Source organism: Neoarius graeffei, chromosome 1, assembly GCF_027579695.1.
Source record: "Neoarius graeffei isolate fNeoGra1 chromosome 1, fNeoGra1.pri, whole genome shotgun sequence".
Classification (NCBI taxonomy): domain Eukaryota; kingdom Metazoa; phylum Chordata; class Actinopteri; order Siluriformes; family Ariidae; genus Neoarius; species Neoarius graeffei.
The window spans coordinates 120451349-120523437 of NC_083569.1; the positions used below are offsets into that span (position 1 = coordinate 120451349).

Genomic DNA, 72089 nt, shown 5'->3' on the forward strand with positions numbered 1-72089 from the left:
TCGGCTTACACCAGTTTGTCACACTTCCTTTTTGGCTGTCTGGGGCGCCCGCTACATTTCAGCGGCTGATGGATAGGGTCCTCCGCCCCCATGCCATCGATGCGGCCTCCTACCTCGACGACATTATTATCTATAGTAATGACTGGCTGAGGCACCTCGAACATCTGAGGGCTGTCCTTAGGTCGCTGAGGCGAGCGGGGCTCACAGCCAACCCGAAGAAGTGTGCAATTGGGCAGGTGGAAGTACGGTATCTGGGCTTCCACTTGGGCAATGGGCAGGTACGTCCCCAAATTAACAAGACAGCAGCAATTGCGGCCTGCCCAAGGCCCAAGACCAAAAAGGGGGTGAGACAGTTCCTGGGGCTGGCTGGCTATTATCGTAGGTTTATACCTAATTATTCGGATGTCACCAGCCCACTGACTGATCTGACTAAAAAGGGGGCACCAGGTCCGGTCCAGTGGACGGAGCAATGCCAGCGGGCTTTTTCTGAGGTAAAGGCTGCACTGTGTGGGGGGCCACTTTTACACTCCCCTGACTTTTCTCTCCCCTTTATGTTACAGACGGATGCGTCGGACAGAGGGCTGGGGGCTGTTTTGTCCCAGGAGGTGGAGGGGGAGGATCACCCAGTACTGTATATCAGTCGGAAGCTGTTGGTGCATGAGGGGCACTACAGCACCATTGAGAAAGAGTGCCTGGCGATCAAGTGGGCGGTCCTCGCCCTCCGTTACTAGCTGCTGGGATGCCCTTTCACCCTCTGTTCGGACCACGCGCCCCTCCAGTGGCTCCACCGCATGAAGGATGCCAATGTGTGGATCACCCGTTGGTATCTGGCACTCCAACCCTTTAACTTCAAGGTGATCCACAGGCCGGGGGCACAGATGGTCGTGGTGGACTTCCTCTCCCATCGGGGGGGGGGGGGGGGGGGGGGGGAGTCGGCTGCAGGCTGGACAGCCGCCCGGCCTGAGTCAGGCGGTGGGGGTATGTGGCAGCGGGGGCGTGGTCAAGCATCGGTCTGTGACTGGAAGGCGGAGTCAGGGAAGGTAAGTGGCAGAATCACTGCACCTGATGTCAATTAATGTGTTTGTGTGTCTTCCCCAGTGACCGTGCCCTATTTAAGGAGAGAGAGCGAGAGCAGAGGGAGCTCTCTCCCCAACCAGACGACTGATGTGTGTGCGCGTGTGTCTGAGTGTCTGGGAGAGTGTGACGCTGAAAAGTGTGACAATAAAAAGAGTTTTGTGAACTCAGTTCTGGCCTGTCATCCTTCTGTGCTCCACCCACCCATACGAACTGTCACACTTAGAAATTCTCTTCCAGACACGTTTGATAGTTATTTAAATCTTAATTCCCAATTTCATGCTTACCAAACTTGACAAAGCGACCAACTACATATCCCCCTAGTGCGAACATCCCTAGGTCAAAAGAGTGTTCAATACAAATGTGTAATTGAATGGAATAACTTCCCCCTCCACCTTAAAAGTTTTACATCCATGATTAGTTTTAAACGTAATCTCAAAAACCACCTATTTTCATTCCCCAGCCACACTTGACCTTTATCTTTAAATATAGTTCAGTCTTGGATCAATTGTAAAATATTACACTACACCATGCACCAGGCTTCTGTTATTAGTACAATATTTATTCACCATTCAAAATCAATCAATTATACTTTTTTTTTTACTTTATGTATAGATCCTAGGTTACATTTTATTCATTAACTTATATTTTGTTATCTGCAATTGGCATTGTTTTTATTTATTTCACTTATGATACCAGTTACAGTTTAATGTATAATTTTGTTACCAATTATTATATTATTATTATCTTTGTTATTATTTGTTATTATTTACTATTGTTAATATAGTTATTCTCTAATTTGTTAGACTTGTATTCATTACTTGGTAATTTAAATGGGGGAAGACTTAGAACAAGCCATTGTGCTTTTTTTCTTCCCCCAGCACGTTTTTCTGTTTTTGTTCCATTTATGTTTTCTTGTAAATCTCTTTAATCATGTGCAAATAAATAAAAAAAAAAAAATAAAAATAAAATGTCTGGGTGTCTCCATGAGCACTGTTTGCATAGTAGTTTCTTTTTGCAGGTCTGGCTCATATGACCTTGTCGTAAACACCCGAAACACAGTCCCTTTGACTTCAACACATCAAGGCGTTCCTTGTTTGGAACCTCTTTGATCTTGTTGCAAGATTCCAATGTATGATTCCCTTGGCAAAAGAGGCATGGTGCTTCAAAAGCAGTACCTGTTTTGGGTGAGTTCGCTTGCTTTGGTATGGCAGCTGCATTCTTCTTTTCCACTGATACATTAGTTGCAAAGCTGCTTCCTTTTGCTCCACCCTTACCCACTTTTCCATTTTCCTTACTTTTTCCTGCTGGCGGTGGGTTTTTGCCTTGGAGGTCTCCAAAAAGTGGATCCGTGGCTACCTTAGACTGTCGATCAATAAAGATGGCGAGGTCAGAAAATCTTGCTCTGTGTCCTCTCTTTTCTTTGATGTTATAAGCTTCATTGTGCCAACTTTCTCTCATCTCATAAGGTAGTTTGGACATCACTATCCTCATATTTGTAGGATTATCCAATTCCTCCATCAATTCCACATCTTGCATCGTGTTACGACAGCCAGTGAGAAATAAAGCATAGGCTTTGAGTGCCTTTCCATCTTCAGCCTTAATTTGCGGCCACTTTAAAGCTTTATCAATATAAGCGCTTGCAATCACCAACTCATCTCCATAATTTTGCTGTAACAACCGTTTCGCTTCTTTAAACCCTTGGTGAGCTGGCATATGCTCGCAACTTCTTACAAGCTCTTGTGGTTCTCCTGCAGTGTACTGTTGCAAGTAGTACAACTTGTCTTGTTCACTGTCTGTTTTCTGTTCGATGGCTTGTTCGAAAGCTCTTACAAATGATCTATAGGTAAGTGGATCACCTTTGAACACTGCAACCTCTTTATCAGGAAGCTGAGCATACTATTGTTGCTTAACAAGCATCTCGGTGATCGCATTCTGGTTCTCCATTACTTGCAGAAGGCCACCCATGCCGTCATCCTGTTGCCTGGCAGTGCTTCCTATAGCAACCTGACGTCCTACATTTTGCAATGGCTTATATGAGATCTTGCTTCTGACAGCAGGCTTACTCTCAGAGATATGGCTTGTTACCTCTTCCTTCACTCTTGCGCCACCTGCTGGCTGAGAACGGACATAGCTGTTCATGCCATCACCTGTTTTCTCATACTGTTTCAGTATTCTGACTTGTGCTCTTTTTTGTGCAATAGCTGCATCTATTTCTAGTTTTTCTTTTGCAGCTCTGATACGTGCTTCCTCCATATCCAACTCTTGTTTCTTTTGCAAAACTGCAGCACGTTCCATTAAGCCAGAGAGCTTGGCTTCCTCTAGAGCACATACTGAAGAATGAGTAGACATGACAGCTGAAAGTCCAGTACATGAACCTTTCTTGCTTACAGGCTGATTGGTATTAATGCCCACTTGTGATACACTATCATCAGGACCTATGTCTTCCTCTGCTAAATTTTCTTGGTTTGCTTGGTGTAAGCTTACAGTCTCATGCTCCATCCATTTTTCAGTTTCTTCAATAAACTGTTTGATTACAATCATTTTAGGCGCAAACCAATTGTTATTGTCTGCCTCCCTCTCATCTTGAGGCAAAAGATCTCCTATTTGCCTACTGATGTCTATAAAATCCTGGACAATGTGGTTAAACTCTTCCTGCATTATTTCTTGCACTGTTGGTAAATTACCAGCCAATGTGATAAGACTGCCAACTTCCCTCCTTAGAGTTGTGAGTCGAGCTAACAGTCCTCTCCTAGTGCCAAGTAGCCTGTGCGTTTTTTTCTCAATTGCCTTCTCAGTTAACTTGACTGTTCGTTTTGAACCCATTTCCTCAGTGCTAGCTGTTGTAACATTGCCGTCGTCATCCATTTTTTTACTGTTAATAAAGCTGTGTGCAAATTGTGTGCACTTGAACAAAAAGTATTCCACTAACACTTTCCTTCATCCAACAGATGCCTCACAGTTTCCAAAAGACACGGAGCTTTCAATAATTTTCTGGCTTAGGCTTCAGTTAATCAGTTAGCAAAAATGTGCAAGTCACTGAGTAGCTAACTAGCGTTAACTTCTTGGCTCAAATTAACACGGCATGTGGCTTCTTTTCGTCTAGACACAGTAATCTTTCACAGGCTTTCTATTCATTTTCTTTCATCTTCTGAGTGACTGTCTATCTTCATATCTTAATTCAGAAGGCTTACCACCTCGTTCGTGTTGAGAAAACCCACTTTAGAATGTTGTTCCAGTCGAACACACCGTTCCGAAGTGCTCAGCTGATGGCTTGCCTCGAATTCACGTTAGCATCCAAACGTCGGAGTTTTCAGTCACTCGGTCCATGCGTGAGCAGTTTTCTTACTAAATTTAATGGCACTCTGTTTCATTACCAAATGTACCACTTGTGAGCTGCAGACACAGTAATTCTTCACACGCATGACATGAGAGGTAGTTTCAGTTTTAGGAGTCTTTAGTTGAAATTCCAAAATGTTACAATTGTCACATGGCACACGAGTCACACGGTAAGAAAACTTTATGCTCCTGAGCCTTGCGCAGCTTCCTCTAAACTGACTGAATCTGTGCATGCTCTGTTACAGCATCGATCTAAGGGAGCATCACTAATACGTTCTATATCCACATTATCATTTTCTAAATAGCCTATTATAAATTACACTATGCATCAAACAAAATATAAATTACAACTATAAATTATACATATTTTCTGCATATATTACCATTACTGGTTTATGGCTCTTACATTTATTTTAAAAATTATATTTTGAAAAGTTTTATGGATTGTTGAGGTGTAGGGGTGAGCCAAATGAGCATATCCCCACTGCCCAAAATTACATTTTCTTTGACTATAAAACAAATAAAAATAGCCAGTAACCGCAATTTTTTTTCTGCTAATGTAATCATTTGTCTGTCTACTTTTACCTAAATAAACGAAATATGAGAAAAATATATGAATTATTCATAAATCAGCACAATTTAATCACGTCCCCCAGCTTTGTTCAACCCCGTAACAGCATACCAATCCCTCCCTTTATAAAAATAATGGTTCAGTCCAACGTTCTCAGCACCCAGGAAGTGACATCCCTCAAGTCTTTTCCCACTCACACTGTAAAGAGAGGTAAGAGTTAATATACTTTCTGGTCTATATTTCATTGTTTTCATCATCAAGTTGACATCGTCATCCTCACCCTTTCAACACTGTTACATACATAAACGATATTTATTATTGTTTGGGAAAAATCATACAATTGTCTTGGAAAAATATATTAATTTCTTGTTTTCCTCATGCCATATAGTGCTCCATACCCTAGCTAATGTGTATTTATGGCTACTTTTAGCTAAAATCTTCAACCCCGTAACATTCAACCCCGTAACAAAAAACACTGTTATGGGGTTGAATCATTGTTATGGGGTTGAAAGTTGGACTGTTCTTAAGCAAGCCAGCCCCTTTTCTCTAAATGTTATTTCATGTCATCTATGTTGGTGGAACCCAAGAGCCAATCTGCTTTACGTCCATCTCACCATCCAACCACAAGAGTCCAGCTGCCATATGGGAACATTTGAAACCTGCACTGGACTATGTGCAGACCACACACCCAGAGGTGTCTGTTGTGCATTTTTTTAGTGATGGGCCCTGTACACAGTACAGGCAGAAAGGAAACTTTTTTTTTCTCTTCAGTACAGAGCTTGACAAGAGAGGACGAAAAGGGACCTGGAATTTTTTTGAGTCCAGTCATGGCAAAGCAGCACCAGATGGTGTTGGTGTTGCCTTAAAGAGATCAGGAGACAACCTCATCAGCCATGGCCAGGACATCAACAATGCTTATGAGCTCTTCAAGGCCCTCTCTGAGACAGACACTTCAATCAAATTGTATTTTATCGAAGATGAAGCGATTGAGCAGGCACTGCATAGGATGCCGTCCACCATTCCACCAGTCGCAGGAACCATGCGCATTCATCAGGTCATCACTCTTGCTCGAGGGGAGATAACATAGCGAGATGTCAGCTGCATGTGCTCCACCTATGGAAAGCTTGAATGTGAATGTTGGAATACAAAGCATTTCAGCTTTGTCAGGAAGGTCCCAGCTACTGTGTCACAAATGCACAAACAAATCAATTGGGATGACCCAGAGGTAATAGGGGAGTGGTGTGTGATCAAGCATTGTATCCAGGAATAATCCTTGCCACAGACGAAACCGATGTTCAAGTCAAATGCATGCACCATGCCGGAATAACTAAAAACAGGTTATTTTGGCCTCTACAAGAGGATGTACTGTGGTATCCATTTGATGATGTGCTTGAGCTCATCCCACCTCCTCAGCCCGTGACAGGACGTGATGCACGTCACATACAAATTCAGAAAGAGATCTGGGACAGACTGTTTAAAGGATGAAGAACCATAAATAGCATAAACAAACAGCAGTATTTGCTGATACTGCAGATGACAGATTCATTCTATTAACATCTGTGAAGAACATATGAAATGATTTCAAGTTTAAAGTTCACAGTTAAGAGTGTCCCTGTGTTGTGACATCAGTTGTCACTGGTATACAGCTTTCAGTCATTCAAGGTCTTCATTTTTTTTTTTTCTCGTAGGACAGATCCGTTCAATATAAATGTGATGATATTTTAAGAGTTAAATATTACATGCCTAATGATATGTTTCTTCCCCCTTGTTTGTTTTAATGAATTAAAGTCAATTTCAATTTGATTAAATGTTGTGTCATTCATTCAACCCTGTTGCAGTGTGTTCAACCCTGTAACTTGATATATTATCACACATTTTTTGCTAATAATAACAAATATAAGATAAATGTTGAACTGTATGCAAAGTTTAGAGGACAAAAACAAAATATATGAAAACCTAATCTAAAGTTTATCTTAAAGCATATTTTCATGATTTATTAAGACCATTTGTACATTAAGTTGCCATATCCTACTCGACAGTCATCTCATCTCATTATCTCTAGCCGCTTTATCCTGTTCTACAGGGTCGCAGGCAAGCTGGATCCTATCCCAGCTGAGTACGGGTGAAAGGCGGGGTACACCCTGGACAAGTCGCCAGGTCATCACAGGGCTGACACATAGACACAGACAACCATTCACACTCACATTCACACCTACGGTCAATTTAGAGTCACCAGTTAACCTAACCTGCATGTATTTGGACTGTGGAGGAAACCGGAGCACCCGGAGGAAACCCACGCGGACAACATGGAAACTCCACACAGAAAGGCCCTCGCCGGCCACGGGGCTCGAACCCAGACCTTCTTGCTGTGAGGCGACAGCGCTAACCACTACACCACCGTGCAGCCCACTTGACAGTCAAATTATTATTATTTAAAATCAAAATATACTTATAATAAGTTATTTTTAACAAGGGACACGTGATTACCAAGGCTTTGGAAGAAATGGTTTTAATATGTTTTAAAATTACACTCATAGAGCAATCAAATTGTCTTGTTATGGGGTTGAATTTAAAACAACCTAAGTGACAAAGAAATTCCTAATAATGTTTGGGATTTCATGCCTAAGGTGGGAAAACATATTTTCTCAGAGGTTCAAATACTCCATCATCAGATGCAATGTTCAGAAACACAGATTTTTGTGGTATATTTTTCTGTAACTGGAGAACCCAATGTGCACCGAATTCAGAAAATCACCCATATAGTGATTAACATACATGTCAACCTATACGGAATGTCCGTATTTTATACGGATTTGATTCAATAAACATAGTATACAGGCGTACAAATAAAGTTATAAAAAACTTCAATATTTATTTAGAGCTATAATCAATTCCCACGATGATAAAAGAGCGCATAACATTTACAAACGTACTGTACACCACACAAAGCACAGACAGCCAGTAAAGAGTCTTATGAAATCGCGCGTTATCTTGTGGTAGCGAGACTTCGTTACACTTCTGATCATGCGCACACCGCATTGCGAGAATCCCGCCAACCGGGAAATAACATTTTGTTTGAAACGCGTATTTCCACCTGAGCGACTTTCACTAGCGACTGAAAAGATTCTGAATGGGCACTCCGGCAAGATCAACACAGACACTTGCTGTGACATGCAGCCTCGTGAGGTATTGGTGCAGACTGCTAAAAAAGCTGTCATGGAGTACAATTCAGAACATTAGAGTGACACTTTGTGCTTTTGTCAAACCTTGGAGCTTTGTATTCATTCTGAAGGTTTATTGTTATTAATATTGAATAAAAAGTAACTGGGATATATCATTGTTAATTATCATTCAAATTTTAGGTAAATTATTTTAATTTGCATCTTATAAGGATTTTATAAGGGAAATACGGATTTTGGAGGTTGGTTATACAGGTTTGATTGACCAAAGGTTGACATGTATGGATTAATGTCCCAGGTGTAAATGTTCTCGTGTCGCACCACAGACCCTCCAGCTCAGGGACGGTAGGCTGAACTCTTACAGCAGTTTTCCTCAATGCCAGTCCGAGAGCTGCAGCACTGCACAGTTTAGTGTTTTACTGTTTCAATACCTAATAAAGCTCACGAAGGGCTTCACAATGACACCAGTGAGTTTGATCCGGTGGAACAGTGCTGTAAAACACCTCACCATACTGACCTCAGATCAGCCCAACTGTCTCTGAAGTGAATTGGATGGTGCATTGACTGGTCACTCTTCAGGGACACACAGCTGGGTTGAGGTGAGTCTGATCTCTTTCTCTTCATCATTCTAGAATTACAACCGAAACATCAGCAATAATTAACACTCTGCTCTCTCAACTCTGTTAAACAATGTGTTCATCATTAAACACCAACAATTCCATCTTTTTCACTCAGCTGCAGTCTGCACATGTATTCAAACAGGAGACTCACAATTTTATTGTAGTTGGCTTAGCAAACTACATAGTTAATAAATAAATAACTGGCCCCATTCACTGCTAAAGTAATTACTTGAAACAAATTATTATTATTGTATTAATTTAAATCACACTTGGATGACCCATGTGTAATCTCATCTCATCTCATTATCTCTAGCCGCTTTATCCTTCTACAGGGTCGCAGGCGAGCTGGAGCCTATCCCAGCTGACTACGGGCGAAAGGCGGGGTACACCCTGGACAAGTCGCCAGGTCATCACAGGGCTGACACATAGACACAGACAACCATTCACACTCACATTCACACCTACGCTCAATTTAGAGTCACCAGTTAACCTAACCTGCATGTCTTTGGACTGTGGGGGAAACCGGAGCACCCGGAGGAAACCCACGCGGACACGGGGAGAACATGCAAACTCCGCACAGAAAGGCCCTCGCCGGCCACGGGGCTCGAACCCGGACCTTCTTGCTGTGAGGCGACAGCGCTAACCACTACACCACCGTGCCGCCCATGTGTAATAGTATAAAAAGTATTTTTGTTCATAAAGTAGGAAAGAAAAAATTAAATTAATGATTTGTGGTAATGGGCTGCACGGTGGTGTAGTGGTTAGCGCTGTCGCCTCACAGCAAGAAGGTCCGGGTTCGAGCCCCGTGGCCGGCGAGGGCCTTTCTGTGCGGAGTTTGGATGTTCTCCCTGTGTCTGCGTGGGTTTCCTCCGGGTGCTCCGGTTTCCCCCACAGTCCAAAGACATGCAGGTTAGGTTAACTGGTGACTCTAAATTGAGCGTAGGTGTGAATGTGAGTGTGAATGGTTGTCTGTGTCTATGTGTCAGCCCTGTGATGACCTGGCGACTTGTCCAGGGTGTACCCCGCCTTTCGCCCGTAGTCAGCTGGGATAGGCTCCAGCTTGCCTGCGACCCTGTAGAACAGGATAAAGCGGCTAGAGATAATGAGATGAGATAAAGAATACTTGGAATACTCAATCATAAAATAAATTGATTTCAAAAGATAGAGCAAAGAAAAACTCGGTCAGCATGAAATAACCTGGAAAATGAATGCGGGTCATTTTCGACCCATGTTGTGCATTAGAAGGCGTGTGCATATGTTTTGCATCAAAGGGTTAATCTTGTTTTTATTTGTGTTTCCTATGGAAAGTACTTTTTGGCCTTCGCCTGTTCTGTCCCTCTTGGCTTTCCGTAGCTCCTCCCCTTTTCCCCTCACAGTGTTGTGACGTCACTGAGGGTAAGTTGTGTGGGAAAATACTGCTGCATTATTTCACTGTTTTTCTTTGAAACTGAGTCATTTATGTTGTAACTTTTATCGCATGTTATTTAATGTTGACCCTGACATGGTTCCCCAGATGTTTTGTGGTGTTTTAACTGATAATATAAGTTTTGGTGGAAGTTTTCACTTCACTTTCTGGGCCCTGCGTCATGTGACCAGTATAGCACTGCAGAGACTTTAGCCTTTTAGCCTCCATTTTCCGAGTGTAAACTCTATGTTGTATATTTAGGAGCAGAAGAGCAGAGAAAAGACCAGAAGGCAGTTAATTGTGTTGTCTTCTGCAGGTCCGTGTTTTCCTTTGTTAAATGTTCTAATGTTCACTGTTTTCTGTTTAGTCACCTCACCACACATGCACTGCTTTTCTTTGCCCACTAGGTGTCACTGTTTCGCTTGGAAAAGGTTTCTCAGGTTTCTGATGAGATCAGTTGTTCAGGCCCCGTCACACTTATTCAGAATTAGCAGGAATTGATTACTAATCATAATCCCGCTGAAAATGTAATTTTTGTGAAACGTGTAAATCCGTTGAGAAAATTTCGGGGGGTAGGGGTCGGCGCGAGGCGAGGCTTGTGGTCGGGGCGCAGATAGGATTTTTGAACTGGGGGGGACTGAGCTGTCAGCAAATGATTCCATTTTGTGTGTGTGTGTATATATCTCATCTCATTATCTCTAGCCGCTTTATCCTTCTACAGGGTCGCAGGCAAGCTGGAGCCTATCCCAGCTGACTACGGGCGAAAGGCGGGGTACACCCTGGACAAGTCGCCAGGTCATCACAGGGCTGACACATAGACACAGACAACCATTCACACCTACGGTCAATTTAGAGTCACCAGTTAACCTAACCTGCATGTCTTTGGACTGTGGGGGAAACCGGAGTACCCGGAGGAAACCCACGCGGACACGGGGAGAACATGCAAACTCCACACAGAAAGGCCCTCGCCGGCCCCGGGGCTCGAACCCAGGACCTTCTTGCTGTGAGGCGACAGCGCTAACCACTACACCACCGTGCCGCCCGTGTGTGTATATATATATATATATATATATATATATATATATATATACTCACACTACTGTTCAAAAGTTTGGGGTCACTTTGAAATTTCCTTATTTTTGAAAGAAAAGCACTGTTCTTTTCAATGAAGATCACTTTAAACTAATCAGAAATCCACTCTATACATTGCTAATGTGGTAAATGACTATTCTAGCTGCAAATGTCTGGTTTTTGGTGCAATATCTCCATAGGTGTATAGAGGCCCATTTCCAGCAACTCTCACTCCAGTGTTCTAATGGTACAATGTGTTTGCTCATTGCCTCAGAAGGCTAATGGATGATTAGAAAACCCTTGTACAATCATGTTAGCACAGCTGAAAACAGTTGAGCTCTTTAGAGAAGCTATAAAACTGACCTTCCTTTGAGCAGATTGAGTTTCTGGAGCATCACATTTGTGGGGTCGATTAAATGCTCAAAATGGCCAGAAAAATGTCTTGACTATATTTTCTATTCATTTTACAACTTATGGTGGTAAATAAAAGTGTGACTTTTCATGGAAAACACAAAATTGTCTGGGTGACCCCAAACTTTTGAACGGTAGTGTGTATACATGTTATTTCACCTCCCTCACTGCCATCACCAGGAACTACCTGCAGGCCAGGACAATGATAACATTTTAACATAGCCTATGGAAATCCAAAGTTTACACATTATCATCACGCACAGAAATTGCAAAACTAGTTTTAAAACCGCTAAGTTCCAACTGTTAAACATAGCGAGAGGCTGGGCTACGTGTGTGTGTGTGTAAAGTGTAAACCAGTGCATCCTGACTTTCTAACTATGCCTGTGTGTTGCGTGAGCGGCAGTCAGTCAACAACTCTTCGCAAAGTTTCCTTATGAAACAATATGCTCGCTGAAATTATGGCAGGGAACGCCAGATTAAACATTAAAACTGCCTTCTGAGCACTGTATCTACAGGCTACCACCGAAAGAAGGAGGCTACCAGAAAGGCATCTCTACTCCGTACGATTTTACTTTCACTACGACATTACTTTGAACAGACTATCAAAAAATTGCAAGGTGATATGATAAAGTAAGGCACAGTTTACTTATAGTCGTTTTTTTTTTAAACGATGCAATCGTTTTCTGCCTTTTGGCACCCTTCATCATGGCGTGTTGGGGTCCTGAACTAGGAGGCGCTGTCCCTGATATGCCTGTCAAACTTGTGGGTAACCATAGCAACCAAGCTCGAGCTCGCAACCTGTGCAGTCTGCGCAGTTGCAACTATGTCTGTACTGCTGTGCACCTCAATAAACCGAATGGTAATTAGTCTTTTGATTTTTCCGTGAGGTTTGCCTTATGCAAAGAAAGACAGCATAGGGGCAATTCCATGTAAATGTCAACCTCACCGTGCAAAAATAAAGCAACATGTAATACATCAAAACCACTCCCAGAGATCTCACCTAGGCCTGTATTTTACAGATGTGAATAAGTTGAACCAATTTGTAACCAACCTAATACGTCACTGTCAGTCTTTCTTTCTTATAATGTAAAACCCAAGCTAAAATCAACTTTGATCATGTACAATTCTATATTATTGCCACAAGCCACAGAAATGTATGCTAAAATCCACAAAACAGCAAAACAATAGCCATCCTAAATATTATTTAAGAACTTTGATAGTTTTAGCTGATATTTAGAGAGTTTTTCAAAGGGTTATGGTGGTTAAATTGCTGATTTTCTAAACATATGCCATGTCTATTTCAGACGCGTCACATCCATAACGGAATATCGTCACATCCATAACGCTGACTTTTCCTTCCGAAACTCTGCATGAAATACAAAACATTTTAAACAATTTTTTTTTTAATATTCACCTTGGACCCCTCTATCAAATGGATATCTCCATTTCGACATTAGGTTTACAATTTCACAGAGTTTGATAAAAATGTACAGTAACCCAAGAAAAGTGATACTTTTTCTGTCACATCCATAACGCATCTTTTATTGGCATTTTCTGGCATGCCCTCGATGTACTATTAGTGATGCACGATATGAAAAAAATTGACCGATACCGATAACCGATGATTTCCTGCTTCTCAGGGCCGATGCCGATACCGATACCCGATAAGTTCATATTTTCATATTGAATATAATCATATAATCTACAGTTTGTGTAGGATGGAAAACTGACATTTTAGCTGCTCTGGCCTATCTACAACAGCAAACAACAACTTTCTGGCTCTTCAAATGTTTATTTTCATTTCCTTACAAAATGTGGTCATTTGCTATATATAACAATAACGTAGCAAGACACCACTCCATTTTAACAAAAAAAGTGCATCCCTTGCGGTAGGAATATTCAAGTCAAGTTTCCTTTTTTCTTTTTTTTTTAAATGTAATCAAATAAAGTGCAAACTCAAAATGATTAATGCTTTGACTGCATCATAAAAAAAAAAAAACTTTTGTTCAAAATAATAATAAAACTTTAATTATTTCCTGTCTCTTCTCAACATTTCTTAATCTGGACTTGTCATTATCTACATTGTCTTTTCTATTTTCTAGGTGAGGGCATCAGTGGGAGATTTTTCTTGACAAACAGAAGCATCTCTGCTTTGTCACATCCAAGTCGGTTTCGTTTTTCATCGATAACATTTGTAGCGGCAGAAAATAAACGTTCACTGTCTATGCTTGTGCAAGGCGCTGACAGGTACTTCCGTGCGAGTGAGGCAAGTTCTGGGAACCGGGCTTTGTTGCTTCTCCAGTAGTCCATGGGGCTCTCCGATCGAGGAATTGTGGGCTCTGAGAGATAGGCTTTTATCTAAAGTAGTAGAAGATTAACAAAGAATAAAAAATATATTTAACATTACCATGTTATGGTCTATTTTATCAGAGATGGCCAAAGGGCAATTCCATGTAAATGTCAACCTCACCATGCAAAAATAAAGCAACATGTAATTCATCAAAACCACTCCCAAAGATATCACCTAGGCCTGTATTTTACAGATGTGAATAAGTTGAACCAATTTGTAACCAACCTAATATGTCACTGTCAGTCTTTCTTTCTTATAATGTAAAACCCAAGCTAAAATCAACTTTGATCATGTACAATTCTATATTATTGCCACAAGCCACAGAAATGTATGCTAAAATCCACAAAACAGCAAAACAATAACCATCCTAAATATTATTTAAGAACTTTGATAGTTTTAGCTGATATTTAGAGAGTTTTTCAAAGGGTTATGGTGGTTAAATTGCTGATTTTCTAAACATATGCCATGTCTATTTCAGATGCGTCACATCCATAACGGAATTGTGTCACATCCATAATGCTGATTTTTTTTCTTCCTAGATTCTGCTTGAAATAGAAAATATTTTAAAAAAAGGCTTTTTTTTATTTTCAGCTAAGACTCCTTTATTAAATGCATGCCTGCATTTGGATGATATGTTTGCAATTTCACAGAGTTTGATGAATATGTGTAGTCACCCTGGAAATGGGGTATTTTTTCCGTCACATCCATAACGCATGTCTTTTTTGGCATTTTCTAGAGTTCTAAATGTACTATGGGAATTCTTTTTTTCCCATGACTTCTCCAATATGAGAGGTCTTAAAAATATACAACAAATTTTAAAATACTGGAAAGGAATAAAAATTAACTAGGTCAGTTGTTGCCATTTTGAGTCCAAATGTCACATCCATAATGCTGGAATTGCTCCAAAGCTTTATTTAAACAACAAATAAATTACCTGCTGATCTGTTTTGCTTTGGTTCAGCTCTTTTGTGTTGTTTTCTTGAAGGATTTCTTCATACATTGTCAGCAGGGAAACATTGTTGTTGTCATCTGTTGTTGTCTTGGTTTTCTTCTCCTTTGGCTCTTCTACATCTTTTGCTGGTGCTGCACATCTCATTTTATCATTCAATGCTTCTATTGCTTCCCTTTTTGTTGCTTGGTCAAAATAGCAGTCCTTATACCTTGGGTCCAAGACTGTGGCGAGAAAAAACAGGGACTCTGTGTAGATGTGACTGAAACGCTGCTCTATAGCTTCCAGTAGTGTGCTCTTTGACGTTTTAATTCCGTGATCTGTTGCAACAGTCCTATTTAACAGATGCCTTAAGGCTTCAATGGAGGGGATGACATCAGCTGCAGTGGCTGTAGCTGAGCTTATGTTTTTTGTCAGCTGTTCACAGGGGTCAAGAATAGTGAGCATGTTTTCAATTAAAGTCCATTGATTTGGGGTCAGAAATGCAGGCAAGTCAAAATCTACAGCATATGCTGCAAGTACTCGCTTCTGCTGCAACAAACTTGTCATCATATAGAACGTGGAATTCCAACGAGTGGGCACGTCTTGTTGAAGCCTTGCCTCTTTCATACCTAGTTGTTTCTGCAAGTTTTGAAGACGGGAGGTGGCGAGCTGGGAGTGTTTAAAATGTCCTATTATCTTCCTGCCAATCGAGACACAATCTGTGATGCTTCTTTGGCTCAGTACAGCCTCATTTACAGCAAGCTGTAAAGTGTGTGCCATACAACCCAAGCTTGCAAGCCCACACTCCTCCATAGCTTTGATCATGTTACGTGCATTGTCCCTGAGCACAACATGCACTTGGTCTTTTGTTATACTCCAGTGCGTGAGCATTGTGTCAAAAGCTTGGCATATCATTATTGCTGTATGTGACCCAGGGCACTCCTGGGCATGCAGAGTTGCTTTTTGCAAGTTAAAGTCTTGATCCAGCTACTGAGCCGTCAGGCTTAGCATGCTGACCGGACTAACATCTGACGTCCATATGTCTGTGGTAAAACTTACGTGTAGTCCGCCCTTGTCGATCAGGCTGTGGATATGTGTTGCAACAATATCATAAAGTACAGGGAGGGACACGTCCGAGAAGAAGCGGCGGCTTGGGAGAGTGTAACGTGGCTCCAAATGTGCTATTAGCTTACGAAAAGATGGGTCTTCGACAACAGAGAAAGGCTGGTCGCCGAGTGCTATAAACTCCATTACTTTGTCGTTAATGGCTTTAGACTTCTCGCTATCTCTTGAAAAGCTCTTACATTTTTCGAACGACTGCTGAATGGGGACATCAAACTTCTGTGTCGTTCTTGTTTTTATTTTAACACTGTTAGCGGCTGCGGCTGCAGCTGCTGCCTCATATTCGTTCAGTACCTTTTCGCCGCGATGGCGACTTTTAAGGTGAGCTATAAGATTCGTCGTGTTAAAACTTGATGGCTTTCTTCCTCCTCTCGCAATCCTCGCTGAACACGTTTTGCAGATAGCGACGGTGTTGTCATCTTCAGCCACAGCGAAAAACGACCATGCCGGTGAAGACATGTTTATTCATTAGCCTACTCAGGCAGCGACTGACGGCAGACTTGGGCCTCCTGTGAAATGATCACTGCGCCCCCACTGCACCTGTTTGGCTACTCAGCCTGAATAAAAAAGTGGCTACTCGGTCTGAACACGTTTCACTAATTAATTTAATTTATCGGATGTTTTATCGGAAAAATATGACCATCGGGCCGATAAAAAATGACGTCATTTACCCTCAAATCGGCCGATATTTTATCGGCCCGATATCTATCGTGCATCTCTATGTACTATGGGAATTGTTCTTGTTCTATCACTTCTCCAGTATGGTACAGCCTTAAAATATGCAACACCTGTTTAAATACTGGGAGACAATAAAACATGCACTGGGTCATTTGTTGCCATTTTGAGTTCAAGTGTCACGTCCATAACGCTGGAATTGCTCATAGACGTTTTTTCCTCCCTATAAGTGGGGGGGACCGAACGAGGTGAATTTAAATCTGGGTGGGACGAATCCCCCCCGTCCCCCCCTCTATCTGCGCCCGTGCTTGTGGTGGCACAAGCAGGCAGGACCGCCCGCCCGCATCTTTCGGCAACGCTCATCGCAAAATTAGTTGCAGCTGTGATAACGGAAATCGTCATTGCGTTCTTCAATATTTATGCTAACGACAACTCACGATGGGTGGCACGGTGGTGTAGTGGTTAGCGCTGTCACCTCACAGCAAGAAGGTCCTGGGTTCGAGCCCCGGGGCCGGCGAGGGCCTTTCTGTGTGGAGTTTGCATGTTCTTCCCGTGTCCACGTGGGTTTGCTCCGGTTTCCCCCACAGTCCAAAGACATGCAGGTTAGGTTAACTGGTGACTCTAAATCAGGGATGCCAGGGTGAAATTGGTTAGGGGACCAGATTTTTTTAAGTGGGACCTCGGGGGCCGAATTACACCTTAGGTAACTCAACACATGGATATACTGTTTTTAAAATGATGCCAACAACACATCGAAAAGGAATTGTATTGGCACCACAATAGCCTCACAATGAGACATACAATTACATAGCAGATATTTAACCTTTGAAAATGTGACACGGACATATCCATGCAAGTAGTCCACATTTAGAAATGCAACAAAATAGACAAGGTGCCAATGCCAACACATTTTCTACAAATAACACAAGAGTAAACTGTAAATTATTTTGATCATATTTATTGAAGGCTTACACATAAAAGCATTGTTAGGCCAAAATTAGGCCAATTAAAAAAGTCAAGGCCAAACACTCCTAAACAAGTCACAGAAATAAGTGCCAGAACAAAGCAATCCAAAAAATAAGCAAAGTGACTTAATATTCAGTAGAAAAACGTAAGGTTCTTGAAAAAAGCCAGATATGACCTCACATTACATTGGCTCAACAACAGATGGCACATTTCCTTTGCCAGTCATACAACTCCAACCCACATTTTCACAAACCCATGCCTATGGCATTAGCCTACTGTACAGCATACATCAGTAAAATCCAACCCATTTTATTCCCTCCCAACCATATCACACAGGAATATGATGAATGGGAAGACAAACCTCCTTCAGCTACATTTTACTTGTCGAAGCTAGACACCTTTTAACTTTCACTAGCTTGTCGACATTGGGGGACAGGTTCTGGGCCGTGGCTATTTTCATAACGTCATTGAGATGTTCGTGTGTCAGGCGATTACGCAGTTTCGATTTATTAATATTCATCACAGAAAAGGCCTGCTCACATAAATATGTTGTCCCGAACATACACAATATTTTGCCTGCAAATGCCGTCATAACTGGGTACTCTGGCGGCAAGTATTTGTAGAATGATTCGATTGCAACAGATGTGTACTTATCCTTCAATGGCGTGCAACACTGCAGTTCAATCAGTTCCATTTGCATCAGGATGTTAGTCCATAGGCTAACATCCTGGTCAGCGCACGCGCTGCAGCAGCTGAGGCGGGCAGCAGCAAAAGACAAACTGAAATAATTCCACGAAAATTGAATAAAAATAAAATGTCAGATTGAATTTTTTAAAGGAAAAACCATTAGATGAAAGTTTATTACATTTTTTAATTAAAAAATGGCTCTCCCATATTAACCATGGGCCGGATGTGATGTCCAATCGGGCCACTTCCGGCCCGCGGGCCGTAACCATGGCATCCCTGCTCTAAATTGACCGTAGGTGTGAATGTGAGTGTGAATGGTTGTCTGTGTCTATGTGTCAGCCCTGTGATGACCTGGCGACTTGTCCAGGGTGTACCCCGCCTTTCACCCGTAGTCAGCTGGGATAGGCTCCAGCCCGCCTGCGACCCTGTAGAAGGATAAAGCGGCTTGAGATAATGAGATGAGACAACTTACGACGATTTCTGGCAATGTTTTGGCGCTAGTTTCATCTCACTTCTACAATTCATGGAGAAACAAGCTATACGTACAGTTTTGATCACTTCTTAAGTTCTAGTTATTTTGGTTAGTTTTCAAAGTTACTTCACCAATATGGCAAAAGTTTTGGACCACAAAAATGAGGATCGTGCCAGGGACATCGATAAATTGAACGGGATAAAGAACCGTTTCCGATGGGCATGGCTCGATAGTAGCGTTACCGTGCAGATAGGGACACAAACTGTGACGACGTGCCTGACGGAACATATCCGAAAAGATTAGTGATAAAATTAGCTCATGTTTTAAGTCATTCAAATTCTGTAAAGCTGCTTTGCGACAATGTTTATTGTTAAAAGCGCTATACAAATAAACTTGACAAGTCGTTCTACCAAAGAACGGTTAAAGAAGAATAAAGTTAATGTTTTGGAATGGCCAAGTCAAAGTCCTGACCTTAAACCAATGGAAATGTTGTGGAAGGACCTGAAGCAAGCAGTTCATGTGAGGAAACCCACCAACATCCCAGAGTTGAAGCTGTTCTGTATGGAGGAATTGGCTAAAATTCCTCCAAGCCGGTGTGCAGGACTGATCAACAGTTACCGCAAACGTTTAGTTGCAGTTATTGTTGCACAAGGGGGTCACACCAGATACTGAAAGCAAAGGTTCACATACTTTTGCCACTCACATATATGTAATATTGGATCATTTTCCTCAATAAATAAATGACCAAGTATTATATTTTTGTCTCATTTGTTTAACTGGGTTCTCTTTATCTACTTTTAGGACTTGTGTGAAAATCTGATGATGTTTTTGGTCATATTTATGCAGAAATATAGAAAATTCTAAAGGGTTCACAAACTTTCACGCACCACTGTACCTATAGAGAGTAAAACCGGAGAAACTGTAATGTTGCAGTGGTCTCGATTTTCCAGAGACAGGAGGCTGAACTGCTGATAGCAGAGATGAAGATGCTGTGATTTTCATTGGACAGGAACAAGAACACTAGAGGGAGAGCACACGTAGGACGGCTTACATAAATTGTAGAGTCAGGTGATATCTGCCGGAATCCCATTCTGTTTGCATCATTACCTTCAGCAGCATCACCATCAGCAGCAGTCATGGTCTTTCGTTCTCTCCTGCTGGTTCTCGCCTGCCTTCAGTCCTTCATATCGGCCGAACGTAAGCTCGAGTTTATCTTTTTTCATATTTAACTCTTTTTAATTTATTATTATTATTATTATGAGGACAGTGTTCAAAGCAAGTTAGTTTCTGTCCTCACTTCCATTACAGCAGTTATAAACAGTCGTTCCCTCTCCATCTCTTTATTCTCTCTCTCGAAGTTAAAAATGCAGATTGTCATGTTACAGAGAAACTGCAAAGAAGCCTGAACTCCTCCATCCTGAAGATGTCAGAAAACTTCAAATTACAGCTTCACCTCTGACTGTAACAAAGCACTGACACGGAATAAACGAAACTTCACCATACAAACAATTAGACAGATAATATTTACCTCAGCCATCTCTGTTGGAGGAGATTATGTTTTCACCTCGTGTTTGTTTGTTTGTTTGTTTGTTTGTTTGTTTCTGTTCCAAATGTAACTCAGTAAGTAGTGAACAGATTTGGATGAAATTTGTTGTACAGCTTTAGTATTATCCTCAGTTCAGGTGATCTGATTTTGGTGTTCTGTGGCTTGGTGGTGGTATGAACTCTACCGAGTGCCCTTCGAGTTTCAATCTGTTTATGAGGAGCTGCTGTACGAGTCCCTGTGAATGAGCTGTTACCATAGAAACGATAGCGTATGAGAACGAGGGCATGAATATAAACCTGTGATTTGTATCTGCACTACTGTCAGAGCTGCTGTTATAGAGAATTAATCAACACCTTTTGACCAATCACAATCCGGAATTCAAATTCTAATATGTTTTTATTGAGTATTTAATCACAGAACTAAATGTATAAATGTTTTCACACAGATCATAATGAACCAGAGAAATGCTGTTACAGTTACCAGAAGAGTCGAATCCCTGTAAAACTCATTACAGCGTATGAAGAACCAGACTTTCGGTGTGCACTCCGTGGAGTCATGTAAGCTTTCACCCCCTCATTTATTTAAATTATTTGTTTTAATTAATAATAAAAGGTTTGTATTTTCCTGTCTGTTATTGCTTTATGGTTCTGTGTAATATAATCTCACTTTAAATGATGTTGGAGGTTTGGGACGTGTGAGAGTGTTTGAGTTTCTGATTTTATTGCAGTTTAACACTGATGTAAATCTTCTCTCTCCTCTGCAGCTTTACTCTAAAGAACGGCAAAGAGGTGTGTGCAAATCCTGAAGACGAGTGGGTGAAGAAGCACAAGAACACAATCGACCAGCGCAAGTTTAAAAACCTGTCTTAAACTCAGCCGAGTGTTTAAATCCTCTCTCCGTTAATAAGTTTTTTTAATCATAGTTAAACTTTTGTTTGAATTAGTCCTGCACTGTTGAGCTGAATTACACTGGAGGCAATGAGGATGAATTAATTATATCTTTATACCTAATAAAGGACATTAACTTGCATATTATGATGTTTCTATTTGTTTGATCACATTTTCACCTTTTAAAAGAAAACTTGTGAAACGTCAGCCACCTTCAAAGAGATTAAAATGTTTATGACATCTTTGGTTGCAGCATTTGAAATAAAAAATAAATCAAGTTTTTGGCTTTTGGATATTTTTCCTTCTTCCCCCTTTGTTTCTGTCATGTATGAGCTCCTCCATAACTGCCAAACTGTGTTTGATTTGTTGATGGCCACATGCAGACTGATACTTAAACTATTTCTGTCAACAAAAAAGTGAATTACAGGGCTGAAAGTCTTTATTTTTCGGATTGTTCGCGGTGTGATCCTTCGCATCGTCCTCGCCTGGGCGCTCCTGAAACAGCCAAAACCCAGCTCACTGATTAAACACAGGTGTTCTTTGTTAACAGCGCGAGTGCCGGAGCCTTCAGGTGCACAGGGTTGCCAGATACTGCTGACGTTTTCCAGCCCAAAATATGTTCAAAACCTGCCAAAATGCACTTGATGCCTATCTTGTAAAGTAAAAATATGTAAGTAAGTAATTTATTTGTATAGCACATTTAAAACCAAAGTGCTTCACAGTAAAATAGTAAGAAAAATAAAATAGAATAAAATAAATTAAAAGAAATAAATACAAAATATACAGAAATATACAGGTACCAGTACTGACAGATGAGACAGAGCAAACAAGACAGGAAAGAAACAACAGCAGAGCAATACAACAATACATACAGTAATAGGGTCTCCATCCCAGAATCCCACAATTTCAAAGGTCATTGAAGGCAAGTCTAAACAGGTGTGTTTTGAGAGAGGTTTTAAACACTGACACCTCACATGCAGATCTCAGTTCCTGTGGTAGACTATTCCAGAGACGTGGGGCATAGACACTAAAGGCCCTGTCCCCTTTCATAGAAAGCCGTGCACGTGGGACCATCAGCTGTCCCTGGGATGCAGATCTCAGTGACCGTAAAGGGACATATGGACTTAACATGTCCACTATATATGTTGGAGCACGTCCATGTAATGCTTTAAAAACTGTCAGTGCTACTTTGTACTGGATTCTAAACTTCACAGGGAGCCAATGTAGGTCCGCCAGTATGGGTGTGATGTAATCTCTTTTCCTGGCTCCAGTAAGTAGCCTGGCTGCTGCGTTTTGGACTAGCTGTAAACGTGCAAGAAATGATTCACAAATGCCAGTGTAAAGTGCATTACAATAGTCCAGTCTTGAGGTAATAAAAGCATGTGTGAGTTTCTCAAGATCTGGTACAGTTAAAAAAGATTTTAACTTGGCTATGGACCTAAGCTGAAAAAAGCTGCCCTTTACAACAGCATTTATCTGCTTATCAAATTTTAGCTCTGAGTCAAATAGTACACCAAGATTTCTGACTAGGGGTTTGCTAAAAGCAGTTAGAGGGCCAAGATCTTTCTTCAGGGCCTCAGTTTTGTTAGGAGGTCCAAATAGTATTACCTCGGTTTTGTTGGCATTTAACTGCAAAAAACTGTGAGCCATCCATGTTTTGACCTCTGTGATGCAGTCACTGAGCAATTTCATGGAGCTCTGGCTTCCAATGGACAGAGGAAGGTACAGTTGCAGATCATCTGCATAAAAATAAAATGAAATGTTGTGCTTGCGCAGGATTTGACCTAGAGGAAGCATATAAAGAGAGAAAAGAAGAGGGCCCAAAATGGACCCTTGTGGGACTCCAGAGGTCAAGGTAGCTGGTGTGGATGAAAAGGTCCCAATGTTAACTGTGTAAGATCTGTGCTTAATGTAGGAAATAAACCACTGTAGAGCCATGCCTCTAATACCCACACAATGTTCTAGACGCTCAATGAGAATGTCATGGTCCACTGTATCAAAAGCAGCACTCAGATCTAATAAAACCAGTATAGAACAATTTCCAGAACCTACATTCATTAACAGGTCATTTGTAACTTTAACAAGAACAGACTCTGTGCTGTGGAATGCCCTAAAACCTGACTGAAAAGTTTCAAAGATGTTATTGCTCTGCAGAAAAGATGTCAGTTGGACAGAGATAACTTTTTCTAGAACTTCACTTAGAAATGGTAGTTTAGATATAGGCCTATAGTTACTTAAGTTGTTTACATCCAAATTATGCTTCTTTAAAAGAGGCTGGACTATGGCCTGTTTGAAGCAGTTAGGAACTGTACCATGCACAAGGCTAGAATTTATAATAGCCAGAACATCATAACCAATAGTATCAAAGTTTGCTTTAAAAAACCAGGAGGGCATTACATCATTTGCAGAGGTAGAGGATTTCATATGTCTGATAATGTCTGATAGATTAGAATATGAAATCAATTCGAAACATTCAAAAGTCATAGTAGCTGGTGTGTAAATAGGTCTTATTCCAGTGATTAATATGTTGGACCTAATGCTTTCCACCTTACCAACAAAGAACTTCAAAAAGTCCTCACAGTTTTTGTGTGATGCATTTGGACCCCTACATGGTGTCGGATTTAAAACTGTATTAATTTTCTTAAATAAAAATGCAGGTTTGTGCTGATTTATGGTGATCAACCCAGAAAAATACTTTGCTTTTTCGGATGCAGCCAGCTCTTGGAAAATACACAAACTTGACTTAAACATCTCGAGTGACACCTGAAGCCTATCATTTTTCCATCTACGCTCTGCTCTTCTACAAGCTTGTCTTGCAGAACGAACAGTCTCATTCAGCCAAGGTTGAGATTTAAATCTGGGGTTGTAAATTCTAAGAGGAGCAGCCACATCTAATGCTAAGCCACAGTTACTCATAAAAACAGACACAAGCTCCTCAGTGCTCGCATGAGGGCAGGGATGAGAGTGAGATAGATTAGAATATTCCTCAGAGAATTGAAATGGAGATGAAGGAGAAAACTTCCGAGAATAGTGTTGTGCAGTTTTGATAACTGTCTGATTTGTGGGCAATAACGCCTTAAACAGAACTGTTTTATGATCAGAAAAAACAGTATCCATTACAGTGACTGCATCAACACTAAAACCATGGGTCAAGACCAAATCTAGTGTATGACCATGTTCATGAGTAGGACCTTTTACATTTTGAGTGAAATCAAAAGAGTCCAGCATATTATTGAATTCATTTACCAAGGGCTTATTTGCACAGCATATGTGAATATTAAAGTCTCCCAAAACCAAAATCTGATCATACTGCACCCTTACTGAGGACAGAAGGTCAGAAAAGTCTTTGAGAAAGTCTTTGTTTATTTTCGGAGGTCTGTATATGAGAATACACAGCAAAGTATTTGTAGTGTCAATGCTGAATGTTAGAGATTCAAAGCTCTTGTATGTATCAGTTGTGAGAACGGAGCATTTAAACTGATTTTTGTAAAGCACAGCGATCCCACCGCCTCGTCCAGCGGTTCGCGGTGAGTTTAGGAAACTGCAGTTTGCAGGGCACAGGTCAGAGAATGGACTTACATCATCCACACACAGCCACGTCTCTACTAGGAATAAGAAATCCAGATCGCTTGAAGTAAAAAAGTTGTTTAAAATAAATGTCTTATTGAAGACTGACCTCACGTTGGCCAAAGCCATCTTCCTTGTTGAAACGGAACTTCCAGACGTCTGAGATTGATGTTGCAAAAGCCTCAGGTTGTGGTGTTCAACACCTCTGTTCCTGGATGTAAACAGCTTACGCTGGTGGTTGAGTCGCACAGGAAAACAAAGAGATGTCACCGTTGAGACCGGACAGAGAAGAACAAGGTGAGAGTGGTTTTGATTCCGATGGAGACGGCGTAGTTTCACCCGTAAGCCAGCACGCCTCCCTCGCTTTCTGTGGCTCTTTCTCCGTGGTAGAAAGCAGCAGGGCATAGGCCGAAAGCAGTCCTGGATTCCAGGGTGACGCTGATGATAGAACTGATCCCATCCGGTAGTATGCGAATGTATATCCACATTTGAGCGTATTGTAAGCAGTGCGTCGCGATATTCAAATATGCAAAATATGCAGCTAAAGACCAGTATAGAGAGCGTGCACATGACGTCACAAGGTTACGTGATATTTGTTTATCTGCCATCTTGGACGGCATGGCTGCGCATAGAACTTAGACGAACCCGTTCTAATTATCAAGTGTGTGGGAGTAGATCTTTCGAGAATGGTTATATCTTGTTCAGCATTTGGTTGTAAACCAATAGACAGGGCCAAAAGGAGGGCCTGTCATTTTATAGATTCCCCGCAGACAAGGAGAGACGCGCAAAATGGGTGTCCGCTGTGCGAAGAGAAAACTGGTACCCCAGTTCTACCAGCCGAATTTGTAGTGAACACTTCATATCAGGTAGGTGTCTTAATAAAATATGTATACAAATGCATAACTTGTTTATAAAGTTCTTCCTATCAGATTGTGTAAAGTACTGAAAAAGAATATGTGGCAGATCACAGAATCCAAGGACACAGGTCGGCCGAAACGAATCCGAGATAATCGCAAAAGAAGCATTTTTTTTTTAAATTTGTGATTTTTGTTTTTTTCCATCATGTGCAAGTTGAGATCTTGAAGAATGCATTCAGTATTTCAGATAATAGATTGTTTTGTTGGAAAAGCATACATTTTTTGTTGCAAATTGTCTCGTTTTTGTCAGGACTGTAGCCTGCTGGGGGGCGTGGGTAAATTACCATATGGGCCATTCACATGATGATTTAAGTCATTTGTTTTTTTTTTCCGCGAATCAGCTGTATGATCCGAGTTGAGCTTGTGGCTACTTAACCTGCATACAGGCGTGTGATTTCACTATGGAATGAGTTACTAAACAGAGCACAGAGGAGCAAACACCACAAAGCAAACAGACACACGGTATTTACATCGGAGATCACCATTTCTAGCAAAAAAAAAAATGCAACCTCGTTTTCCAGATTGAATGGAATACTTGAATGATTGGATGATACACGGACCGTTCTAGGATTACATTCCATCGGAGGCATTGGTGTGTGCAAGGCGCCGTTTCTCTTTCTGATGGGGTAAGTTTATTAATCTAAGGCTGTGTGGTTATTTTTGCATGTAACGGAGAGTGTTGTGGTTTGGTTAAGCCTAGGTCACAACCGGACGTACGATTTTTTGGCCGTGTGATTTTTGGCGTTTCCCAAATTGCTGCGTTTTTTTTTTTTGTTCATGGAGAAAGACGCGCGTTGGCCGTAAGTTTGTCTTGCAACCTGAAAAAAACGTAAGCGCCCGTAGAGTTTGTTTGACATGACAAAGAACCTCTGCGGCCGGTCTGCGGCTCGAAAATCAGCACATCACACGCGTGCTCTCGTGCTTTTCACGCGCGCGCTCTCGTGCGTTTCATGCGCGCTCTCTGTGCGTTTCTTGCGTTTTTTGCATGTAGACCGGCCGTAGGAGTGCGTACTGTACGGCCGGTTGTGACCGAGGCTTTACATGAAACTAGTGTTGTGTTAGTTGTGTCATCATCGTGCTATCTTTCTTTCTTACGGTGTGAGTAATTTTTCAACCACAAAACGTTAAAGTATACTTTAGGACTTATTTTTGTACTTCATAATTGTGTTGGGCATACTTTGCATGGAAGGAAAATTGACGTGGTGATCTTTGTTTACATGAAAGTAGTATCGTGCTAGCTAGTAGGGGGTAGGGCTTTCCTTAATGTCATGCGGAGCACCATTATGTGCCCACCCTGCACCCAGAGTAGCTGAGATGGAAAACTTTGAGGGCGATTTTCTCCCTTTTCTGTTTTAAGAAGTATACACTTTCAAAAGGCCACACATTCTTCAAATATTGTCAGATCTCCACATGGAAGGCATCACTCGAAAGCTTAGAAACTGTACTTTCTGAATCTGTCAATAACTCAAAATGCCCCCGGGCCGACATGTGTCCCTGGATTCTGTGATCTGCCACATATGTATGTTATTTTAGGGACATAGAGGTGCAAGAAAATATTTTTTTAATTTGTTTGAATATAGAAGCTGGACATATCTGTGACCCCGATACATTTATATCTGATATTGAATATCAGAAACCAAGTTTCTGGGTGTGCACATCTCTGAAGACCTGTCCTGGAACAACAACATCACATCACTGGCCAAAAAAGCCCAACAGCGTCTGTACTTCCTCCGCCAACTGAGGAGAGCAAGAGTCCCGGCCCCCATCATGCACACATTCTACAGAGGCACCATCAAGAACATCCTGACCAGCTGCATCACCGTGTGGTACGGCGCCTGCACCGTGTCCTGCTGCAAGACTCTACAGCGCATCGTGAGAGCAGCTGAGAGGATCATTGGTGTCTCTCTCCCTTCTCTTATGGATATCTATAACTCCTGCCTCACCCGCAAAGCCATCAGGATTGCAGGTGACCCCACCCACCCATCTCACAGCCTCATCAGCCTGCTGCCGTCGGGGAGGAGACTGCGGAGTCTCCGGGCCAAAGCCAGCAGGCTCAAGAACAGTTTCTTTCACCAGGCGGTCAGGAGGCTCAACTCCCTCCCTGTTCTGCCCCTCCTCCCCCCTCTGCCCCCTGCCACAGATTCTGCTCGCACACCCCCCTTCCCCCCCTTCAGCATCTGACATGTCATCCTCACAGTTTCCCCCCCCAACACACACACACACACACACACACACACATACATCTCATCGTTCATTAACGCACTGAACTCAGGGACCGCACATCTCACTTTACCTCGCCCATTTGCACTATTCCGCATTACCTCATCTTAACAGCTGCTAGTTTGTTTATACTGCTTATTTCATGTTTACCTGCTATACCTCAAGTGCCCTTGACTGTTTGGTTATTGTACCAATTTGTGTGTGTGTGTGTGTGTGTGTGTGTGAGTGTTTAGTCTAGTTAATATCTAGAGTGTTTATACTGTTTATATTGTCTGTTTGAGTGTTAATCTGTCTTGTTCTTATCTAGTGTTTATACTGTTTATTCTGTTTATATTGTTTGAGTGTTTAGTCTGTCTAGTTCCTATCTAGAGTGTTTATACTGTTTGTTTGTTTTTTTTTTTTTCAATTATTCTATTTTTATTTATTGCATTGCCTGTTTGCACCGTGGGTCAGAGAGGACTGATATTTCATCTGTGCTGTATGTCGAGCATGTATAGCATATTTGACAAAGTTGACTTGACTTGAATAATAATTTTGCACAGATAAAGATAGCGGTGATTTGTGATTTTTTTTTTTTCAGACAGAAACATACATATTTACAACCCTGTCATTATCTGGAACTGAGTTTAGATTTCGGACATTCTTACGATAAAACGTCCTGCATAGTCTCTTTATGATAAACGTCTTAATGCCACTTACCCGTGAGGTTATCAAGTAGATTTCCTTCTTTGGAACCTTCCAGAGGTATAGTTGAGAGACCCATCCCGCAACAAAATATTTATAAGCTTCCAGGCTCTTGTAAGCTTTGAGGGCTTTGCCAGTGTAACACGATTCACGATTAACGAGAAAATTGTAAATGTCGTGGTAGGCCAGATCGGGCAAATCGCCGGCACCGCAGCTCCAAATTTCCCTGAACAAGGATTGCGGCAAGTTGTACGGATCTGCAATCCCCAACCTAGAACACTTTTCCACGTAACGCTGCCTCACGTCACCTTCAAGATCCTGAACAAACTTAGACAAGTTATCGCGCGATGTAGATGGGGTATTTTCCGAATTTTCTTGGGGATTACTCCCTGGATCCATTACGCTCGCGCAAGGTAAACAATCCTGAAGCCGTCCAATATGGCGGAGTAAACACAGACAGGTCACGTGACTGCACATCCTCTATAGTATTTGTTTAGTCTATGTCTAGTTCCTATCGAGAGTGTTTATACTGTTTATATTGTTTGTTTTTTCAATTATTCTATTTTTATTTATTGCATTGCCTGTTTGCACCGTGGGTCAGAGAGGACTGAAATTTCATCTGTGCTGTATGTCGAGCATGTATAGCATATTTGACAATAAACTTGACTTGACTTGACTTGACTTGACTTGACAACAATGCAAACATCTTCCAAATAGCAACATGAGCCCGTCAGTGCTGGAGGTGAAGAATCTGCTGTCTGGTACTCGGCTGCATGTGGTTGAATCAGATTATAACTCTGCAATCATCTGCTGTGTTCTGAATCCTACATACACCAGTAGGTGGCGCACACGCATAATATTATGTAGCCTATGTTAGGCAACGATGCATATCTAACAACTGCATTAGGGTGCATCAGTTGCCGTCACTTTCATAAAATCTGATGCATTTTTGTTTGGGTGTTCCTTTTCACCAATAAAGACATCCTGTAAAATTTTTTGACCATATTCAAAAGTCTAATGGTGGCACCATGAGGTTCATTTTTTGCCAAAAAACGCTTATTTTATGTTTTCGCGTAAGGTTTGCATCACAATGTTGGACTCCATTTATTGATTTCTTGTGACCCAGAGATCATGTTAAGAACCTTTGCAAGGGATTGAGAAGCATTAATGTGATTCATAATACATTTGTATTGTTTAAAAGTAGTTGAACAATGATTCAATGAACAGCTAAAACTCAAACTGTGCTTGATAATATATTTAGAATATGTAATAAAAATGTGTATCTAAGATATTTGGTATACTCTATAAGGTGCCATAATGTTTCATGAAAAGTGATTGAAATTTTGTCATAAAAGTCATAATATAGCAGCTTTTTACATAACTTTGAGCTCCTGGTGCCACCATTAAACTTTTGAATTTTGTCAAAATATTTCACCCAGTGTGTTTTCTTACCAAAAGGAACATAAAAACAAAAATGCATCATGATCGGAGGAACTTTTCACTTTTAGGGGGCAACTGATCCACCCTAATCTGCATTGCTGAGGTTCTCATCTCATTATCTATAGCCGCTTTATCCTGTTCTACAGGGTCGCAGGCAAGCTGGAGCCTATCCCAGCTGACTACGGGTGAAAGGCGGGGTACACCCTGGACAAGTCGCCAGGTCATCACAGGGCTGACACATAGACACAGACAACCATTCGTACTCACATTCACACCTACGGTCAATTTAGAGTCACCAGTTAACCTAACCTGCATGTCTTTGGACTATGGGGGAAACCGGAGCACCTGGAGGAAACCCATGGGGAGAACATGCAAACTCTGCACAGAAAGGCCCTCGCTGGCCACAGGGTTCGAACCCAGACCTTCTTGCTGTGAGGCGACAGCGCTAACTACTACGCCACCGTGCCGCCCCACAGGCCTAGTTATTCTGCTTAATTTATTTTTGTCTACATTCATGTATTTTCTTCATCTTTTATCCTGATTTTTGTGGATTCGTTAGAATGTACCTGTTTTATATACTTCAATTAAAAAAAAAAGTTAGGCTCTGATGCATGGCTGAATGTAACGTGAGGAAAGAAAATGGAGAATGGATTGCGTCATTCTTATTTACTAGTTTATGAGTTCAGTTTCTGCACTACATTACACACATTCATATTAGTCTTACAGTTACATCGACATTTTTTTTGTTTAAATAATACTTAATGAGATTAATGTTTATTGTTAATGATTAATTTAGGCCAATGATAAAAACCCGCCGAACTAACGTCAAACCCGCCCAATTTTTGTCAACCAGCCCAAGCTATTTTTCGCCCGCAAAGAAGAATTCAAAACTGCCCAATCTGGCAACACTTACGGTATACCCATATCTGACCTACGGAAATATTGTATGGGGATGTGCCTACAAAACTACACTACAGCCCCTAATACTACTCCAAAAAAAATTTGTTCATATGGCCACCGGATCCAGTTTTTATGCCCATTCTTTACCTCTATTTACGAAGCTTAAGATTTTAAATATTATTGATATCAATAGACTTCAGTTAAATATCTTCACTTTCCAATTTCTTAGAAATTCTCTTCCAGACACTTTTGATAGATTTTAAATCTTAATTCTCAATTTCATGCTTACCAAACTTGACAAAGCAGCCAACTACATATCCCCCTAGTGCGAACATCCCTAGGTTAAAAGAGTGTACAATACAAATGTGTAATTGAATGGAATAACCTCCTTCTCCACCTTAAAAGTTTTACATCCATGATTAGTTTTAAATGTAATCTCAAAAACCACCTATTCTCATTCCCCAGCCACACTTGACCTTTATCTTTACTGTAAGTAAAGTTCAGTCTTGGATCAAATTGTAAAATATTACACTACACCATGCACCAGGCTTCTGTTATTAGTACAATATTTATTCACCATTTGAAATCAATCAATTACACTTTTTTTAACTTTATGTATAGATCCGAGGTTACATTTTATTCGTTTCTTATTTAATTTCACTCATTAATTTATATTTTGTTATCTGCAATTGACATTTTCTTTATTTGTTATTTCAGTTATGATACCAGTTACAGCTTAATGTATAGTTTTATTAATTATTATATTATCATTATTTATTATTTGTTATTTACTCTTGTTAATATAGTTATTCTCTAATTTGTTAAATTTGTATTAATTACTTGTTAATTTACAGTGGTGCTTGAAAGTTTCTGAACCCTTTAGAATGTTCTAAATTTCTGCATAAATATGACCTAAAACATCATCAGATTTTCACACAAGTCCTAAAAGTAGATAAAGACAACCCAGTTAAACAAATGAGACAAAAATATTATCCTTGGTCATTTATTTATTGAGGAAAATGATCCAATATTACATATCTGTGAGTGGCAAAAGTATGTGAACCTTTGCTTTCAGTATCTGGTGTGACCCCCTTGTGCAGCAATAACTGCAACCTCTTGGACTACCAGTTAATTTGAAGGTGAAATTAGAGTCAGGTGTTTTAAATCAATGGGATGACAATCAGGTGTGAGTGGGTACCCTGTTTTATTTAAAGAACAGGGATCTATCAAAGTCTGATCTTCACAACACATGTTTGTGGAAGTGTATCATGGCACAAACAAAGGAGATTTCTGAGGACCTCAGAAAAAGCGTTGTTGATGCTCATCAGGCTGGAAAAGGTTACAAAACCATCTCTAAAGAGTTTGGACTCCACCAATCCACAGTCAGACAGATTGTGTACAAATGGAGGAAATTCAAGACCATTGTTACCCTCCCCAGGAGTGGTCGACCAACAAAGATCACTCCAAGAGCAAGGCGTGTAATAGTCGGCAAGGTCACAATGGACCTCAGGGTAACTTCTAAGCAACTGAAGGCCTCTCTCACATTGGCTTATGTTCATGTTCATGAGTCCACCATCAGGAGAACACTGAACAACAATGGTGTGCATGGCAGGGTTGCAAGGAGAAAGCCACTGCTCTCCAAAAAGAACATTGCTGCTCGTCTGCAGTTTGCTAAAGATCACATGGACAAGCCAGAAGACTATTGGAAAAATGTTCTGTGGACGGGCGAGACCAAAATAGAACTTTTTGGTTTAAATGAGAAGTGTTATGTTTGGAGAAAGGAAAACACTGCATTCAAGCATAAGAACCTTATCCCATCTGTGAAACATGGTGGTGGTAGTATCATGGTTTGGGCCTGTTTTGCTGCTTCTGGGCCAGGACGGCTTGCCATCATTGATGGGACAATGAATTCTGAATTATACCAGCGAAATCTAAAGGAAAATATCAGGACATCTGTCCATGAACTGAATCTCAAGAGAAGGTGGGTCATGCAGCAAGACAACGACCCTAAACACACAAGTCGTTCTACCAAAGAATGGTTAAAGAAGAATAAAGTGAATGTTTTGGAATGGCCAAGTCAAAGTCCTGACCTTAATCCAATGGAAATGTTGTGGAAGGACCTGAAGCGAGCAGTTCATGTGAAGAAACCCACCAACATCCCAGAGTTGAAGCTGTTCTGTACGGAGGAACGGGCTAAAATTCCTCCAAGCCGGTGTGCAGGACTGATCAACAGTTACCGCAAACGTTTATTTGCAGTTATTGCTGCACAAGGGGGTCACACCAGATACTGAAAGCAAAGGTTCACATACTTTTGCCACTCACAGATATGTAATATTGGATCATTTTCCTCAATAAATAAATGACCAAGTATCATATTTTTGTCTCATTTGTTTAACTGGGTTCTCTTTATCTACTTTTAGGACTTGTGTGAAAATCTGATGACGTTTTAGGTCATATTTATGCAGAAATATAGAAAATTTTAAAGGGTTCACAAACTTCCAAGCACCACTGTAAATGGGGGAAGACTTAGAACAAGCCATTGTGCTTTTTTCCTTCCCCCAGCACATTTTCTGTTTTTGTTCCATTTATGTTTATCTTGTAAATTTCTTTCATCATGTGCAAATAAATAAGATAAAGTAAATAAAATAAAGGTAGCTCAACATGCATGCTCTTAGAAAATGCTCATTCTGCTTTATTTCTGGTGTTACCAATAACTGCTTTTATCTTCGTGTTTTGTGTTTGAATCCTTAGGCAAAGTGTGACTTCTTGATGTAGTTTGGACATAAAAAAAACAGAAACTGCTAGCAGCTTAGTAATAAATGTATCTCAGAAATTTCTGAAATGAGAGATTGTGAGCTGAGTTCTGGAATGTAGATAAGCTATAAATATTCTCAAGTTCTGTAGCAATAGTGTAAAATATTTCTGGCTTTTTTTATGTTCTCTATGTACTTAAATGGCTCGTTTTAAACGTAACTTGATGTCATGTAAATATATGATTTCTATTCACAAAGTTAGTAAACATTTTTTTTTTTTAAATACAGATATTATAATGGACTTAAGTGATCCAGATATATGTTGGGTTTTTTACATTTTTACATACGATATTTAGCATTTCCTTTTTTTGGTGAAAATGGTGATTGCTGACATTACAACAAGTAAAAATAATTTGTTTGGGATGTAAATAAAGGGTTAACACTGAGAAACCAGACTTGGCAAATTTTGCAAAGTAGATTACATATGCTCCCTGACTAATAGCACTTCAAAAGAAAGAGCAACTGTTAACTATCTACCTAAAATGGATAGATAGATAGATAGATAGATAGATAGATAGATAGATAGATAGATAGATAGATAGATAGATAGATAGATAGATAGATAGATGTAAATGCGTTCATGAGTACTCACACAAACGTACTTTTCAAGACAGTAAGTCGGTCTAAAAGGGAGCCAGTTTTTAAAAAAAATGTTGCTTAAAAAAACATAAAAAAATAAATCTTTCAAATACTTTTGCAAAAACCAGTTCATTATCCAGGACAGAACAGACTGCTCCATTATAGCACCAGGTTAGCTGGAATGTGTCTCGGCCCTTCATGGCTTCATAAAAATTAAAATCAACAAGGATCCTCACTTTCACTAATTTCTGAAAGATCTTTGTTGCATCATGTTGTGTTTCTCGTGTCACTTTGTTTTTCAAGCTGCTATATTTGGCCATTTTTGCCTGTCCCAAGATACAACCCCAATTCCAAAAAAGTTGGGACGCTGTGTAAACAGTACAAAAGACAACATTTCACATGTTGAAACTGAGAAATTTCATTGTTTTTTTTAAATATATATGCTCATTTTGAATTTGATGTCAGCAACACATTTCAAAAAAGTTGGGACAGGGGCATATTCACCACTGTGTTGCATCACGTCTACTTTTAACAACACCCGGTAAACGTTTGGGAACTGAGGAGACCAATTGTTGTAGTTTTGAAAGAGAAATGTTGTCCCATTCTTGCCTGATGTACAATTTCAGTTGCTCAACAGTTCAGGGTCTCCTTTGTCTTATTTTGCAGTTCATAATACACCAAATGTTTTAAATGGGAGACAGGTGTGGACTGCAGGCAGGCCAGTTTAGCACCCGGACTCTTTTACTATGGAGCCATGCAGTTTTAAATGTGCAGAAAGCGGTTTGGCATTGTCTTGCTGAAAGAAGAAAGGCCTTCCCTGAAAAAGATTTTGTCTGGATGGCAGCATATTGCTCTGAAACGTGTATATATCATTCAGCATTAATGATGCCTTCACAGATGTACAAGCTACCCATGTCATGTGCACTAATGCCCCCTCATACCATCACAGATGCTGGATTTTGAACTGTGCACTGATAAGCTGGATGGTCTCTCTCCTCTTTAGCCTGGAAGATGTGGAGTCCATGATTTCTAAAAAGAATTTCTACTTTTGATTCGTCAGACCTCGGGACAGTTTTCCACTTCGCCTCAGTCCATTGTAAAAGAGCTCGGGCCCAGAGAAGGCGCCGGTGTTTCTGGATGTTGTTTATATCTGGTTTTAACTTGCATTTGTGGATGCAGTAATGAAGTGTTTTCACAGACGATGGTTTTCTGAAGTGTTCCTGAGCCCATACAGTGATTTCCACTACAGACACATGTCTGCTTTTAATGCAGTTTTGCCTGAGGGCCTGAAGATCACGGGCATCCAATGTCAGTTTTCAGCCTTGTCTCTTGCATACAGAGATTTCTCCAGATTCTCTGAATCCTTTAATGATATTATGGACCATAGATGATGTGATCCCCAAATTCTTTGCAATTTTATATTGAGGAATGTTATTCTTAAATTATTGCACTGTTTGCCCATGCAGTCCTTCATAGAGTGGTGAACCCCTCCCCGTCTTTACTTCTGAGAGACTCCGCCTCTCTGGGACGCTCTATTTATACCTAATCATGTTACTGACCTGTTGCCAATTAACCAAATTAGGGTGTTTTTAGCATTACACAACTTTTTCAGTCATCTGTTGCCCCGTCCCAGCTTTTCTGAAACATGTTGCTGACATCAAATTCAAAATGAGCACACATTTTTCAAAACCAATGACATTTCTCAGTTTCAACATTCAGTGGCGTGCACAGACATTTTGGGGGGCAAGTGCTCTGGGGGGAAAAAAGGGCACTTTTTTGCGCATGTGGAACACCTTATTATAAAAGTCTGAGATTTAACCCTCCTCTTGTGTTCGGGTCGCCACTGACCCGTTTTAGTTTTTAAAGGTGTAAAACAACCACTTAATGTTAATTTATTACATCAAGGCTTTTTGACTTTGCCAGGAATCTCTAGTTGAACAAAATAGAAAAAGAAATTTTTGTTTTCCTAAATCTGAAAATGGTCTAGCAAAAAATATAATACTTATGTGCAGTTGTTTCTGTATGCGACGGGCTACTTCACGACAAAATAATTACAGCTTGGGCTTAGAGGGCAAACAATACATTTTCACTCGATTCATGTGTTACCTGGCTGGTGGGGCAGGGGAAGAGCTGACTGACTGCCCGATGTGTTGTCTGCGCTACGACAAGGCCGTGGCTTCCAGGACGCTATGCTGCTGCAACCTCACATTGAATGCACTGCACGCTTGTTCATGTGACAGAGCAAGAGAGACAGAGGTCCGGTGTGTGTGCGGAGGGGGCACACATCGGGACATTATTTTCACACATGCTTTTAATGCCGCGGCTTTTCTAAAAGATCATGTCGACATTGGCCTCAGTAAACTGTAAAAAAAAAAAATTCAAAAGGGCACTTTTTTGGACAGAGGGCAGAGGGGCAGGTGCTTGAGCACCACCTCGTGTCTATCTATGCACGCCACTGTCAACATTTGATATGTTCTTGTACTATTTTCAATGAAATATAGGGTTTCCATGATTTACAAATCTTCACATTCTGTTTTTATGTACAGTTTACACAGCGTCCCAACTTTTTTGGAATTGGGGATGTAAAATTAATTAGCTGACACTTGAACCTTTCTTTACTCATGTACTGAAAACCAAGCATAAAAACCTGTGGTGTAAAAATAGCATTAAAATATTTTAAAACGTTCTGTAAAACTCTAAACAGTGGATGCAACTGAAAACGGTTCATAAAAGCATGAAACACTGTCTCCCTCTGTAAACAAAAAGGACACTCATCAGTAACCTCTGGGTTTAAAACACAGATAAAATCATTCACAGAGACAATCCCACGCAGTATTCTCCACTGCAGGTCACCTGCTGTTTTAGGTGGTTTGTACAGAGATCATCACTCTGGCTTCACATCTTCATTCAGCCCAAGGACACTATGCCAGTGCTTGTCTACTCTCGTACTTAGACTTTTTTTATTGAGGAACCCCTTATCTAGCTGAGCACCGCAGATAAGGGGTTCCTCAAGGAGCCAGCACAATGATGCACATTCTTCTTTCCACATCTTGAAGTGCTTAAAAACTTTAAAAAGTCCTTGGTAAAAAGCAGGTAGTCCGGCTAGGTTCAGTTGCTTAGTGTCCATTAAAAACAGTGACATGTCCAGTCCCCAGCGTCCCACCATGTAGAGTATTCCATATGCTACTGATCTCCATGAGAGGTTTTCTGGACCAGTGAGGAGCTGAACTGGAGATGAAACACTGTAGTTCTGCTTGACAAGTGGATCAGTCCATGTCCACTCTGCTCCTTGGGTAGGTATAAAATATGGATGGGGTAGGGGGATACATCGGGCCCAGCTCTCCCGGACTCATGGATTAAACGTCCTGGTTCACCACAGCTGAAACATTTCATTCCAGTGTCAGTTGTAGCAAAATAACAATCAAAACCATCCACACAAAATTTCATGACTAGGTCAAGCTAGTCAACACCATTGTTGAGCACCATGTCAACTACTCTCCTCAAAAGACATGACTTTACCAGCTACGATTTACAGCCGAGTGGGATTTTTTTTTAAATCGCTCAGAGCAGTTTACCCTCGTGGGAAAGTTCTTTTGCAATCATCTCATCTTTAATAAAAGGTGGCACATTGGACAGGATCACCTTTTTGGATGGAGTACTGAGAATAAGCACTGTTGCTGGGGAAAAAAAAAAACCTCCTTGAGTGGTGCCTCCATTTACCTTATCCACTGAATTTAGGAAGATTATAATGGCATTATTCATTCGTGAGGCTGGCATGATGTTATTATGCCCCACTATATTTCCTACAGCCAAGCAGCAATCCTTTACACTCACCTTACACACAACCTTCATGCCATGTTGGCATGTTAATTTTTCAAACATATCAGTGTTTGGAGTCACCATGCTTCCAGCACAATGCGCCGGTCACAGACACTCTGCATGCCAAACACAAACGCACAAAAACAACAAACAAACAAACATGCACTTGTGCTCAAACACCCACCCACACACACAACTTTTTCTCGAAACTCAAACCACTCCACCAAAAGAAAATATAAGCTAAAAATATATGAGCAATGAAAAAAAGTTTGGAAAAACAGTTTAGAAATCGCTCGCGCTCATGCTCACGACGCTGCACTCACTCATTCACACTTGTGAATGCACAGAGAGAGAGAGAGAGAGAGAGAGAGAGAGAGTGTGTGCATGCGCAATGTTCCACCAACTCTGCGTCATTGCTGGCTACTTTACAAAAACAGCACCACTCATGGAGTTTTATTCCTCAATGTGTGTGCATTTATTCCTCAATGTGTGTGCATTTATTCCTCAATGTGTATGTGTGTGTGTGTTATGCATGAGCCAAAGGTTGCACTGTATTGTTACCAGCAGGTGGCGCTGATGTTCTGTACTACTGGTTGAAAGGCGCATGCAATAAACATGACCAGAAGTGAGTGAACCAGCCACAAGTGTGTCCATGTTGCTCTATCTGAAGTGTAGAATTGTTTGCATATAGAGATATTTGGAAGCAACATAGCATAAATTGGCAACGAGTTGTGTAGTTCTGAAGACTTTTCACATCATCTGCAAGTGGTGGACGGTGCTGGGGAAGGTTTTTTTTTTAACTGAAAAGAACGACCACACTGCACGGGACATTGGATAGCTAATGTGCTGTGTTACCTTCTGGCTCTCCCCTTTTAGTTATGCTGTCATAGTTAGTTGCCGGAGTCCCTGCTTGTACTCAGTGCAATATGTATACTGTTCCTACTTATTCAGGTGACATTTGGCATACCTAACAACCTGTGTTTTCTCTCTCTTCTCCCCCCCAAATCTGTCCCTCTGAGTTACATGTTGGTCCTGGGATCAAGATGCTGACCTCTTCTGCTCCTCGGACCTGCCTGATCCATCCTGGTGCCCTGTGTCTGGTTGGAGTCTCATCGCATTGCTCCTGTGGAGGGTGGCCCCATGTGGACAGTTGGGGGTCACACCTGGAGGACGCTCTGGACTCTTGCAGTGGTGCTTTTGTGGCTGGGGACTGCAGTTGACTTGCTGACTTTGGGACTATGGTTGTCGTGAACGGTTTTGCGCTTGGGTTTTTGTCGGTGGGGGGTTTATAGCATCAGTGAAGCTGACTTTGTTAGGACTGTTAATGTTATAGTCATGTTGTCTGTTGTTGCCCGGATGGGGATGAGTTCCCTTTTGAGTCTGGTTCCTCTCGAGGTTTCTTCCTCATGTCATCTGAGGGAGTTTGTCCTTGCCACCATCACCACAGGCATGCTTATTGGGGATAGATTAGGGATAAAATTAGCTCATATTTTAAGTCGTTCAAATTCTGTAAAGCTGCTTTGTGACAATGTTTATTGTTAAAAGCGCTATACAAATAAACTTGACTTGACTTGCTAACAAGTTGGCTGCTAAGAAGGGATGAGTCGGTCTTCATCCAACGAATCTTCTGGGACAGTGCAAGTCATTGGAAGCAGACGCATCATGGCTAGAATAATAGGACATATGGATGCTTTTGATGAGGCAAGTAAGCAATGGACGACGTATAGTGAACGTTTTGATCATTACATCAAGGCAAATGACATTCAGGAAGGAAAAAAGCTAGCCGTATTGTTTAGTGTGATGGGACCTAAGACTTATGGACTGCTTCGCAATTTGATTGTTCCTAGCACTATTGCGGATGCGGGTTTTGACGGTGTTGTGGATGTCCTGAACGACCATTTCGCACCGAAGCTGCTCGTGATAGCAGAGAGGTTCCGGTTCCACAAGCGAAATCAGGGGGAAGGAGAAACAGTTGTGCAGTACTTTGCTGTGCTAAAGAAACACCCTGAACATTGTGAATTTGGTGCATATTTGGAAGATGCACTAAGAGAGAAATTTGTTTGTGGATTAAAGTGTGAAACTGTCCAAAAGCGCCTCACTGAAAGATCTCACATTTAAGAAAGCAGTGGATTATGCTGTGTCAGCAGAGACAGCAGCGCGCGACGTGCAGCAGTTAAGTAGTTCCCTCAAAGTAAACGCGGTGTTCTCACAAAAGGACAAGTGTTGCCGCTGTGGGAAGACAAACCACAATGAGGAAGACTGCTGGTATAAAGATCGTGAATGTCACCGGTGCAAGAGAGCAGGCCACATGAAAAGGATGTGCACCAGCAAGGGCCAAAGCAACCAAAATAGATGGAAACACAAAGAAGAAAAATCTGAGCAGAAAGGTAATGCAATTAAACAGTGTTAAAAGCAAAAAGAAGAGAATTCATCAGGTGGATGCAAGAGTAAATGAAAGTGAAAGTGAGGAAACTAAATCCGATACTGACTCTGATTTGGGACTGTATGCATTGTCTGAAAAGGGGAAATATTCATGAATCTCTGTACTGCCTATAGTAAATGGAAAGAAGATGGAGATGGAATTGGATACAGGGGCTGCTGTGTCGTTGATTCCTTGGGAACAGTACAAAAGCACGCTCAGCCAGCTGCCTTTACAACCCACTGATGTCATGCTAAGGACATACACAGGAGAACCTCTAACGCCTGAAGGGGTCATCAAGGTGCAGGTAAAGTTGAACAAGCAGTGTGCTGAGTTACCCTTGTACATTGTGAAAATAGATGCACCACCACTTTTTGGTAGAGAGTGGCTGAGAGCTATTAAATTGAACTGGAGAAATTTAAAGACTGTGTGTGCCATTGATCAAAAAGAGAAAGACACCTTGGAGGCTGTGTTAAAGAGACATTCAGCTGTTTTCTCTAAAGGGCTTGGAACAATGAAAGGGATTAAAGCCACATTGACACTTAAACCCAACAGTGTTCCAAAATTCTGTCCTCCACGCAATGTGCCCTCTGCCCTGCGACCATGAGTGGAGGCCGAGTTAAAACGTCTGACAGAACTGGGAGTGATATCGCCCGTAGAGCACAGTGATTGGGGTATGGCCGTAGTGCCAGTGATTAAACAAGATAATGCAGTGAGGCTGTGTGGGGATTTCAAGGTCACCCTCAACCCAGCCCTCTGTGTGGATAAGTACCCAATTCCACGCATTGAGGACCTCTTTGCATCTCAAGCAGGAGGTCAATGCTTCAGTAAGTTGGACTTATCAAATGCTTATCTACAGATGGAGGTGGAAGAACAATAAAAAGAGCTGTTGATGGACGGTTGAGGCTACCACTCACACACACCCATAAGGAGAAGTTGAGCGCAGTAGATGTATTCTACACCTCGCAGTTGGACACCTTACCAGTTAGTTAGTTCCTGTTTTATACCTTGGTGTGCTGGGGGGGGGCAGCACATCCAAGAAGGACACATCCAGGCTGGACAAACTGATCAAGCAGGCCAGCTCTGTGGTCAGCATGAAGCTGGATTCTCTGGTGATGGTGGCAGAGAAGAGGTCTATGAACAAACTACTGAACATCATGGACGATGCCAGTCACCCTCTGCACACCGTCATCAGCAACCAGAGGAGCCTGTTCAGTGACAGAATGCTCCTTCCCAAGTGCAGGACGAACAGACTTAAAAACTCCTTTGTCCCTCATGCCATCAGACTCTACAGCTCCTCTCTGGGGGGGAGGAGGGGTAACAGGAGGACAGAGGGTGGGAAGGAGCAGTAGCCTAGCCTAACAATAAGCAATACTGGACAATGTGCAATGTCTCTCCTCCCGCCTCCCCCCCTTCCCCATATCTTATTATTTTTATATTTGTATCTGTAAATACTTAATTTATTTTAATTTATCTAGAAGTTTCCTCTATTTCTTTTCTCTGTTTATCTGTAATGATGCTGCTGGAATCTTAATTTCCAAAAGGGATCAATAAAGTTTTATCTAATCTAATAACACCGAGATCAGATGTGACACCATGTCTGATCCCATCTTGTCACGTGTCCTGGAAATTACCACAACTGGTCGTTTTCCAGCTGCAAAGCATGCTGGTGAAGAGCTGTCGCCCTACCTGCTGCGCCGGCAAGATCTCACTATACAACAGGGATGCCTCATGTGGGGTGTGAGAGTCATTGTGCCACCCAAACTGCGCCCCCAGATACTCAAAGAACTTCACACTGCACACCCAGGTGTAGTGAGGATGAAGAGCCTGGCATGCAGTTATGTTTGGTGGCCCAGCACTGATTCTCAAATCGAGCTCCAGGCTAAATCCTGCCACTCCTATCAGAGGGTACAAAAAGAGCCTGGGCTAGCACCTCTACACCCATGGATGTGGCCCTCCAGTCCTTGGGAAAAGATACATGTGGACTTTGCTGGTCCATGTACCTGGTCACTGTGGATGCTCATTCAAAGTGGCCTGAGGTACATATTATGGACAGCACCACATCTACTAAGACCATTCAAATGCTCAGAGGACTGTTTAGTCGCTATGGCATTCTCCACATCCTTGTGAGCAACAATGGACCCCAGTTTTGTTCTGAAGAATTCAGTGCATTTCTGAAGTCCAACAGAGTCCAACACATTCGTTCCGCACCGTACCATCCTTCCACCAATGGCTTGGCGCAATGCTTTGTACAAATGTTTAACAAACTTTAAAGTCCTCGAAAGGCACAGTACAGGTGCAACAACGCCTTGATACTTTTCTGTTGACATACAGGAACACTCCCCATGCGACAACTAAAGAAATGCCAGCAATGCTGTTCCTTGGAAGCAGGCTGCGTTCATGGCTGGGTTTCCTGAAACCCAGCATGACCGAAGCAGTGCAAAGGTCACAGGATGCTCAATGGCAAAGCCGCCAACTACACTCTAAGGACAGACAGTTTGATGTTGGAGAGTCAGTCCTTGTGTGTGACTATAGAAAGGGGGAGGAGAAGTGGGCACAGGGTGTTGTCATGGAAAGACTGGACCTGTGTCATACAAAGTAAATGTGGGAACACAAGGCACATGGAAGCGCCATGTGGATCAAATGCTGATGCCTCCGGATCCTTCACAGTGTCAGCAGACTGCTGTGAACCCATGTGACAGTCCTCCACTGTTACCGATGAGAGTTGCACCACACTTCCACCAATGTACACCTCACCAAGAGCAAAAGCATGATCGAGTCTCTGACACCACTGAACCATCAGCATCAGTGCAGCATTTGATACCATTGATCATTCCATTCTTCTGGATAGACTAGAAAATGTTGTGGGAGTTAAGGGAATGGCCCTCTCCTGGCTCAGGTCGTATCTAACTGATCGTTATCAGTATGTTGATATAAATGGTGATATTTCTAGACGTACCGAGGTAAAGTTTGGTGTTCCACAAGGTTCTGTCTTGGGTCCACTGCTTTTTTCTCTATATATGTTACCTCTGGGCGATATTATTCGTAAACATTGTATTAGTTTCCACTGTTATGCTGATGACACACAGTTGTATGTCTCTGCAAAACCTGATGAGAGACACCAGCTTAATAGAATTGAGGAATGTGTGAAGGACATTAGACACTGGATGCTTATAAATTTCCTTCTGCTTAACTCTGACAAGACTGAAGTACATGGAACAGCCTTCCAAGTAATGTTCGGGAATCAGACACAGTCTCAGCATTTAAGTCTAGGCTGAAAACATATCTGTTTAGTCAAGCCTTTTATTAATGGTGTTTATGAGGTAAAGAAGTAGATCTGGAGGGTCCTCAGACATAGAGTGTTTTGGTAAACTGGGATGTATGGATGCTGTCAGTCCCCACTCGCTTGCTCACTCGAGTTTGTTGACGGTGCAGTGGCTGGCTGCTTTATGTCCCGGGGCTCCCTCATGCCTGTGTTACCTTCTGGCTCTCTCCTTTTAGTTATGCTGTCATAGTTAGTTGCCGGAGTCCCTGCTTGTACTCGGTGCAATATGTATACTGTTCCTACTTATTCAGGTGACATTGGGCATACCTAACCACCTGTGTTTTCTTTCTCTCCCCCCCCCACTCCAAATCTGTCCCTCTGAGTTACATGGAGTCAACAGGAAATCTTTTGGTGGAGACGGTGGGGACCTCGACTGGCTATCGTAGCCTGCAGGGAATCGGCCATCAGACATTCTGTCGCATGTCCCAGACCCGGTGAAATGTAACTGAATTGTCTTGGCCAGGCCTAAGGGTCCCATCTGCATCTCATCATTGCTGAGGAGTGTGCTCCCATCACCCAATCAAGCATCCAGCCAGAGCAGGTCATGATATATTTTTTTTACCATATTAACATGCCATTGTGTGTCATGCCTGATGTAAAGACTCTCGTCTCTGCGAGCCTACCACACAGATTTAATACTTGTCATTTTTAGGGCATACCTAACAACATGTTTTCTTTCTCTCTCTCTCCCCCCCCCCATCTGTCCCTCTGAGTTACATGTTGATCCTGGGATTGAGATGCTGGCCTCTTCTGCCCCTCGGACCTGCTTGATCCATCCTGGTGCCCTGTGTCTGGTCGGAGTTTTATCGCCCCACTCCTGTGAAGGACGGCCCCATGAGGACAGTTGAGGGTTATACCTGTTAAAACTGTTAATATTATAGTCAGGCTGTCTGTTGTTGCCCAAATGAGGATGGGTTCCCTTTTGAGTCTGGTTCCTCTCGAGGTTTCTTCCTCATGTCGTCTGAGGGAGTTTTTCCTTGCCACCGTCGCCACAGGCTTGCTCATTGGGGATAGATTAGGGATAAAATTAGCTCATCTTTTAAGTCGTTCAAATTCTGTAAAGCTGCTTTGCGACAATGTTTATTGTTAAAAGCGCTGTACAAATAAACTTGATTTGATTTGATTTGATCAAAAACAAAGCAGTCCACTGAACCACTGCAGACTGGACTTACACAAGTGACAAAGACTGTGAGACGTTTTCCTGTGAGGATTACCAAACCACCAATTCACTACCATGATGAGTGAACACTTTGCCTAGTTGAAAGAATATAAGACTGTCTGTCTGGTTCTGAGACATTGTCTGCAGCAAACAAGTTGATTTGACAGAATTAAGATCACGCTCCATTTTGAGTATTGTGTTGTTGGAAAAAAAGAAGAACTTATTGTTGTGTAAAAGAAAAGCAACCTTCATTGTACAAAAGAAATACCCATGTGTTGATGGACAGCATAGCTTTGGAGAGGAGATGTTATGTATGAGCAAAAGTCTAATCTCATCATCTCTAGCCGCTCTATCCTGTCCTACAGGGTCACAGGCAAGCTGGAGCCTATCCCAGCTGACTATGGGCGAAAGGCGGGGTACACCCTGGACACGTCGCCAGGTCATCACAGGGCCGACACATAGACACAGACAACCATTCACACCTACGGTCAATTTAGAGTCACCAGTTAACCTAACCTGCATGTCTTTGGACTGTGGGGGAAACCAGAGCACCAGGAGGAAACCCACGCAGACACGGGGAGAACATGCAAACTCTGCACAGAAAGGCCCTCGCCGGCCACAGGGCTCGAACCCAGACCGTCTTGCTGTGAGGCAACAGCGCTACCCACTACACCATGCCGCCTGAGCTGAAGTTTGCACCGTATTAATTGTTACCAGCCACAAGTGTGTCCATGTTGCTCTATCTCAAGTGTAGAATTGTTTGCATATAGAGATATTTGGAAGCAACATGTGTGTTTATTCCTCAGTGTGTGTTCCTGAATGTGTATTTGTGCAATGTTCCACATGAGTCCAGTGCAGAAGAGAGGTCAAGGCCAAGGTTTTATATTTGTCATTTCAACCATTTACAGTTGGTACAGTACACACTTAAAATGAAACAAAGTTTCTCCAGGACCATGGTGCTACAGTAAACATCACAGGACTACAATCAACAATCTAAACATCACAGAACTAACGTGTACATATACAACATAAAGTGCAAGAGAGCAGCGAGTGCATACATTGCAGACAAGAAACTACACGAACATCAAGGACAGTGCAAAAAAAAAAAGACAACTAGCACAAAGGCCTGTCAGAGACCCACTCTCTGTGTATATATTCATTGTCTTACCTTCTGTGAATTTGCAGGCCTTTACCTGTCACTGACAATGTACAGAAGGTCCAATATGTAAAAAAAATAAATAAATGTAAACATTGTAAAAAGTAATAGTGCATTATTGTTCACTTTGGAAAGACTGCAGTGAGAGTGGTGTGATCTGTGGTCTGTGTGTATCAGTCCAGTCCCTCAGAGTTGAGGAGTCTGATTGCATTTGGGAAGAAACTGTTACAGAGTCTGGCTGTGAAGGCCCGAATGCTTCGGTACCTTTTTCCAGACTGCAGGAGAGTGAAGAGATTGTGTGAAGGGTGTGTGGGGTCGGCCACAATGCTGGTGACTTTCTGGATTCAGCGTGTGGTGTAAATGTCCATGATGGAGGGAAGACAGGCTCCACTGATCTTCTCAGCTGTCCTCACTGTCTGCTGGAGGGTCTTGCGATCCGAGACAGTGCAGTTTCCAAACTAGACCATGATACAGCTGCTCAGAATGCTCTCAATAGTCCCTCTGTAGAATATCTTTTTCACTGGGAAAAAGTCAGACTTACTGCCAGCAATGCGAACCAAACTCCTGCTACGGTCATACAGGGTCCGAATGGCCTGCAGCAGTGGGCCCCGAACCCCATACTCCTGAAGCAACCCCCATAGGACACCCCGAGGGACACGGTTGTAAGCCTTCTCCAGGTCCACAAAACACATGTAGACCGGTTGGGCAAACTCTCATGCACCTTCCAGTACCCTAGCAAGGGTAAAGAGCTGGTCCAGTGTTCCATGACCAGGACAAAAACTGCATTGTTCCTCCTGAATCCGATGTTCAACTATCGACCAGACTCTCCTCTCCAGCACCTCAGCATTGGCTTTCCCAGGGAGGCTGAGAAGTGTGATCCCCTTATAGTTGGAACACACTCTCCGGTCCCCCTTTTTATGAAGGGGGACCACCACCCCAGTCTGCCAATGCAGAGGTACTGTCCCCAACCTCCACGCAATGTTGGAGAGGTGTGTCAGCCAAGACAGCCCTACAACATCCAGCACCTTCAGGAACTCAAGACAAAATCTCATCCACCCCTAGAGCCTGGCCACCGAGGAGCTTTTTAACCACCTTGGCAACCTCAGCCCATGATGGGTGAATCCTCCCAAGCACCCTAAGAATCTGTGTCCTCCTCAGACGACATGAAGGTAGGATTGAGGAGATTCTCCTCCTCTCTGGGGGGGAGGAGGGGTAACAGGAGGACAGAGGATGGGAAGGAGCAGTAGCCTAGCCTGACAAAAAGCAATACTGGACAATGTGCAATATAAATGTGCAATTTAATGTGCAATAACTCTCCTGCTGGACTTTTTCCCCCCATATCTTATTCTTTTTTATATTTGTATATGTAAATGCTTGATTTAATTTATCTAGAAGTTTTTTTTTCTCTGTTTTCTATTCTTTGTTTATCCTGTAATGATGCTGCTGGAATTTAAGTTTCCCTGAGGGAACCCACCCAAAGGGATCAATAAAGTTCTATCTAATCAAATCAAATCCCTGAAGTATTCCTTCCACCACCAGATGATGTCCGCAGCTGAGGTAAACAGTCAGGACAGAGCACTGCTTCCCTTTCCTGAGCTGCCAGAATTTCTTCAAGGCTGACTAAAAATCGCTTTCCATGGCCTCACCGAACTCCTCCCACACCCGAATTTTTGCTTCAGCAACTGCCTGAGCCGCATTCTGCTTGGTCCGTCGGTATCTGTCAGCTGCCTCTGGAGACCCACAGGCTAACCAAGCCTGATAGGACTCCTTCAGCTTGACAGCTCCCCTCACTGGAGGTGTCCACCACCAGGTTCAGGGATTACCACCATGACAGGCACCAACATCCTTGCAGCCGAAGCTCCACATGGCCGCCTCAGCAATGGAGGTATGGAACATGGTCTACTTGGACTCAATGGCTCCATCCTCCCCTGGTATGCAGTTGAAGCTCTGCTGGAGGTGGCAGTTGAAGATCCGATGGACAGGAGCCTCTGCCAGATGTTGCCAACATACCCTCACTACATGTTTGGCCTACCAGGTCTGTCTGGTGGCCTCCTCCACAATCTGATCCAGCTGGCCCCAGGTAGTGATCAGTTGACAGCTCTGCTCCTCTCTTCACCCGAGTGTCCAAGACATACAGCCACAGATCAAATGAAATGATGACAAAGTCAATCATCAATCTGCGGCCAAGGGTGTCCTCATGCCATGTGCACTTATGGACACCTTTATGCTCAAATATAGTGTTCATTATGGCCAAACCATGCATGGCACAGAAATCCAACAATAGAACACCACTCGGGTTCAGATCGGGCAGGCCATTCCTCCGAATCGCACCCCTCCAGGTCTCACCGTCATTGCCCACATGAGCATTGAAGTCCCCCAGTAAAACAATGGAGTCCCCTTGTGGTGCACTGTCTAGTGCCCCACTCAAAGACTCCAAGAAGGCTGGGTACTCTGAACTACCATTTGGTGCATAAGCGCAAATGACATTCAGAGACCGTTCCCTAACCGAAAGGTGCAGGGAAATGACCCTCTTGTTTATTGGGGGGAACTTCGATGTTAGTGTGCCAAACTGGTGGGCTACCAATAGCCCCACCCCTGCCTGGCACTACTCACCCTTGGCAACTCCATCATGGAAGAGAGTCCAACCCCTTTCCAGGAAATTGGTTCCAGAGCCCAAGCTATATGTTGAGGTGAGCCCAACTATATCCAGTCAGTACCTCTCAACCTCACACAAAAGCTCAGGTTCCTTCCCCACCAGAGAGGTGACATTCCATGTCCCAAAAGCCAGTTTTGTCAATCGAGGATAGATAGACTAGGGCATCTGCATTTGGCTCCCACTTGATCCACAATGCACTGGACCTTTATGGCACCTCCTATGGGTGGTGGGTCCACAAGAGAGTGGTTCTGTGTTGCTCATTCAGGCTAGGCCTGGCCAGGCCCCATGGACATAGACCCGGCCACCAGGTGCTTGCCAATGAGCCCCTCCCCCAGGCCTGACTCCAGGGTAGGGCCCCTGTATCCCTGGTCCAGGCGAGGGCACATGGATCCTTGCTGTTTCTCTCATAAGGGTCTTCAGAACCGCTCTTTGTCTGACCTCTCAACTAGGACCTGTTTGCCTTGGGAGACCCTACCAAGGGAAAATGCCCCCAACAACATAGCTCCTAGAATCACTGAGGCACTCAAACCCCTCCACCATGTTAAGGTGGTGATTCAAGGAGAGGTCCTAGTAGAGAGTTAATCTCTCTCTCTCTCTCTCTCTCTCTCTCTCTCTCTCCTAGTAGAGATGTGCATGCAAATTTTCAAATTGGGCAACTCTGTTCATATTTCTTATTATTCCAAAAATATTTAGCTTTCCCCCCCAGACCTCATAATCTAGTTTCTGAGCTGTTGGAGTTTACACAAGCCTGCACACAAACACCCACAATGACATCACAGGAGCCAGCTTCACAAGGAAAACAGCTTCCTCAACTCGCACACAAACTTTCCCACTTTAGCCAACCCAGAAACAACCTGAGGTTTGTAAAATTTGAATTTACCAAAACCTGTCAAACCCTGTAATGGCATTCAACGTTTGCCAAACTTGATTCCTCTTAGTGCTACAATGACCAAACCCCGCCTTGCCACATAACTATCCAATTAAAATCAGAAAAGTAACTGTACAAGTGGAAATTTGCATGAAACTTAGCCCTGATAAATCAGACAAGCTGAAAAAGCAGTCGAATCAAAGGAGCTTAAGGCTGGTGTGTATGAAGCCGGGCCCACACACAACACCAAACATGTGCATCTGAATGCAGATGCGTGATCAACTCTGCAGCTCACATTCAAAAGCTAAAACAAAAATACAGCATGTTCACTGAATTTGGAAAAATGTAAATCTGAACTTGCTGATAGAAACATTTGCACAGAACATTAATTTATTTCAAAAAAAGGAAGCGCAAACCACTTACCTCTGTATGGCCAGCCATGTTATATGCAAAGTCTCCAGAAATCAGAACAGCTATTAAGTTTTCTGACCAAATCACTCCAGGGTCACCAATTAATATGTCTTGGAAGTCTGTATCTTAAAAATAGCCAAAAAAATATACTTGCATGAAAGAAATTGCCTGAAATTCTTTTATTGCACAGAAACAATGCAAGCGTGAGTGAATCTCAGGAAAACGCTGTAGTCTGAACGCTTGTTAACAGTTTTTAAGTTGGGTCCCTTTTTGGGAGACCCACCCTAGGATTGCCCCTGGACCACCCCAAAACAAAATGGTGTCTCTAATTAAGATAATTGTAAAAGGACTTTCTTTCTTTGAAACACAGATTTCTGATTGGCTGCCTCAATATGGGAATTCTCATTGGCTGAAACATATTTCCCACTATATTTTAAAAGAAAGTAGACATATGAACATTTACCGTATGGCATTTGAAGGGTTTTACTACTTAATGGTGAGTCTGTGTTTGTCACGCAAAATGCTTTTACAATGATAATCAGTGCTGGAGGGCACAAGATGATCACATATACGTGAGGTTCTCTAAATATTGAAACTCAAAGTGTACTTAGGCTCAGCTTAACCCCTTCAATGCCCTTTGATGAGTCACATACGTCATGAAATCTTTTACCGCTGTGTGTTATGATGTATGCGACTTGTCATAAACGCCTCCTTTTATGTACCTTACATGGCACATTACTGTGAGTTAGCCTAGTGGTTAGTTTGTCAGGCTCTTGATTGGGAGGTTGTGAGTTCTATTCACAGTCATACTGACGACCATCAGAAAAATGGTACCCAGTTACTCGGAATACATGGACCCTTGGTATACATTGTGTTTTCAAATACTAGTAATTCATGTTTATGCACAGGTTCTCATTGACAAGACCCATTGTCTTGTGTTGTTTTTGATTAGTAAACTTATTTTTCTCTACAACTGTGTTTTTTTGTGCTTTTTCTCTACAAATATTAAAAATATAAAGTTCTGAACAAGTTAGAGAAAGATTATCAAAATATCCCAATTTTGACCTATTTTTGTCCTATATGCCCGGCACATTACAATTAATTATGGGTGGCAGCCAAGGGGTTCAAAGTATCAAAATTCCTGTTGATTATAAACATGAAGCCCAAAAGTTAAACTAGAGGAAAGAGTAGGTCAGGGCATTGCTCCCATGATTAGGTAAATGCTTATCAAGTATGTGCCCTCACTGGATTTGATGATATTGGATCATGGCCATCGTTCTCTGAACTCAGACAGCAGTGCCAAAAGAGTGCAATGGATGAAAATGCCATTATTTGTGTCCCCATGTTTATTTTCTGCATTGCTATGATCAGGGGCAATTTCTCAGAGACAACAAGGGAAGCCGAGTTTCCCCTAAAATTCTCTCCCCAAACTGCGGTGTCTACGACATTGAATTCTCATTAAAACAATAACTTGCATAACATAATATATGCCCAAGATTGTATTTATGCTCATAACTATCCTGTAACTTATTTGAGTGATGTCTGATGAACTTGCAGTTCGCTACAAGAATCACCTTTGCTGCCAGGCTGTAACCTTTCTTATTTCAATGGGCTCTATGGACTGGCAGCAGTGTTGCCAGATTGGGCGGTTTTAAGTGCATTTTGGCGGGTTTTGAACATATTTTGGGATGGAAAACGTCAGCAGTATCTGGCAACACTGACTGGCAGCCGGGTATCCGTTGCAGTCTACGAGACGGCTCTGAACAGCCAATTTCGGCTAGTTGTTATTGGTTAAAATCAACAAAATCGTCACTTCCAGGGAAGCCGGGCTTCTCTGGGACTAAACGAGACAGTGGGAGGGACAAGAAGCCGGGCTGATAAAGGATTATTGGAGGTAGTGTTTGAAAGACATGAGGAGGGCGGTACTTCGGCGAGGAACACAGAAGCATGATCAGTCAGTCCCTAGCGGATGTCGAGAAAGTGCAGTCGTGTGCCAAAGTGCTGTCCGAATTTCTTTTTATATAAACGTTTCTTCTCATTGATGTCTCTGTACATTACTCTGTAAATAAATGTAAATATTACTCGTTGTGCTCCGTTAACTTTCATCCATTCTATCAGTTTGATCATTTGTGAATTCACTCGTTTATTTCATTTGTAGTTCAATCTGGTTGTAGGCTAGCTTGAGCCTTATTGGGATCTGCAGTGCTAGCTGCTAACAGAAATTGGTGAAGTCTCTGGAAAGCACAACCAGCTGGTATGACAGGGTCACAGACCATTTTCTGGAAAAGGAGCGGAGGGCAGAATTTGTGTATAAATAGTGTTCATGTTCATGAATCTGAAGTGTGTATATTGTTCAGTAATGTTAAGAGAATGGTGGGCTCTGTGTTATAGGTTATACCTGGGTATGATATTCAAGGTTCTGTGTGTTGCATAGCCTACCTGGTTATGAATTTCCAGACTGTGTTGCAGAAGATGTTCAAGGATGTGTTGCACAGCTGGGTGTTGTGTTAAAGACTCTGTGTTGCATATCAGGGTATGATGTTCAAGGCTCTTTGTTGAATAGCCAGTGATTTTTGGATGTTTGATATTTTTGATTAAGGATATGAGGCACTAGCCTGGCAAGCCAGACTATAACATGAAATGTACAAGCAAAAATACTTTCTGCCACTAGGTAGGGTTGTCTAGTTCACTATGCTAATGGGGCACACCTTTCTATGCTTTGATATCCGGCCTACAGGTTTTACGATGAATGCGTAAAATGGGCTTCCCTTGTTTTAAAAACCAGCAGCCGCCACTGGCTATGATGGTGTTGGGCCTGAAGCAGATTTACACAGTACAACTGGACAAAATCAGGTTACCAGGTTACTGACTATGAAATATTAAGAGTTTGGGAAAATGAACATGCAAATACTTTATTTTCAAAGGCAGTGAGTCGGGGTCAAATGTCATTTTTATACAGGAGCACACCGTGACAAATTTCCACCACTGAACAGGAGTGTATGTGCAACTGAAGTACAGGGTCACTGAGGGACTTTTGAACTCTGACACACACCCTGAGGTATACAGGCCTGAGGCCTGCAGCTGATGAACAGGTGAATGTCCGAAGGGAAAAAAACAGACCTGTTTACACATGAGCTACACACACACACATACATATATATGCTTCTGCTTTATAAATGCTGATCACTTTCTTTTTGTTTTATGAGAATTGCTGATTTGCAATCCATGAAGTTTAACTATCAGGTTATTCTGATTTACTTCTCTCACCAACTTTAATATAAAACAATTCTAAGAACACAATTATCACCAATTCTAAGAAGTTTTAAGACTTGCTTGCTTGTTTGGTTAAAATAATGAATTGCCTCTATGTATTTATTGTGTGAGACTGTTTGCAGTGTTGATTATAAACTTAATGATGCTCGTTATTCAAAGAAAACTAAAACTATTCTTATCCACGGTATGTGAGTTTGGCTATGAAGTGTTAAACGCTGCTCAGTTCTGTGTCAGTTAAGGTGAAAACAACAGCCGGGTTTCCAGTGGAAGAGGTGCTTTTTACCCCTCTGAGGACATTTCATTGCCAACAAACTGACACACACACACACACTGAAACCACATACTCCCACGCCTCTAATCAACTAATAAAACCACTGCCGAGGTGACATTTGGATTCATACGATTCTGTTCACATCGTGATCATCATCCTTATCATCATCACCATCAGCAGTCATGATCTTCCCTTTTCTCCTGCTGGGTCTTGCCTGCCTTCAGTCATTCACAATGGCCTTATGTAAGATAAAGTCCATCTTTTGAATTTATCTATTTTTACCTCCGCCAAGGAGGTTATGTTTTCGGTAGCATTGGTTTGTTTGTTTGTTGGTTTGTCTGTTAGCAACATTACGGAAAAAGTTATGAACGGATTGCTCTGAAATTTTTCCTAGAGGTGTGACTGGGCACAAGTAACAATCCATTAAATTTTGGCGGTGATCTGGATCACCTTCTGGATCCAGGATTTTTTTAAAGGATTCTTTATCATTGCGAGATGAGCTGCTTGGCGGAGGTCTGCGCTCTCCAAGTGCTTTTCTAGTTATTTGTATTATTGTCTGTATTTGCTGAATCAAACTTAAATTGGTGCATAATTACTCTGCACTTAATTGGGATTGTTGTGAATTTTGATTCCTAAAATTACCAGTTTGTTCTTCTGTGTCACAATAATGAAAGCAGAATTATATATATATATAAACCCCTAATCTTTCAGGTATGATGCTTATTTTTCTTGCTCAGTAATGTGTCTCTTGTTGAATTCTGTAAAAACATACCAGGTTGCTTAAAAGGCATAATGTTACCAATGAAAGTGTGTTTGTACATCTGTTCATTTAGTATTTCAGATCAAATCAAATGTTACTGATCTCACACACACACACACACACACACGGAAAACCATACACTCTACAAGAGAACTCACTTCCATTGAAATATAATATGATGCAAATATAAAAGATAGAAGGCTATAAATGTATTTATCAATTTCTCTATCATTAAACAAATGATTCACATTTTTTGCACGATTTTTAAAAAATGGCATACACCCAAAAATCTCATGTAGGTTTAAATATATTAAATTTAACTTTTTTGCTTAATAAGCTTAATATTCATTATTCTGATGAGTGTTGTTGTACCTGAGATCAGTCTTGATCTTGACTCATTTGAATTTTTTTTTTATTGGTGATGGCTGTCACCCCTCCTCCACACACTGGTCTTGACTTGGTCTCATCCTGCCTTGGTCTTGGTCTTCACCTGGTCTAAACCCCTCAAAGTCTTGGTTTTGTCTCTATCTCTATCCACTCCGGTATTGGTCATGACTTAGGCCCTGTCCACACGGCAACGGATTCAGGTGACTCCGATACAATTGCTTATCGTTTAGGCCTGGCGTCCACACGGCACCGGCATTTTGGGTGCCCAAAACGCAATCTTTTTGAGAACGGGTTCCAGAGTGGAAAGGTCTGGCAACGTTGCCGTTGTGAAGTCGTGTGGATGAGTAGAACGGATTTGTTTATGATGACGTCACAACCACATGACTGTGACTGCTTCACGCCGGGTAGAAGTGTAACGAATATCACCAGGAAAAAGCCTTACAGAGCACTAGTGAGAGTGAAACATGAGCTTGGATATTATTATTATTATTATTATTATTATTATGTTCAGTGTTAGTTCACAGTAGTAATGCAAGAAGCAGAATAGTGACAGTAATAGTGAAGCAAAAACATGCAATTGTACAAACACTGCAGCTCTACAGCAAAATATTCATTTATGAAATGGTCTGATTCTTAACACCAGTAGTGCCAATGATCTTCTCATTGCGATGCGATGCGAGTTGTCAACAAATCCTATAACTTGGTTCATGAAATGCGCTTACAAAATATTTTCACTGTGAATATTTATTGTGTAATGGTGCAAAGTGAGAGAGACAGAGAGAGAGAGAGAGAAAGAGAGAGAGAGAGAGACTCTGCCCTTAGGGCAGAGTCAATCCCGCCAGCAAAAATAGGGAAAAAAAGGAGCGATCTCACCTCTTCAGATGATGGTTTAAGTCCTACAATACATTCCTCAAAAAGGGCGTAGAAGAGCAAATTAATCCATTAACGTGTAGTATTCAATTTATTCCGGACCATTAAAGACGCCGCCTTCCGCGTAGAATCCTATGTCATCCTCGCCGCCATATTGGATAGGTCAAAGCGGAGAATAAAGATTCATGTGCTGCGTTTAACTGTACCAACAGGTTTACCGTCCAAATGAGATCACATGGGATTACCTTTCACAGGTGAGAAACAACAAATTAATCCATCAACGTGTAGTATTCAATTTATTCCGGACCATTAAAGATGCCGCCTTCTGCGTAGAATCATACGTCATCCTCGCCGCCATATTGGATAGGTCAAAGCGGAGAATAAAGATTAGCTGCGTTTAACTGTACCAACAGGTTTGCCATCCAAACGAGATCACATGGGATTACCTTTCACAGGTGAGACTGGAAAAATACTTTTCATTGTATTTGGTCATTATAATGTAATTTTACAAACAGATTTTCCTGACTTTGTGGCTAATATGAAGTCTCGCGCATAATAGTTTATGCGCATGCATCCTTACTTCTTCTATTGTTCTGGTGTCTCCGAAGGGACCGTCTTACAGCGCCCCTAGAGGTGTGGCATGTGTATTGCATCGTTTTCAGCAAGCGTTGCGTTGCCATATGGACCTGATATTTTACTGATCGTTGCCCATTTGGACGCGATATATTTTTAAATAACATCTCGTTGCCATTGTCGTGTGGATGTAGCCTTAGTCTGTGTTTAGGTTATTTTGACAACACTCCCTCCATCCCCCATCCCCCCTTTCCTTTGTTTTTATTAAAGTATGGAATAGTTGCATATTGACATCTACATTGTCCATATTGAGATAGACATATTTCAAATTACTATGTAAAGATAGTCAACAACCTTACTTAATTGACCACAGTATACATCTTATCTCATTATCTGTAGCCGCTTTATCCTGTTCTACAGGGTCGCAGGCAAGCTGGAGCCTATCCCAGCTGACTACGGGCGAAAGGCGGGGTACACCCTGGACAAGTCGCCAGGTCATCACAGGGCCGACACATAGACACAGACAACCATTCACACTCACATTCACACCTACGGTCAATTTAGAGTCACCAGTTAACCTAACCTGCATGTCTTTGGACTGTGGGGGAAACCGGAGCACCCGGAGGAAACCCACGCAGACACTGGGAGAACATGCAAACTCCACACAGAAAGGCCCTCGCCCGCCACGGGGCTCGAACCCGGACCCTCTTGCTGTGAGGCGACAGCACTAACCACTACACCACTGTGCTGCCCCACAAAATTATATGTATATAATTTTTTTTTTTTGGGGGGGTGCAGGAAGAGGGAAGCATGCAAGAAGAGGGAAGCATGAGTATACTCTCATCCTATCATCAATTATTTTTACCATCATTTTTACCTTTTAGTGTATATTTCACCTGGAAATGTTTATACAGTGTACATAATCAGTCTTTGAGGATCACTGATAAAGTAAAGTTTGTCTCTAAAAGGTGGATTAAAAGTTTATCACATGTATCCTTTACAGGTAAAATGTACATAGTAAAGGTACAAAATGTAGGGTACAAACAAAGATAAGTTAAGGTAACATAAGATGAGAAGATAAACAGATTTGCTTCTCAATAAAGGAAGTGTAAAAGAAGCACTGTTTTCTGAGACATAAAACATTTCAGCATTTCAATGGGTTTAGAAACATTCGGAAAGCAATGTTGGATCAATATGTGCAATTCCGTGTTACACATACAGAAGTTTATAATCAGAATTGAGGTTCACTTCAGAGACATCCTGTCATTCATTCCATGGATATGTTTAAAGAGACAGTACAGTGGTGCTTGAAAGTTTGTGGACCCTTTTCAAATATTTTGGAAATTGTTTGTTCACTGAGATATTGTTTAAAATGTTACTTTTCAAAGGGGATGTACTAATTTACGCTGAGCACTGTAAGTGCATTACAAAGGTGGTATTGCACATGTAAATAATGCACAGGTATTATTACCAGTATTACGCAGATAGTATTGCACAAGCAAGTAGGTATATTGTACAAGAGCCATTTTAACCCTGTGTAGCTAGCAGTCCGCTGTAAAGTACTGATGCTGATAGTCAGTGCGCACAGTATACGTTCAGAGGGGTTTCTATGGATGTAGAAGTGATCTGGACAGTATTGTTCATTATTATGAGGAGGCACTGGTTATAGACACACACAGTGGTGCTTGGAAGTTTGTGAACCCTTTCGAATTTTCTATATTTCTGCATAAATGTGACCTAAAGCATCATCAGATTTTCACACAAGTCCTAAAAGTAGATAAAGAGAACCCAGTTAAACAAATGAGACAAAAATATTATACTCGGTCATTTATTTATTGAGGAAAATGACCCAATATTACACATCTGTGAGTGGCAAAAGTATGTGAACCTTTGCTTTCAGTATCTAGTGTGACCCCCTTGTGCAGCAATAACTGCAACTAAACGTTTGCGGTAACTGTTGATCAGTCCTGCACACCGGCTTGGAGGAATTTTAGATTAGATTAGATAAGATTAGATTCGATAGAACTTTACTGATCCCTCTGGGAGGGTTCCCTCAGGGAAATTAAAATTCCAGCAGCATCAGTACAGGATAATAGAAAATAGAGAAAACTTCTAGATAAATTAAATTAAATTAAAATAAGTATTTACATATACAAATATAAAAAAGAATAAGATACCGTATGGGGTGGAAAAAGTCCAGCAGGAGAGGTATTGCACATTTATATTGCACATTGTCCAGTATTGCTTTTTGTCAGGCTAGGCTACTGCTCCTTCCCGTCCTCTGTCCTCCTGTTACCCCTCCTCCCCCCCCAGAGAGGAGTTGTACAGTCTGATGGCGTGAGGGACAAAAGAGTTTTTAAGTCTGTTAGTCCTGCACTTGGGAAGGAGCATTCTGTCACTGACCAGGCTCCTCTGGTTGCTGATGACAGTGTGCAGAGGGTGACTGGCATCATCCATGATGTTCAGTAGTTTATCCATAGTCCTCTTCTCTGCCACCGTCACCAGAGAGTCCAGCTTCATGCCGACCACAGAGCCGGCCCGCCTGATCAGTTTGTCCAGCCTGGATGTGTCCTTCTTGGATGTGCTGCCCCCCAGCATACCACGGTGTAAAACAGGACACTGGTGACCATGGACTGATAGAACGTCCACAGATGTTTCCTGCAGATGTTAAAGGACCGCAGCCTCCTCAGGAAATATAGCCTGCTCTGTCCCTTCCTGTACAAGTTTAGCCCATTCCTCTGTACAGAACAGCTTCAACTCTGGGATGTTAGTGGGTTTCCTCACATGAACTGCTCGCTTCAAGTCCTTCCACAACGTTTCGATTGGATTAAGGTCAGGACCTTGACTTGGCCATTCCAAAACGTTAACTTTATTCTTCTTTAGCCATTCTTTGGTCAAAAGACTTGTGTGCTTAGGGTCATTGTCTTGCTGCATGACCCACCTTCTCTTGAGATTCAGTTCATGGAAAGATGTCCTGACATTTTCCTTTAGAATTCACTGGTATAATTCAGAATTCATTGCTCCATCAATGATGGCAAGCCGTCCTGGCCTAGATGCAGCAAAACAGGCCCAAACCATGATACTACCACCACCATGTTTCACAGATGGGATAAGGTTCTTATGCTGGACTGCAGTGTTTTCCTTTCTCCAAATATAATGTTTTTCATTTAAACCAAAAAGTTCTATTTTGGTCTCATCCTTCCACAAAACATTTTTCCAATAGCCTTCTGGCTTGTCCACGTGATCTTTAGCAAACTGCAGATGAGCAGCAATATTTTTTTTGGAGAGCAGTGGCTTTCTCCTTGCAACCCTGCCATGCACACCATTGTTGTTCAGTGTTCTCCTGATGGTGGACTCATGAACATAAACATTAGCCAATGTGAGAGAGGCCTTTGGATGCTTAGAAGTTACCCTGGGGTCCTTTGTGACCTCGCCGAATATTACATAAATAAATAAATGACCAAGTATAATATTTGTGTCTCATTTGTTTAACTGGGTTTTCTTTATCTACTTTTAGGACTTGTGTGAAAATATGATCAGGTTTTAAAGTGTTCCGAAGGCTTTAAGCTACCACAAGCCTGTAATTTACTGTTAATTTCATATTATTATTACCCATCCATCCATCCATCCATCCATCCATTATCTTTCCTGCTTTTCCATTAGGGTTATGGGGGAAGCTGGAGCCCACTAATGGGTCGTAGCCCAGTGGTTGAGAAACACTGCTAAAAGTGACAATATTTTTTATGTTCAATTTGGGGGAAATGGTGTCAGCAGTGTATGGAATAAAACAAAAATGTTCATGTTCCTCAAACATCCCATTCTGTTTGCATCATTATGTTCATCATCATCATCATCATCATCGTCAGCAGTCATGGTCTGGTTCTGCTGGTTCTCACCTGCCTTCAGTCCGTCACATCGGCTGGAATTAAGATAAACTTTATTTTCAAATGAAATCTTTTTGATTTTATTATTATGATGATGATGAGGACAGTCTTCAGAGCAAGTTAGTTTCTGTCCTCACTTCCATTACAGCAGTTATAAACAGTCGTTCCCTCTCCATCTCTTTATTCTCTCTCTCGAAGTTAAAAATGCAGATTGTCATGTTACAGAGAAACTGCAAAAAAGCCTAAACTCCTCCATCCTGAAGATGTCAGAAAACTTCAAATTACAGCTTCACCTCTGACTGTAACAAAACACTGACACTGAATAAATGACTCCTTACAGAAAACTTCACCGTACAAACAATTACACAGATAATATTTACCTCAGGAGGAGCAGGAGGTTATGTTTTCACCTCTGTTTATTTGTTTGTGTTCCCAGTGTAACTCAATAAGTAGTGAATGGATTTGGATGAAATTTGTTGTACAGCTTTAGTATTATCCTCAGTTCAGGTGATCTGATTTTGATGTTATGTGGCTTGGTGGTGGTATGAACTCTACTGAGTGCCCTTCAAGTTTTAATCTGTTTATGTGGAGCTGCTGTACGAGTCCCTGTGAATGAGCTGTTACCATAGAAATGATAGCGGATGAGCACGAGGGCATGAATATAAACCTGTGATTTGTATCTGCACTACTGTCAGAACTGCTGTTATAGAGAATTAATCAACACCTTTTGACCAATCACAATCCAGAATTCAAATTCTAATATGTTTTTATTGAGTATTTAATCACAGAACTAAATGTATAAATGTTTTCACACAGATGAAATGAGACCAGAGAAATGCTGTTACAGTTACCAGAAGAGTCAAATCCCTGTAAAATTCATTACAGCGTATGAAGAAACAGAACTTCGGTGTGCACAGCCTGGAGTCATGTAAGCTTTCACCCCCTCATTTATTTAAATTATTTGTTTTCACTAATAATAAAAGGTTTGTATTTTCCTGTCTGTTATTGCTTTATGGTTCTGTGTAATATAATCTCACTTTAAATGATGTTGGAGGTTTGGGACGTGTGAGAGTGTTTGAGTTTCTGTGGGTGGTAAAAGAGAGCAACTGGACTTGCTTGAAGATTCTTGAAGACGTTTCACCTCTCATCCGAAAGGCTTCTTCAGTTCTGTCTGACTAGTAGGGAGTATCAGGTATTTATCCTCTCATGGATGAAAAGCTCATCTAAGGTGTCGTTGAGTCATCCTGTTGGTGTGGGTCAATGGGGGCTGGATGTGAACGGCCTCGAGAGTCGTTTGGGTGATCAATGGATTGCCCGTTAAGGTGATCAATGGAATGCTGATTCTCTCTGTCCTCTTGTGAATCACTGAAAACAGCTGGGTTTTGATGTGCATTCAGTTGTCTGGGAAGTGTGCCAAGGACTGCATTGTAGGTGGCTGATAAATGATGTCTTAGACTACATCCACACGACAATGGCAACGAGATGTTATTTAAAAATATATCGTGTCCAAATGGGCAACAATCAGTAAAATATCAGGTCCATATGGCAACGCAACGCTTGCTGAAAATGATGCAATACACATGCCACACCTCTAGGGGCGCTGTAAGACGGTCCCTTCGGAGACACCAGAACAATAGAAGAAGTATGGACGCATGCGCATAATGCGCGAGACTTCATATTAGCCACAAAGTCAGGAAAATCTGTTTGTAAAATTACATTATAATGACCAAATACAATGAAAAGTATTTTTCCAGTTTCACCTGTGAAAGGTAATCCCATGTGATCTCGTTTGGACGGCAAACCTGTTGGTACAGTTAAACACAGCTAATCTTTATTCTCCGCTTTGACCTCTCCAATATGGCGGCGAGGATGACGTATGATTCTACGCGGAAGGCGGCATCTTTAATGGTCCGGAATAAATTGAATACTACACGTTGATGGATTAATTTGTTTCTCACCTGTGAAAGGTAATCCCATGTGATCTCGTTTGGACGGTAAACCTGTTGGTACAGTTAAAGGCAGCACATGAATCTTTATTCTCCGCTTTGACCTATCCAATATGGCGGCGAGGATGACGTATGATTCTACGCGGAAGGCGGCGTCTTTAATGGTCCGGAATAAATTGGATTAATTTGCTCCTCTTCGCCCTTTTTGAGAAATGTATTGTCGGACTTAAATCAACATCTGAAGAGGTGAGATCGCTCCTTTTTTTCCCTATTTTTGCTGGCGGGATTGCACCATTACACAATAAATATTCACAGTGAAAATATTTTGTAAGCGCGTTTCATGAACCAAGTTATAGGATTTGTTGACAACTCGCATCGCAATGAGAAGATCATTGGCACTACTGGTGTTAAGAATCAGACCATTTCATAAATGAATATTTTGCTGTAGAGCTGCAGTGTTTGTACAATTGCATGTTTTTGCTTCACTATTACTGTCACTATTCTGCTTCTTGCATTACTACTGTGAACTTACACTGAACATAATAATAATAATAATAATAATAATAATATCCAAGCTCGTGTTTCACTCTCACTAGTGCTCTGTAAGGCTTTTTCCTGGTGATATTCGTTACACTTCTACCCGGCGTGAAGCACTCACAGTCATGTGGTTGTGACATCATCGTAAACAAATCCGTTCTACTCATCCAGACAACTTCACAATGGCAACGTTGCCAGATCTTTCCACTCTGGAACCCGTTCTCAAAAAGATTGCATTTTGGGCACCCAAAACGCCGGTGCCGTGTGGACGCCAGGCCTAAACAATAAGCAATTGTATCGGAGTCACCTGAATCCATTGCCGTGTGGACAGGGCCTTAGACCCCCACCTCTGTTCAGTGATGGCCGTTCCAAGTTGACAAAAATGGCTTCTTTAACTCCTAGCTCATACCAACGATCCTCTCTGGCTAAAATGCATACGTTGCAATCCTGAAATGAGTGTCCTTTGTTGTTAAGATGAAGGTAGACAGCAGAGTCCTGGCCTGAGGAACTGGCTCTCCTGTGTTGAGCCATACGCCTGTGGATCATACGCTCCACAGGCGTATGTATCAACACAGGAGAGCCAGTTAATACCTGATACTCCCTACTAGTCAGACAGAACTGAAGAAGCCTTTCGGATGAGAGGTGAAACGTCTTCAAGAATCTTCAAGCAAGTCCAGTTGCTCTCTTTTACCACCCACAGTTACTATGACCTGGATGACTGAGAATCTTCACAGACATGTTTGAGTTTCTGATGTTATTGCAGTTTAACACTGATGTAAATCTTCTCTCTCCTCTGCAGCTTTCTCCTAAAGAACGGCTATCAGATGTGTGCAAATCCTGAAGACGGGTGGGTGAAGAAGCACAAGAAAACAATCGACCAGCGCGAGTTTAAAAACCTGTCTTAAACTCAGCCGAGTGTTTAAATCCTCTCTCCGTTAATAAGTATTTTTTAATCATAGTTAAACTTTTGTTTGAATTAGTCCTGCACTGTTTAGCTGAATTACACTGGAGGCTATGAGGATGAATTAATTATATCTTTATACCTAAGAAAGGACATTAACTTGCATATTATGATGATGTTTCTATTTGTTTGATCACATTTTCACCTTTTAAAAGAAAACTTGTGAAACGTCGGCCACCTTCAAAGAGATTAAAATGTTCATGACATCTTTGGTTGCAACATTTGAAATAAAAAAATAAATAAAGTTTTTGGCTCTTGGATATTTTTCATTCTTTCCCCTTTGTTTCTCTCATGTATGAGCTCCTCCCTAACTGCCAAACTGTGTTTGATTTGTTGATGGCCACATGCAGACTGATACTTAAACTATCACTGTCAACAAAAAAGTGAATTACAGGGCTGAAAGTCTTTATTTTTCAGATTGTTCGAGTTCCTAGACGCGGTGTGATCCTTCGCATCGTCCTCGACTGGGCGGTCCTTAAACAGCCCAAACACGTCTGTGAAGATTCTCAGTCATCCAGGTCATGGTAAACTGTGGGTGGTAAAAGAGAGCAACTGGACTTGCTTGAAGATTGAAATATTTTGACAAAATTCAAAAGTTTAATGGTGGCACCAGGAGCTCAAAGTTATGGAAAAAGCTGATATTTTATGACAAAATTTTGATCACTTTTCATGAAACATTATGGCACCTTATAGAGTATCTTCAAGCAAGTCCAGTTGCTCTCTTTTACCACCCACAGCCCAAACACAGTTCACTGAACATTTGGGCTGGAAAACATTGTGGGTTTTCCAGCCCAAAATGTGTTCAAAACCCGCCAAAATGCACTTGATGCCTATCTTGTAAAGTAAAAATATGGAGCTAAAGACCAGTTTACTATTTGTAAATCGAACAACAATGCAAACAACTTCTAAATGGCAACATGAGCCCGTCAGTGCTGGAGGTGAAAAATCTGCTGTCTGGTACTCGGCTCCGTGTGGTTGAATCAGATTATAACTCTGCAATCATCTGCTGTGTTCTGAATCCTACATACACCAGTAGGTGGCGCACACGCATAATATTATGTAGGCTATGTTAGGCTACGATGCATATCTAACATTTGCATTAGGGTGCATGAGTTGCCCTAACTTTCATAAAATCTGATGCATTTTTGTTCGGGTGTTCCTTTTCACCAATAAAGACATCCTGTAAAATTTTTTGACCATATTCAGAAGTCTAATGGTGGCACCATGAGGTTCATTTTTTGCCAAAAACGCTTATTTTATGTTTTCGCGTAAGGTTTGCATCACAATGTTGGACTCCGTTTATTGATTTCTTGTGACCCAGAGATCATGTTAAGAACCTTTGCAAGGGATTGAGAAGCATTAATGTGATTCATAATACATTTGTATTGTTTAAAAGTAGTTGAACAATGATTCAATGAACAGCTAAAACTCAAACTGTGCTTGATAACCCAGATAGCAAAAATCAGTTGAATCAACATTGAAATAGCGTTTGGCAGAAAACATTGAAATAATATTGAAATGATATTGAAAGTGTCCCCTTGAATTTGGGTTGAATCAACGTTGAATTTTCAACCCTATCAGCATTGAATCAATAGTGATTCAACCATCATCTAAATAGAAATTTCTATTTAGATGATGGTTGAATCACTATTGATTCAATACTGATAGGGTTGAAAATTCAACGTTGATTCAACCCAAATTCAAGGGGACACTTTCAATATCATTTCAATGTTTTCTGCCAAACACTATTTCAATGTTGATTCAACTGATTTTTGCTATTTGGGAATTGCTCAAGGGCACCTCAGCCCAAGGCCGCCCCACGTCAACCTAACTGCACATCTTTGGACTGTGGAGGAAACCCACACAGACACGGGGAGAACGTGCAAACTCCACACAGAAAGGCCCTCGCCAGCCGCTGGGTTCGAACCTGGAACCTTCTTGCTGTGAGGCGACCGTGCTAACCACTACACCACCGTGAGAAATTGGGTTGATGTTGATGTTTCACCGTACACAATGATGGAAAGGCCTGTCTGTGGACATGAACCAGATATGATATGAACCAGAAAGGATTATACAGTCTTTACCTGGACAATAAAATATTGCCTAAATACAGTACTAGCAGTTAAACTTACTGTACAATTCAAATAACTGCCTGACGAACAAAATATTTGAATATTTGCTCCGGTTTCCCCCACAGTCCAAAGACATGCAGGTTAGGTTAACTGGTGACTCTAAATTGACCGTAGGTGTGAATGTGAGTGTGAATGGTTGTCTGTGTCTATGTGTCAGCCCTGTGATGACCTGGCGACTTGTCCGGGGTGTACCCCGCCTTTCGCCCGTGGTCAGCTGGGATGGGCTCCAGCTTGCCTGCGACCCTGTAGAAGGATAAAGCGGCTAGAGATAATGAGATGAGATGAGACTGTTTTATCCTACTCAGTATGGTGGTGAATCTGGAGCCTATGCCAGGGACACTGGGCGTGAGGTGGGATGGGGTTCTTGTCCATCAGAGTACCATGTGTACAAGCACATGTTCACTTAACCACTATTTTTAACCACACTACCACAAAGAGGAGAACTGGCCAGTGTTGTTGAAGCAAATTTCTTCAGTCGCAAGCACGGACAGTCTATGGTCGCAAGTCTCATCGTCAACAGAGCTCGAGCTCTTCTGAAAGTTCTTCTGAGAGACGGTTATTTGGATCATTCCAAATAGCGGCCGGTACGGTAGAATTTTCTGTTCGTTTTTTCCTTACATGTTGCACACACAAGATTTGCACATAACCATAAATAATAATCTATTCTTCATAGTTCCTTGTGCTCTATTAAAATTCTAAATTAAATAAATGAAATTCAATGAAATATAGGAAAGCCCCCTCCCACAAAATGGTCTCACCCAGAGTGCACCCCAGGCTCCCGTCCAGTGTATGATGACAACAAAATCAACATATATTCAACATTGATCAAATGTTTCCTTCAACCATTACCTTGATTCGAACACATTTTTTCAACTTTTTATTTTATCAGTGGTTGATTAATGGTTGATCCACCATCAGTGTTCAACTATAACTGTAAATCAACCATCTTGACCAAATATCAACATTGAAATAACATCATTTGCTATCTGGGTAATATATTTAGAATATGTACTAAAAATGTGTATCTAAGATATTTGGTATACTCTATTGAGGTATTTCACCCACGTGACCAAGTCATGTGATGCTGCCATTTTGGACGGCACGGCTCGAATCAGTTTGAATGCGAGGAAGGCGACAAACGAAAAACATAAAAGAAAAAGGAGCGAGATGCAGAAAACACCTTCACTATCCAGTGACATAGGGCATTTACAGGGTGAGCAGAGGGAGAGGTATTTGCAAAAATTGAGGTTAGCAGGCTTAGAGAACGACGTTTACCTGCTTCCACCAGGATTGTTCACTGACGTACGGAAGTACACGAAGCCCTCGTCTTTACCTGACTTCGGCCCACATGATCTGTATACCTATGTCATTAAAAACCCATCGCCATACACAGGTATTGATCTGAAAGCGTATAAGAGTTTGGATGCCTACAAATATTTTGTGTCAGGCTGGGTAACATGCCTACATCAGCAGGTTGTCCCTGGAGCTGGTGGTCGCCATCTTATTACAGCTAAGGTTTGTTCACATTTTCATTTACTTTTGGTCCTCAGGATAAACAAAATGTTATTAAATGTCATTGAAATAACTTCTTAGTCTGTTGAGACATGGCCCGTTATAAATTTGCTGTTACCAGGCAATGACCAAGAACTGTATTATTAGGGTCGGTGTAGTTGTAGCAGTGTATTAGCAACTAGCTGTTAGCACTAGCTAATGTCAACAACATCATAGCTGGTATGTTACTGTAGCAATGTTTACGTTCAGTCATTTGGATGACTGTTAAAACCTTTCAGTCTCAAGTTTTTCCTTTACTGGATTTACTAGTTTACTGAACTAGTGCGCTCGGGCAAGCTGGGAGCTAGCGCACGCTAGCCTGCCGGCGGCCGGCGCGCGCTAGCTCCCAGCTTGCCCGAACGCGCTAGTTCAGTAAACTAGTAAATCCAGTAAAGGAAAAACTTGAGACTGAAAGGTTTTAACAGTCATCCAAATGACTGAACGTAAACATTGCTACAGTAACATACCAGCTACCATTGTTGACATTAGCTAGCTTGACGTTCAAAATGGCGGACACCGGGGCGTCACGTGACCCTGTGACGTCAGGTGAAATACCTCAATAAGGTGCCATAATGTTTCATGAAAAGTGATCGAAATTGTGTCATAAAATAGCAGCTTTTTCCATAACTTTGAGCTCCTGGTGCCACCATTAAACTTTTGAATTTTGTCAAAATATTTCACCTAGTGTGTTTTCTTACCAAAAGGAACATAAAAACAAAAATGCATCATGATCAGAGGAACTTTTCACTTTTAGGGGGCAACTGATGCACCCTAATCTGCATTGCTGAGGTTCCCATCTCATCTCATTATCTCTAGCCGCTTTATCCTGTTCTACAGGGTCGCAGGCGAGCTGGAGCCTATCCCAGCTGACTACGGGCGAAAGGCGGGGTACACTCTGGACAAGTCGCCAGGTCATCACAGGGCTGACACATAGACACAGACAACCATTCACACCTACGGTCAATTTAGAGTCACCAGTTAACCTAACCTGCATGTCTTTGGACTGTGGGGGAAACCGGAGCACCCAGAGGAAACCCACGCGGACACGAGGAGAACATGCAAACTCCACACAGAAAGGCCCTCGCCGGCCACAGGGCTCGAACCCGGACCTTCTTGCTGTGAGGTGACAGCACTAACCACTACACCACCGTGCCACCCCATAGGCCTAATTATTATGCTTAATTTATTTTTGTCTCCATCCATGTATTTTCTTCATCTGTTATCCTGATTTTTGTGGATTTGTTAGAATGTACCTGTTTTATATACTTCAATAAAAAAAAAAAGTTAGGCTACGATGCATGGCTGAATGTAACATGAGAAGAGAAAATGGAGAATGGATTGCGTCATTCTTATTTACTAGTTTATGAGTTCAGTTTCTGCACTACATTACACACATTCAGATTAGTCTTACAGTTACATCGACAGTATTTTTGTTTAAATAATACTTAATGTTTATTGTTAATGATTAATTTAGGCCAGTGATCAAAACCCGCCGAACTAACGTCAAACCCGCCCAATTTTTGTCAACCAGCCCAAGCTATTTTTCGCCCGCAAAGAAGAATTCAAAACCACCCAATCTGGCAACACTGCAGGTGCATGAGCTCAGGTGCGCAGGACTGTCACCGTTCTGCGCAAGCGCAACACAATCGCACTAGAAAGCATGGTCAAGCTGCCAGTGTATCTGCAGTCTCTTTAGTTGCGAATTACACGTATTTCCTCTTGTGTTAATAATGCGCCATGTCAAAACAAGCAAAACTTTCCTCCTTCCTTGGACGTGAAGAGAGATAATTTTGTGGTTTTGAAGCTCAGTTTTAGTGCCGTTTCTAGAACACAACATCAAGAAAACATGGAAGAAACAGCAATAATGGAAGAGCCGGTTTCTAAGCTGCCTAAAACTAGCAATGGGAATTATTTTTTGTTACATAATGCACTCAGGCTGCCAGTCAGTGTGTGACATATCTTAGTCTGACTTTCAGAAGTCCAGGGTTTTTTTCTTTGCTCCACTTTCATCTCTAAAATTAGTAAATAGAAATATAATTATTGGCATCCTGCTGGGTAAAAAGGGAATAAAACAGTTTTGGGATAAGATCAGATATTCCTTTATTGATCCCCATAAGGGAAAATTCAGTGTTGCAGCAGTTCAATTACAGAGTCGAATATAGATAAATGTAGGCCAAGTTTAAAAAAAAAAGAATATAATATAATATAATAAAATATAATGGAATAAAGACAGGGTGGCACGGTGGTGTAGTGGTTAGCGCTGTCACCTCACAGCAAGAAGGTCCGGGTTCGAGCCCCATGGCCAGCGAGGGCCTTTCTGTGTGGAGTTTGCATGTTCTCCCCGTGTCCGCGTGGGTTTCCTCCAGGTGCTCCGGTTTCCCCCACAGTCCAAAGACATGCAGGTTAGGTTAACTGGTGACTCTAAATTGACCGTAGGTGTGAGTGTGAATGGTTGCCTGTGTCTATGTGTCAGCCCTGTGATGACCTGGCGACTTGTCCAGGGTGTACCCCGCCTTTCACCCATAGTCAGCTGGGATAGGCTCCAGCTTGCCTGCGACCCTGTAGAACAGGATAAAGCGGCTAGAGATAATGAGATGAGCTGAGATTTAGATCATGATTTTCCGAATGTGTTTTTATAAAGGAGCTATTTTGTAGGTGAGTTAAGAGAATCACTTTATTGAGTTCTACAGAGTGTTTGGTTTCCTCAATCTTCACTCGCTTCTGGATCATTTGCTGAACTTCTGCTCGTGTCGTTCCCAACTCAGTCTGAGAAAAATATACATAATGTATGAACTTTTTTATTTTTAAAGGTTCATATTTCAGGAATTAAATTAATTTGCGGCGGCACGGTGGTGTAGTGGTTAGCGCTGTCGCCTCACAGCAAGAAGGTCCGGGTTCGAGCCCCGTGGCCGGCGAGGGCCTTTCTGTGCGGAGTTTGCATGTTCTCCCCATGTCCGCGTGGGTTTCCTCCGGGTGCTCCGGTTTCCCCCACAGTCCAAAGACATGCAGGTTAGGTTAACTGGTGACTCTAAATTGACCGTAGGTGTGAATGTGAGTGTGAATGGTTGTCTGTGTCTATGTGTCAGCCCTGTGATGACCTGGCGACTTGTCCAGGGTGTACCCCGCCTTTCGCCCGTCGTCAGCTGGGTTAGCCTCCAGCTTGCCTGCAACCCTAGAGATAATGCCAGGGATAATGAGATGAGATGAATAAAGACAGAGCTAAATAAGGATAATTGCTCACAAACAACAAGAACTGGCAGTGGCACGACATGCACTCGTGGTGTAGAGCTGTATAAAGTGACACAGTGAAGTGAGGTAGCTGTAGGCCTGGTGGAACTGGAACAATAATAGTGCAACATGTGATACGGTACATGATAATAGTGCAGATAAAAGGGGATAGTTAGAAGGCAATAGAGAGAAAAAAGGACAATATAAATACATGCGTGTACTGTGTGTAATGTTCCACATGAGATCAGTACAGGACAGAGAGAGACTTTTTTTTCAATCATGATGTGTCCACCATATAGTCAGGCGGTATTTGTTTATATTATATTTGGAGACTACTTTGCAAAATTTGCCAAGTTTTGTTTTTGGTAATAATATACAAGTTCAGATATAAATTGATAAATCTGGACTTGTGATGTTTGCAGGCTGCTGTTTCACAGTTAATTACGCAGGGGAACTTTACACATAAAAAGAGCCCTGAAACCGCATATAGGAAATTGATATAAAAGTATTACATCATTAATATGCAATTATTATATCCATAATAGGTGTTATTTGTGGCACACAACCTTTTTACTCAGGTCAAAAGCATGGTTCATACATTAGATACCCATTTAACCCTAAAAGGACCTAAACTACTGAGTGGGATCAGTTGGAACCTGCGCTGGTGGTGCTGCTCAGTCTGTTCAACCGACATAACTTTTTGCTTTTAGGAGTTTGATACTCTATAGATTCTTTATCTAAAAGTATGTTTGTTTCAAGATTGATGAAAAAAAAAGTGTTGAACAAGGTGACTGATTTTCTGCTGGGGTCCCATAACTCTGTGAGATTTGTTGCAAAAATATTTCAGCAACTTAGTCGCTTCTTTGTGTGTCTATCTTTGCCTATTTGTATGTTTGCATGCTTGTCTCAGATGTCTGCCATAATTTAGAATATAACTCTCTTACAAATTGTAGATAACTAGTTACTGAAATGTCTGATGCTTATCTGTCCGTGCACTCTCCATACACAACCACATACCACAACAGATTCCTCATAAACATGTGGACACATTTGAAGGTGTAACAATTCAAAAGCACCTATTTGAAGGTGTAACAATTCAAAAGCACCTATCATAAACATGTGCACACATTTGAAGGTGTAACAATTAACAACACTAAACCTACCCTTAAAACAGTACAATGCGGAGTACCACAGGGATCAATTTTAGGACTTTCACTATTTCTAATTTACATCAATGACCTTGCACAAGCTTCCACAATCATCATCTTTATCTTATTTGCAGATGACTCCAATCTTTTTCCTTTCACACTCAAATTTTAATACTCTAATAAAACTAGCTAATCAAGAATTAGAAAAAGTTATCTGGTTCGAGGCTAACAAATTATGTCAATGCCAAAAAAACATACTGTGGCAGCGGGGGTCAAGTGCCGGTCTATGACCGGAGGGCGGAGTCAGGGAAGGTAAGTGGCAGAATCAC

At 41.7% G+C, this 72089-nt stretch overlaps 2 protein-coding genes across 3 annotated transcripts; both read left to right on the plus strand.

Annotated features, from left to right (window-relative positions):
- Positions 1–10157: 10157 nt before the first annotated feature.
- LOC132882785 (C-C motif chemokine 4 homolog) lies at positions 10158–21554 on the plus strand. Of its 2 annotated transcripts, none has more exons than XM_060915904.1 (4): positions 10158–10178; positions 19883–20070; positions 20865–20976; positions 21183–21554. In XM_060915904.1, the coding sequence occupies exons 2-4, from the start codon at positions 20010–20012 to the stop codon at positions 21286–21288; spliced, it is 279 nt and encodes a 92-aa protein (XP_060771887.1). In that variant the 5' UTR covers positions 10158–10178; positions 19883–20009; the 3' UTR covers positions 21289–21554. The 2 variants fall into 2 exon arrangements, with proteins under 2 accessions (XP_060771887.1, XP_060771881.1); XM_060915898.1 differs by lacking the exon at positions 10158–10178 and adding an exon at positions 10202–10504.
- A 32392-nt stretch (positions 21555–53946) lies between these two features.
- LOC132889638 (C-C motif chemokine 3-like) lies at positions 53947–63913 on the plus strand. Its single transcript, XM_060926344.1, has 3 exons — positions 53947–54026; positions 61074–61185; positions 63540–63913. Exons 1-3 carry the CDS (start codon positions 53966–53968, stop codon positions 63643–63645), a joined length of 279 nt encoding a protein of 92 aa, XP_060782327.1. The 5' UTR covers positions 53947–53965; the 3' UTR covers positions 63646–63913.
- The last annotated feature ends 8176 nt before the right edge of the window (positions 63914–72089 follow it).

What these genes read in the sequence shown, in the direction of transcription:
- LOC132889638 (XM_060926344.1), top strand. Translation starts at nt 53,966, where the DNA reads ATGATCTTCCCTTTTCTCCTGCTGGGTCTTGCCTGCCTTCAGTCATTC. An exon ending in GTCATTCACAATGGCCTTAT is followed by an intron (nt 54,027 to 61,073) that starts GTAAGATAAAGT and finishes GTTTTCACACAG; the next exon opens with ATGAAATGAGACCAGAGAAA. An exon ending in TGTGCACAGCCTGGAGTCAT is followed by an intron (nt 61,186 to 63,539) that starts GTAAGCTTTCAC and finishes TCTCCTCTGCAG; the next exon opens with CTTTCTCCTAAAGAACGGCT.
- LOC132882785 (XM_060915904.1), top strand. Translation starts at nt 20,010, where the DNA reads ATGGTCTTTCGTTCTCTCCTGCTGGTTCTCGCCTGCCTTCAGTCCTTC. An exon ending in GTCCTTCATATCGGCCGAAC is followed by an intron (nt 20,071 to 20,864) that starts GTAAGCTCGAGT and finishes GTTTTCACACAG; the next exon opens with ATCATAATGAACCAGAGAAA. An exon ending in TGTGCACTCCGTGGAGTCAT is followed by an intron (nt 20,977 to 21,182) that starts GTAAGCTTTCAC and finishes TCTCCTCTGCAG; the next exon opens with CTTTACTCTAAAGAACGGCA.